Raw genomic sequence first — 72,089 nt, forward strand, 5'->3', positions numbered from 1 at the left:
GGCTTCTTCCCATGCTGTGCATAGAACTCTGGGCCTGTCTTCTTTTTGTTGCACTATGGAGGGCGTCGTCTTCCCTGCTTGCAGATCGTGGGAGAGGAGATGCGCGTTGCATGCACATGCAACTTGTTTTTCCCCTTTGCCAAAAGTAGCTCAGATACCAGTGAAAGGACGAGAGTAATGCTGTACTCTAGTCTAAACGCAACCTTGCTATCTTATAGCCTCCCCCTAGCATACACACTATCCGGTCGTCTTGGTGGCCTTGGTCGTAGGACCCGTGTCCTTAAAAACCGCATATAAGAATTCCAGAAGGGAGTGATCTTGACCATTATCAATTGCTAAAAAACTTGCAAAAGTGGCCAACTAGGATAATCCTAGAACCACATGTGTCATACATGATGTGGTGAGAATAAGCATGAGCCAAATCCACTCTAAAAGTGATGGCAATCTGCTCTCAACGGAGAGTGTATGAAGCCAGGTGATATGCCAGCAATTGGATCCTTGAAGTGGTTTAAAATCACTCCCTAAAAGTTCCTCACTTCGTCTTCACTGCACACTAGCTGAAAATGACTCATTGTATGCTGTAACGGGTGCGCTACGCATGTCGGATTGCATTATATACTGCATGCATGTTGAACAAATTACTCGCTAAGCAAAACATGGAATTTTTAGTTGTCTTGCCATTTAAAGTCAGATCAAGGTCACCACATTTTGGCATGCATGTATACATGCTCAAAGATTTTTCAAAACAAATCGTATACACTTGAAAGACCAAAAATAAAAAAATTAGCTTTTAGTAGCTCCCAAAATCACCACTATTAGTCATACATTGTGCTCAAAGCATAAACCATCCATGGAAGAAGAAGGGTCTCATCTCTCATGCATCATTCAAGGTCCTTGCCATTCAATCACTCAAAGCGGCAAGCTTCTCATTGCCTTGAGTGTAGCATGGACCATAACAAAGTGGCATCTTCAGCTCAATAAGAAGCTTGATTCATAGTCAAGCGTTATCAAGAGAAAAGAGAGCTAACTAAGGAACAACAACTTAGCCTATCCACCTCATTCCAATCTCTGTCTTCACCCTCGCTCACAATCTTCCTAACTTTCCCTTTGAAATACTCTAATGCCTGCAAAAGCTCCCCAGCAAGTGCTCTCTGGTAGCTTTACAGCTAGGTCGTAGGCAAGAGTCAAAACAGCAGGAGATCCTACTTTTAGGTAGCTAAATCATAAGGATGAGCCAATTTTGAGCAATGCAATTAGGATCCAAATGGGAGTTCTTTCATGATAGATCTCTTTTCAACTCAACTTCTCAAATGTCTAAGAAGGGCTTCTGCCAGGTTCTATGCTGAAAAATCTTCCCACTAGACTCTGTCTAGTATCATGCATACATCTAAGAAGAATTTAAAAGTGATGTTTGTCGATGCCAAAATGCAGTTTAACTGTAATAATTATATTTTTGACAAGGGGAGTTTCAAGCTATAGGTTTCCAGCTCTGATGGCAGAACTACTAATAGCATTGATAGTGATTATGCCAAGATCTAGATGTTTGCTATTGTAACGGGCGAGAACTTGAGGTCGGGAACGAGCTCCAGGATTGTCTCTAATACCAATTAAAGAGAGCATGCAAGTGCAAAAGTCTGCGGGAGAATGTGGAAGAGAAGACCCGACACTGTTTTGGTGGAGCTTGATACAGTAGTACTAGCTCCTTATTCTCTTTATCGTTATGTCTAATGAATAAGGTTAGATGGGCGGGCGATCGGCCAGTTGGCCTGAAACCCAACATGTTTTGGAATTTTAGCTGAACATTGCCAACTTCAACCATCTCATACACATAGTCATTGCCAAGGCAAACGTTTTCCTTACAAGATGCATCATAAGTAGAAAACCACTCTTAGAGGAGTAATCTATGATCGAGTCATGTCATAAAAACTAATATTTAACCAACCCAAATGATTTTCTCATATTAAACTGATCACTTAATGTGGGAGAATAAACGGAAACAAGGGTTAAGATATAGACATGTGCTTATAGATATATCTCAACACGGGGCCAATGGTAAAGGATCCCAAATGAGACATGGTCTGTCAAAGAGCAAGGCTAACCAATGGAGCATAAGACCTTAGGGTTAGCTTCATTGAAGACCTCCAATAATGTGTGTAAAAGTCCTTTGACCTTAGGTAAGCTAGGGCTGAGCTTGAGGCGCGGGAACCCGACCTAGCTCGAGGTGCTTGTCCTGCTTGTCATGCTTGATGACTAAGGTGATTGAGGTGCTTGATGATTGAGGTGCTTGAGATTCTTGAGGTGCTTAAGGATTGCTATGCTTGAGGTGCTTGACACGCTTGAGATGTTAGGGTTGCATTTGAGGTGAGAACCCAGCCCAAGCTTAAAGTGCTTAAGGGCCAAGCTTGTGGTGGGAACTGGGCCTATGCATGAGAGGTTGAGGTGTCAAAAAGTCAAATATTCAATCCCTACAAGGAGGGGGCAAGCCCTACATGAGGGGGGATGAGAGAGAACATCCACACACTCACACAAGGCATGCATGGTGCAAAGAAAGCAAAAGGGACACTTGTCAGGTTCCTCCTCATGTTGCCCTCATGGTGTGCCTAAAGCCTATTGGTTGGCCACCCAAGGGGTCCAATGATAATTTAGGGGATTTAATTAATTGATTTTGCATTTATCAAGTCCTCTCTCTCAAAGGGGAAAGGGGGACACTTGTCTCAAGGCTACCCTTGCTGCTTGTAATGCCTCCTGCTTATGATTGGCTAGGCCTGGAGGGGTCCAATGAGCTTCAAGCATGAGCTACAAGGGGGGGTCGAACCAAGAAATCTAGGGGGTTGCTTAGGGGGTATACTCACTCACACACACTCACAAACACTCTAATGGTGTGCTAGGCAAGGTGCAAGAGCTCCATCTCCTTCTCCAAGCTCCTTGAGAAGTTGAGAGCCTACACCAACACTCTTGTCTATGGAATGCAAATCCAACCAAGAGCTATGCTTCAATGCTTAAGCTTTCCATCTTCTCCATCTTCATTACTATGCTATTATGTATGCTAAGTAAGAAGAGTGATGATAAGTGAGGAATTATTTCTTTCTCCTATGGAATACTTATTCTTCCTCTTCCCTACCCTAATTCCCTGCTAGCTCTCTCCACCTTCAAAGGTTTTTGAGGTCTTGGGACTGAGGCTTGGGATAGTTAATGCTTTCCACAAAGAGCATGTTATGCTTATTGCAAGAAGGCTAATGGTTTATTGCAAGTAGATTAGTTACTTAATGCAAGTAGATTAATTGTATTGCAAGGAAGATTAATTGTTGCTTTAGGCACAAGTTGATGTATAAAAGTATACATCCTCATGCACTCAAATGATTTAGGGAACACAAAGACTAATGATGTTCATGAGTTCTTGATTGTTTTCAAGCTAAGATTGATTGTTGATATTATGCAAAAGCTTGGTGTATGAAGCTTCCATCTCCATACTACCAAAGAGGTCTCAAGGAACACAAAGATTGTATTGTACCAAGTCTCTCTTAATGAGAGAATCTATAAAACAAATGCCTTTTGGAGGGGGGACCGGCTCCACATAAATCCGGTCCTCAACTGTTGTCATATTCTCTAAAATCTCTCTCTCTCTCTCTCTCTCTCTCTGTCTCTCTCTCTCTCAAAGGTATTGCTCATGCCTAGTTAATTAAGTGTTATGATTAAGTTGATACTACCAATTAAGTTCACCATCTATGCTCTCAAAATTGCTCACTCTAATTCTCTTAATTCCACTATTCTCTAAGTTCATAGGCCATTTCCATTACAAGTCATACATGAGAGACCCACCTGTTGCAACAAGGTGTGAATAATCCAGAATTGAGATAAAAAGAATATCCCCATTTTCATTTCCATGGAAAACTACATTTGCCTTTTCAATCTTCACACTTGAACCACTCTCTTTTTCCTTGCCTCCTTATTGATTCTTTTCTTTAGCTTTCTCTCTTTTCCACTTGTGACAATCTTTCTTCAAGTGCCCTATCTTATGGCAATGGTAGCACTCAACACCCTTCAAGTTATGGAAACGTGACTTGCTTTGTGACCGACCTCTTTCATTAGACTTTCCCTTTCAGTGCCCTAACTATACACACCAAGTCTCATCCCACTCAGAGAATGTAGTTGTGTGCATGTTGCGTTGCCACTTGAACCTCCTACCAATCTGTAATACCAGTTGAAGTGCACAATGGAAGCATGAAAGCATGAAAGCATGAAAGTTGGAGAGGGACAAGAAGAAGAAGAAGAGAAACACAGTTGTGGTGGACTCTTGCGACAATCGTGACAAGGGTTTGAGAGTCCTTATTTTGTAAAGGCGAAAGAATGAATGGTGTCCGGTCGCCCACATACTTGGGATTGGCACATTGGGCTTTACCACCCAACAACTCTCACCACTACAAGAGCTTTTTCATATTAGTGACGCTAGCAGTGCGACGCTCAAATGTTAAAATCCACGGCGTCACTATGATCGTTGCTATGAGGGTCGCTATACTATTTGTAGCATATCGATCCATAGAGCCGACATGGGTAAAAAATAAACTGAGAGCGCCAAAAACTCAGATCTCATATCATGAGTTTTGGTGCTTTAGTGATGAAGGTAAATTGCGACGCTCTCTCCTCTCTTCCCCCCCCTCCCCCCCCCCCCCCCCCCCCCCCCCCCCCCCCCCCCCCCCACACACACACACACACACACACATACACGCACACAAGGAGAGGAAGGAGAGCCAAGTATGTTGACCAAAGTAGATTATAGCCACTTTTCCCTGTGTGTGTGTGTGTGTGTGTGTGAGAGAGAGAGAGAGAGAGAGAGAGAGAGAGAGAGAGAGACGTCTCTTAAATCAACTGTGAAGAAAACTTATAGACACGAGGGCTCTGGTTTTATCAGGCATTGGGCCCCTTGGGAACTGGGTATACATAGCTAGTGGGATAGAGGGCTTGTAGCTATACGCAATAGCAAGAGCTGCAATCGCGCTCGCAGCTACAGCCGGTGGCAGGGGCCGGGCAGTAGAAGCTAGAGCACATGCATGGAGATTGCAAGCCCCGTCGCACCACACCCATAGCGCCCGTGCTGGAGGCTAGGACTGGCCATGGTGTAAGCAAGAGCCAAAGCAGCAGCTACAAGCAGCAAACTGGCCAGTACCATCGCCATTACCTTATTATAGTTCAGCGCCATGTTGCGAGTACTGGTGTTGCAATAGTAGCTTCTTATACCCATGGCATGGCCTCCTCGTTCAACCTTTCAACCTCCCAGTCACAACCCATGAGTGCTTTTTCAAAGGCCGCGCACATTGATATTTGAACATCGTTCAAAAGTAGGACTCTTATCGCGGCCTAAAATTGACACTTGTTTTTCTTGGCAAGGGCTATTTTGCCCGTCAAAACAGGTGCTTCAAAAAAACGTCTTGATATTTGACATGCTAGAATCTCCAAATTGCTTGTCATGTTTTCGTATTCATACCCTTGAATTTATGTCATATATAGCAAATTATTGTATTACACAAAGCATATGAAAGAGGGCTTGAAAAATTGTCTATCAAAAGAAATTTCTCTTATACCTCTCATTCTCAGGCCTTGACTCTTATGGGTTCAGAGTGTCATGACCAAGTTACACACTACAACACTACATGGAGATATCGACGCGCGTATATCGACGAAATTAGCGGGCGTCGATATACACGTCGATATACACGTCGCAATGTGCATCGATATACACGTGGAAAGGCTTTATTTCTCACGCGTATATCGACGCGTATAGCAATGGGTATATCGACGCGTATAGCGACGCAAAAAAAATTTGGGGAAAAAAAGCGAGACCCGCGAGAAGCAGGGGCCATTTTCGCCTGCGCTCTGCTCAAATCTTGGCCCCACCTACTGCGCAGGTATTATGCCCCCCCCCCCCCCCCCCCCCCCCCCCCCCCAACCCCTCTCTCTCTCTCTCTCTACATCGTGTGTGTGTGTGTAGGAAAGAAGAGAGAGAGAAGAGAGAGAGAGAGAGAGAGAGAGAGAGAGCGGTGTGTGTGTGTAGGAAAGAGAGAGAGAGAGAGAGAATTAATGTATGCTTAAGAAATTAAAATTAAAGAAAAATAATTAAAGAGAGAAATGAAATGAAATGTTATATTAACGTCTTCGAAAGGACAAAGTGACCTATGAGACATGAGACAAGAAAGTTACAATGTGATGGATCTAATACAAAGTCAAAGTAAGAAGATGACAAAATAAAATATTATGGAATCCTAAACTGCTGGGTATGGACTAAACGGCTAAACCAGCTAGCTGGGATAGGTAGATCATAGGAGATCCAGTAGCTGTCGCTGGCGGATCTCATCAATCTCCTCCATGGTCAGTAGTCTGACCGGGCGTTATGCATGTCAAGCCAAAGTGACCTAGCTAGATCCTCTGATGCAGCCTCTGTCGATGTTGTGTAGTCCTCCGCAGTCGTGGACGTCTAGATCTCCCTAGCTCAGTCGCTCGTTCGATCAGTAGAGAGATAGGGAAGTGGGAAGTAGAGAGAGAGAGAGAGAGAGAGAGAGAGAGAGAGAGAGAGAGAGAGATAGGAAATAGCTAGAGAGATAGAGAAAGGGTGTTTTATATATATATATATATATATATATATATATATATAGAGAGAGAGAGAGAGAGAGAGAGAGAGAGAGAGAGAGAGAGAGAGAGAGAGAGGTAGAAAGTGAAGAGCGAGACAGAGAGAGAGAGATAGGAAAATAAGGAAATAGAGAGAGAAAGAGAGATAGCGAGAGAGAGAGAGAGAGAGAGAGAGAGAGAGAGAGAGAGAGTGAGATCGAGAGAGAAAGAGAGATCGAGATCGCTTTTTTGAGCATGAACCATGCAAGGCTTCTGAATCTTTCTCAAGTTGCTCATCCATCTCCACATTATCTTCTGGCTTGGACATGGAGGCCCCGTCCGGTTTACAATCAGGTAGAAAACTTTCATTGGGCTGAGAACTTCCATGGCTTGTGCATGTGGTGAAAAAAACACCAGGATGGGCATAATAACCTTGGAAAAACCTGTGCAAAAATTTGCAAATAGACGGAACATTACAAAAATGGTCATGCTTTAATATATGATTCATCAAGTGCGGCATTGGAAAGCTTTCTCTGATAGGCTACCTCGGAATGGAGGCAGGTGGGTTCGTAGACAGAGAAGAAACTATGGAACTAAAAGAGGAAAAGGGGTTTTGCCTGCTACATGCATTGCCATGTACACCTGGGAGTGCACGTATGTGTCTACCCATATAGGATTTGACCAATAAAGACGAGATTTTGACCCGGTGGTCCTAATCTCCGTACACCTATGGACTAAGGTGTACGGAGATTGGGCAAGACTAGAGAATGCGAGGTAGTTTACATTGTGAGGAGTATATATATATATATATATATATATATATATATATATATATATATATATATATATATATATATTAAAACAACATTCATAATCATTGTAGATGGCAATGTCATCAACTAACATGGAGGAAAAGATTGCATGCTCTGCAAGTATCAAATCCTGCGCAAGCGTAGGATATGTAATGAGCATGTGCACAAGTACGGAGAGTTTGCTAGAGAAACCGTACAGAATTTGCGATACGACTCCTACGGAACAGGCATTGATTTCCGCGACATAGCCCCTACATCTAAGAGAGAGAAAAAAAAGATTATGCATGAAGGTCCGACCAATATAGAGCCATGGACGGAAGTAGAAAAGGGCTTACAGACAGAAGACGACGGCATGGAGGAGATGCTGGATGCCTTCTTCCAGACAAGCGAGGAGAACGCGAACGAAGCAGCACCAGAAGCCGTGCGCCTATCTCCTGAAGACATGTTGAGGAAGTTGGCACTTTAACCGATCTATGAAGGTGCCAAAATATCTGTGCTTCGTACTTGTATGGCGTTTTTGAATCTTCAGTCAGTGTACGGGTGGTCAGATGCAAGCGTCACTCCTTTGTTTAGGTACGTAATTTACAAAAGAGATTTTCCGATTGCAACGGTGATGTGCTCGGAGAGCTTTTTAATTTAATGTGGCTTAAACAGGTTATTGCGGGAGCAACTTCTCCCGGCTGGCAATGAAATGCCCCCCTCCAGGCCAGACGCAAAGCAACTTCTGACCTCAGTTGGCTTGGACTACAACAAGATTCATGCATGTCCAAATGATTGCATTCTTTTTCGCAATGAATTCGCAGATTGTCTGTCGTGTCCTAAGTGCGGAGCAATGCGCTACAAACAAGATGCAGTTGGCGAGACAGTGCCAGCTAAAGTGTTGCGGCATTTTCCTATTATTCCTAGGATACAAAGCATGTTTCGTTGTGGTTCCGTTGCAAAGTTGATGTGGTGGCATTCTACGAATAGATCCATTGACGCAACATTTAGGGTGCCCGCTCATTTGAAGGCTTGGAGGCACATTGAAGATACCGGGCCACATTTTAAGAGTGAACCACGCAATTTGCGTTTGGGCATGGCAATGGATGGAGTCAATCCATTTGGCTTGAGAAGCTCATCATGGAGCACTTGGCCTGTGTGCCTTATAAATTACAACCTCCCGCCATGGCTTGCTATCAAGAAGGGTCATTTGATTTTAAGTTTGATTGTACCTGGTAAGTTCAAGGCAAAAAACATGGATGTTTATCTAGCTCCACTAGTTGACAAGCTCTAGGAGTTATGGCATGGGATCGACATAGCAGATGCGATTGAACCAGTAGGACAAAAACATGCAAGGATCCATGGACTTCTTATGTGGACTATGCATGATTGGCCAGGATACGGAGAAGCTTCTGGTAATGGTTATTGATTTACAAAATTCTCGCTATTCGCAAGCCCTTTGCCTTGGCCTGATTCATGCTTTGATATATGCAGGACTAACAACTTCGGGATACAATGCATGTCCAATTTGCGGGCAGTCTTTGGATGATTTGCAGTCAGTTGGAAAGATGCCAGAGCTGTGGCCTTTCACCAATGCAGCTGGTCAAACAAAACTTCCAAGAGCGCCATGGGTATTGCTAAAAAATGAAGAGCGACAAGTGAAAAGGGTGATTTCAGAGTTCAGGACGCCAACAGGATATATGCGATGTCTCAAGACAGCATTCACCCGTGACGATCAACTGTCAGGGTTGAAATCGCACGACTGACATAAGTTCTTGCCATTCATTATTCCAATTGCTATCAAGGGGTGTTTAACGGAGGAAGTGCGGACCTGCATATACAAGATTTCAGAGCTAGTGCGGTGGATCTCTTTCAAGGAGATACGGGAGGAATCTATTGCAGTCGCAAGGGCTAACTCCATTGAGGCAGTTTGCATGATTGAGAAGTATCTACCCACGAACTGCCTAACTATCCAAATGCACTTGCTCGTCCATGTAGTAGATGAGGTTGCAGTGGCAGGTACAGTCCACAGCCGTTGGATGTTCTTTCTAGAGCGGTTCATGAAAACACTTAAGGGTTTTGTTCGCCAAAAAGCGTGTCCAGAGGGGAGCATGGCAGAAGGATGGCTAGTGCAAGAGTCTCTTGTATTGACGACCGAATTTCTATCCGTTTCTGACCCAGAAATGCCTTGACTGTGGAGCGATGAGGAGGATGCAAGACTGGTGGGAGAGGAGCCGCAAGGGCAAGGGGTGCCGAAGAAAATGAACCTGGCCATGTGAAAAAAGATCATGAAGTTCTGTATACTAAATTCAGCGCCGATGCAAAAATGGCTTGAAAGGTACGAAGAAGAGAAAGAGAGACGCAATATAGAGCGACAGGATTCTAGGCGAAGTCGAACGACTAGAGGCTTACCCTTGCCAGACTATCTCGCTCCTCTACCTGAATTCCCTACAATGGCATGGTTGGACAAGACAGTGAGAGCAGCTCGACAGATCGGAGAACCCATATCTCTAGAAGAGGAAGAGCTGGCTATTGGATGTGACTGGAAGTATCATACATACATGGCACTGTGGTCGCATGGAAAGCATTTCAGAACACAACAAATTGACTGTAGAAGAAACACGTTTGACAATGGGGTAATGGTTAGTTTCATGCAAAAGAGCAGAGCCAGTGCTAGAGACACGAATGAGAGGAATAGAAACCTGGATTACTATGGTCTGGTGTCAGATATCCTGAAAGTAAGCTTCAGGCGGTTTGAGATGTTTTTGTTGGATGTGAAGTGGTTCAAGGTGATTACTTCTGGTTGCAATGCAACGGTACGCAGAGATGGAAACAAACTTGTGCAAATAGATTCTACAAAGACTTGGACAGATGCGAGCGACACATTTGCTCTCCCCAACATTGCGAGCAAGTGGTCTTTGTACCGGCCCTTGAGAACGACAATGGTGGTTTGTGTTTCAGGTTGCTACAAGAAATAAACAAGTATTTGAAGGGCAATATCTCCTGGAGGAAAGTCAGTCAGACGACGTCCATACTACTGTGACATTAGATGAGATGGACAAAGGTATGGTAGAGGAAGCTCACAGATATACGAGGGATGACGCAGACGAGCCAGAATTGACACTTGTAGATGAAGATGCAATGGATGAAGGCAATCTGCCAGAACGATTTGGGGCAGAGTTATGTTTGCAATTAGAGATAGACGATGATACGGTGCAAGATCTTATCGATGATGCCTCACTCGTCGAGGCCTAGGCCTGTAAGTGTTTGTGTGAAGAATTTGATTTAAAATTAAGCTTAAAGTTAATTTAAACAACTGTGTTCTGACGCTTTATTTTACTTTCTTTGTGCAGGACTTTAGTATGGCAGACGAGATTCCAGATCCCGCTTCCATGAGTGCAGATGCATTCATGGGCTTCATTACACGGATGACGCCTGCTCAGATGCCAGAGGCTTCTCAGTACTGGGTAGCCAGAGGTACGGGTACTACACCTCCAGGCTTCACACCCGAGGGACTGATGCCTAGGGGGGGACGCCTACGGGGTTCAAGACACTTATGGGTACGACGCCTATGGGTATGACGCCTTATTCTCCCATCACGACCGCTTCGACACCTAGGGGTGGGGCATAGGCGGGTACGTCCTCATCTCCGCAGCATAGGCGCACTCACCGATCTCGACGATCGTCAGGTGGAGGTGGAGGTTGCTGTGGAGGAGGGTCCGCAGATGCTTCGACCCCTCCTCGCTCACGACCCCGTCTTACCCAGGCACACCTCTCGACACACCTCTTGGCACACCTCGGACACCTTGGGGGGCACACGATCCTAGTGCCTCCAAGCTCTATACTGTACGGGGAGATGGTTCTGTTGACATGGATAGAGTCGGGACTGAGATGCAACAGCGGATTCGCCAGCTCGTGGAGCTGCAGTTTTCGACCAGCATTCTGACATCTTGGGATCAGCAAGAAAAGGAAAAAGTCACTTACATAGTGGAGACCATCCTGAGAGAGTACCAGCCTGCTCCGGGTTCTTCCGTTGTTTCGGCGCGGTGGATCAAGGGTGTTGCACGGGACACCATCAAACATCGACGAGATGCAGCTCGGAAGGCTTTCAGGACCAGCTCGTCGAAGCCTTCGGGCATTCCACACGAGACGTGGCTGCGAATCAGGGAGGATGAGCGGAAAACGGCCACGCGGTTCAGACAGCAGCGTGAGGCTGTGCAAGTACGATAGATGACTAGGGGGACATCTCATCTTGGCAGCGGAGGCTTCGACACCTTTCGCTTTGAGTTTGTGAGTTTCTAATCCAATCTTAACTATGGAGTTTTCTAAAATGCGATGAATCATGTATTCTGATTACTTTGATTTTTGTATAAACACTTAATGTTGCGATGCATCGAGCTCCATCACGCGAGGAGGAGTCAGATGGATATCGCAGATGTATCTATGAAGTACTGAATGATCTTGAAGCTTCAGGAGAGCCTGTAGACTAGGAGGCCTTATAGTCTCGGTGATCGCTTGAGGTGAGAGGTTAATATGTGTGAGTTGATTTAATTAAGTCAGTATATGTGAAGTAATATCAATACTAATTTTGTGAGTTGTCCTATGTGCAGGTTGCGACGCCTAGTCATTAGTGGACCAGATTTCATCTATATGTTTTGTGAGACACAGACACGCTTCTGTGTCTCTTTTTTGTACAAACAGTTAGTGTTCAGATAGTTATTGTTTCCCTTATGGTTATGATTATTGTCATTGTCATTGTATAGACAGTTATTGTTTCTCTTTCTGGTTATCTTATGGTTATTGTTAATTTTGTTTATAGTGATGGTTATCTGCATTATGGTTTTGATCAAAGTGATTATAGCCGGTTATGGTTTTAAGTTATGGTTATTCTTTTAAGTTATGGTTATGGTTCGTTATGGTTATGCTTTTAAGTTATGGTTATGCCTTTCAGTTATCGCTATGCTTTTCAGTTGGTGCGGTTGTCTTTCATTGGCCTAAATCTCATGTGAGATCCTACATGGATAGCATGTAGGAGGCGTATACATGATATGGTTTTTTTTGAAAAGTTTATATAAAAACAAAGGGAACTTTGTCGAAATTTCTGCGCGCGGGAGCATGGTTGATATTTTGGTGCTGCTCGCTTTCTTGGGCAGAGGGCAGGAAGTCTGGCGGTGGCTGTGTCCATCTTTTAATTGGGCACAGGCCACGATACCTGCCCTCTGCCCAAGAAAAACTTTTTCTGCTATGGTTGTCGCTATATGCGTCGCTATGCGCATCGCTATACGCGTGGCTATCATCGTCGCTAATAGCGACTGGTTTCACAGCGACGCATATAGCGACGGGCAGCGTCGATAACACCTTCTTTTTTTGTGGTGACACTCCTCATTCCGAGAGGGATCTACGATGGAGAGCAGCACAGATCTCGTTCGTTGATCTTGTTGTGAACTACTTTGTGAACTATGTGTGAAGTATACAAGAGGTGTGCAAGCACTATATGAATGCATATAAACTATTGTGCATACTATGTGTGAACTAGAATGCTGAGCGATGTGAAAGTGATAGGGATTCACCTTTGTGAACAAATTACGCATGCTAGTGTATTGTTAGAGTGTTCGGATAGGAATCATAGGGTTGTGAGGGCGACCCCTACATTTTCCTTCCCCCAAGAATTGGATAGCTGAGTTTTTTTTAAGATCCTCAGCCATAAATCCCTCTTAGGGGAGGGTGTGGGTGTGACTTCCTTTAGAGATCCTCTAAATGAAAAACTTAAGGTTAAAAGTCTTTTAGAAACAAGAATATAGCTTGCCGCCCACACAAGGTCAGAGTAAGCATCTCTCCCTCCCTCTCTCTCTCGGGTTAAGGAGGAGGGGAGATGTCATGTGGCATTTCTCCTTGCATCATTGCTCCCCCTCTCTTTAGCACCAAGTTGACATGAGCCTTATATTTCTGCACTTTTGAGTATTAGCCTGTCACCAAAGGTGAGTAGAAGTAGGGGCACACCATTTTTGAAAAGTGCATAAGAGACATAATCTAGTGAGAACCTATCTCAGTAGACATTGCCTAAATCTTGTTGCATGCTCACCTCGATGCATATTTCACAACAAAAAAAACAAAATGCATACGCTTGCAAGGCAAGAAATTCATGAGTTTTCCTGCCTTGGCGACTATAGGAGCAAGTTGAAAGGAAATTTGCGTTAGCAGTAGGACTGGTCGACTCCAAGGCAATGGTAGCATTGGCCATTAAATGGAGGGGGGCGACACTAGTTTCTTTTTCTAAATCAAATGTGGGCATGTAGCAGCCAAATAAGAAAACCGTGTGGCCCATGAGTTCCAAGACTTGACAACATGCTCAACATAAACCGGTTAGAGCTTTAATTAGGCCTAGAGAGAGAGAGAGAGAGAGAGAGAGAGAGAGAGAGAGAGAGGGGGGGGGGGGGGGGGGGGGGGGGGGGGGGGGGGGGGGGCTAATAATAAAGGATATTAGAGATGATTAGAATGTGTTGATCATGCTATTGGCTTTGATACCACTTGATGAGAATGGGATCGTGCTAGCTAGTGTGGATGAAAGACAAACATAATGCATACAAGTGTGTGTAGGGTAGATTGTTAAGCGAATTAGCCTTCAAGATAGATTAGCTTGGACTAGGGATTTAATATTCACATTGTTGTAGTGCGTGGTTCAAACTACGATAAACGCGTGCAGATAGACTTAAATAAGGTTTAATACATGTATTATTGAGAGTTTAAGAGAGAAGACTACAAATAAGAACACTATTAATTGATACGACGATAAGAAACATAAATTCAAGACTTAAGAGATGTTGTTAATTGGTAGGTGATACAACTTAAGATTTTTTATTGCTCTTTTACAATCCCGTTGCATACGCCCGATTCGACATGCCCTTCGAATTGCAACCCTCGAATCAAAAAACTTCCCCAAGTTGCACCGCCATCCAGTTATTTTGTGCTCCTGACGCTCTTCCCCACCTTCCTTTATACTCTCCAAGTACTCTCAAGAATAACGTTTGGCTCTTTGCGGTCGGTTTCCCCAAAACCCTCCCAATAAAATCCAAAATGTTGAAGATGATGAAACAGGAAACAGAAGGAAGGGAGCAACTCAGAGTAGGAAGAAGATGGAGAAGGAGAAGACACAGAGCTTGCGTACGAGATCTCTGTAGTCTATCTCTCTGTATTAGAATAATAGAGTATTTACAAACTCGAAGCTACAAAGCTTATATGAGACCCTAAGAGATAAGGTGTCCTTTCACACTTGATGTCCAGGGGGAAAAGCCCAGTGGGAGAAAAGTGTCCCTGGTGAAGCGCGTATACACACTAACACTTCTACATGTCTACAAATCCCCCCTGTAGTGATAGTGTGAATCCGTACAAGGTAGTAGATCATCATGTGTATGAGAGTAAGCCCAAAGCTTTTTGGAAAGCTTCAAACTTTTCTCGTGATAACGCCTTCATAAATAGATCTGCAATGTTATCCTGTGTAGGACAGTAAGTTAGTGTGATCTCCCCTGCATGTAGCCTTTCCCTGACATAGTGGTAGTGAACCTCTATGTGATTTGTTATTGCATGAAATACTGGATTCCTTGCAACTTCCATAGCACTCTGACTGTCAGTGAAAATGGTAGTGGGTGCCTGTTGACACTCACAAAGATCTGCCAATAACCTGCATATCCATACACAATCAACTGTTGTTGTGAAAGCTGCCCTGTACTCAGCTTCACAAGTTGATGTAGCCACTGTGGGTTGCTTCTTGCTTAGCCAAAATATACATGCATTTCCCAAGAAATAACAATTCCCACTTGTGGAATGTCGTGTGTCAAAATCACCAGCCCAATCTGAATCGCTGTAACCAAGAAGCTGCATAGAACTGTGATTTCCATACATATCCCCCCTTGGAAAGAACATGGAAAGATTAGGCGTACCTGAAAGGTAACAAAGTATGCGCTTCACAGCCTGCCAATGATGCATACTTGGGCTGTGCATAAATCTACTTGCTTGTGAAACCTCAAATTGAATGTCTGGACGAGTGTTGCCTGCCAAATATATCAAGCAGCCAACCGTTGCTGCATAAGTATGAACATCAAAAGGTTCTCCATCATTGTGCATGCTCAACTTTTATCCAGTTTCTATGGGTGTAGAGATTGGTTTACAATTTTGAATACCAAACTTGTCCGAAATTTTATGCAAATATTTTGCCTGCAACATGTATATGCCATCCTCTGATTGCACAAACTGAATACCCAAGTAATAATGTAGCAAACCAAGATCAAACATCTCAAAGGTTTTTCTCAAAGCATCTTTAAACGCTTCAATTTCATCTGCAGTATTGCCTGTAAGAAGCATATCATCCACATAAAGTGTTAGCATAATGAGAACTCTATCTCTATTTTTGACATACAAAGTACTTTCTGTTGGACTATTCTAAAATCCCTCGCCAATCAAATAAGTATGTATCTTCTCATACCATGCTCTTGGAGCCTGTTTGAGACCATACAAAGCTTTACGCAATCTACATACCTTTTGCTCTTGACCTTTTACAACAAAACCACTTGGTTGACTTACATAAACTTCTTCCTGCAAATCACCATTTAAAAAAGCAGTTTTGATATCCAACTGATGCACTTTCCAACCATGATGAGCAACAATTGCAACTAGTGATCTAACTGTGGACGCACGAGAAGTAGGAGCAAAGGTTTCATCATAATCTATGCCTTTCTGTTGCGCATAGCCTTTTGCCACAAGCCTTGCTTTGTACCTGTCAAGAGTACCATCTTGTTTCCTTTTTACCTTAAAAACCCACTTTGTACCAATAGGCTTTTTACCTGTAGGAAAGTCCACTAGATTCCATGTATGATTCTTATGAATAGAATCAATTTCTTGCTGCATAGCATCTTTCCACTGAACACACTCTAAAGCTTGTTCAAATGAATCAGGCTCATCTGCATCACAAAGAGTTATAAAGCAAGACAAATCTACTTGCTCTCTGCCAAAAGTAGTACAAGCACGTGTTTTTTGTGGCAACGGTGCATCCAACTTGCTATCCTGCAAAGTTTTTTGAACCCATTTAGGCAAGGTTCTTTCTTCCCTGAGAACTTCTTGCTCTTCACGCACAATTTCCTCTACATCAAGAGGTGTCACATGCTGATCAAAAGATTGATCAAGATTATCAGGTTGTGATTCTTGATTCTCCACAAAAGAAGGAAGCAAACCTTCAAATACATCATGTGTCTGCATATGAGGTACATCAAAAGCAACCATAGGTTGAGCAGTAGCTTCTGCAAAAATTACATCACGACTTTCAAAAATCTTGTTTGTAGCAGGATTGTAAAGTCTATAACCTTTACTTCCACTACTGTACCCCACAAATATACATTTGATTGCCTTATCATCAAGCTTCCCACGTAGCTGCTAAGGGATGTGAGCATAAGCAAGACAACCAAAAACAAGAAGATAACTGACTGAAGGTTTTTTTTCATACCAAGCTTCATATGGAGTAATGGTCTTCAAGGCACGAGTAGGAAACCTGTTCAAAACATGTGCTGCACAAGCAACTGCCTCCATCCATAGCTTATGAGGCAAACTCTTAGCCTTGAGCATACATCTAGCCGTCTCCATACATCTAGCTGTCTCCATTAAAGACCTGTTATTCCTTTCTACAACACCATTATGTTGTGGTGTGTATGGCATAGTGCATTGGTGTTTAATGCCTTTCTTTCCCAAAAAATCCTTAAATGCACCTGACATGTATTCACCTCCTCGATCAGTACGAAGAGTCTGTACTTTGCAACCTGTTTCATTTTCAACCATGGCGACATAATGTTGAAAAATTGCAAACACATCTGACTTTGCTTTGAGTGGATACACCCAACAAAACCTGGAAAAGTCATCAATGAAGGTCACAAAATAAAGGTTGTTTCCCATAGATGGTGTCCTGATAGGACCACATACATCACTGTGTACAAGCTGCAACTTTCGTGTCCCTCTAACTGAACCATCCTGCGAAAATGCAAATCTGTGCATCTTTCCAAGAATGCAACCTTCACATACATGTCTTGGTGGCATCTCCAATAAAGACAAATCATGCACCATATTATGACGTTGTAAAGTCATCAAACTTCCTTAACCAACATGCCCAAATCTAGCATGCCACAACTCAGCATCCTGCATGGCCTGAGTCTTTGTTTCTGCAATACATACCTGAATCTGCTTTTCATAACGATCTAGCACAAATAGTCCATTTTCCAGAGAACCTGTAGTGATAAGAGAATAACCATTCTCTCGATCTCGTACAACACATCTGTCATCCTCAAAAATGACCCGAAGACCATTTTTTGCAAGAGAGGATACAGACAACAAATTCTTCTTGATCCCTGAAACATATAAGACATCCGGCAAGCATAAATCTAAACCATCTGAAATGGTAATCAAAATCTTACCAACGCCTTTGATTGGATAAGAAACATTATTTTCACATGTCACCTTCTTTCCTACTGGAGCTGTATCCAATGAACAAAACAAATCCTTCCTTGAAGTGATATGCCTGGATGCACCACTATCAAAGTACCAAATCATTTGTGTCTCGTCAACACTGTAAGCAGAAAAATCTGAACATACTAAGAAAGCATAAGAATCCTGCACAAAGTTTGCAGACTCTTCTTTAGTTGTAGAAGAATCACCAGAAGCTGAAACAACCAAACTTGACTCTTTCTTCTTTTCTTTAGCAATTCGCCTTTTACACTCACTAATGTAGTGACCAGGTTTCTTGCAGTAGTGACATTTACCTTTCTTCTTGGACTTGTCGGAATCACCTTTAGACTTCTCTGAAGACTGTCCTGCATCAGACTTGGAGTGATGAGTACTCTTTTTACCCTTGTTTTTGTTCTGTACAACAAGAGCATGATCCATACTATCCACCTGTAAAGACTTGTTCTTACATTGACGAAAGCAAAGGGAACCCCCAGCCCCGAATCCCAACGGCCTCTAAAACTCCGAGGGCCGAATGGCACGCCTCGAGCTTGTCACGGTAAAGCGAACAGGGGGCACCACCTAACTTTGAGCGGCTAGGACGCAAACAACACACCACCATAACAAAGTTTTCATCCAAGAGAGATGGATGCTTGGAGTAATGGTGAAGAGGAAGCGGAATGAGATCAAATTAGAGAGAGAGAGAGAGAGAGAGAGAGAGAGAGAGAGAGAGAGAGAGAGAATACCGACTTAGTACTTAGGCACCATAGAAGGATGGCAAATCCGCACACCCTTCACACATACACAAGCTCACTCCAAACACAAGACTAGGTGGCGATTCCGTACACCTCACATGGGCAAAACATTGCAAGAAACATACTCACAAAACCTCAAGCTTTATTTAGAGAATAAGGTGATGACATGGGGAGCATAGGGTAGGGAAAAAAGAAGGGAGAGAGTGGTAGAGCACATGGCGGATAGGTGGGAGCTGATGGCGAAGACTCGCACGAGGGTTATGGCCATCATCCTTCATTTAGCTGCCCTTCATCTTCCATAGACCAAGGGTGTAGAGGTCATGCTCAAGTCGAGCATGGTGACTGCGGTGATGGTGATGGTGTGTGTGTGTGTGTGTGTGTGTGTGTGTGTGTGTGCTAGGCACACACAGTGCATAGTGTACTCTCTGGTGATGTTGTGTGTGTCCTTAGTGTGATGGTGACCCCTCTTTATATAGGGAATGAGGGGGGAGAAATTCTAGAATTTAGAAATGAAGAAATCATTATCTACACAGGCCATGTGACTGTGGGCCCCACTTGTCTGGTTGTGTGTATATGCGCTAGAACAGCAGTCTCATGAGAGAGAGACTAAGAGAGAGAGATGGGTTGATGAAAAAAGTGAGAGGTGACATGGATAATAAAGTAATTACAAGAGGGGAGAGAGGGGATTGTTTTCAGAGGTGAATCTGTGTGCAGATGTGTGTGAATACAAGAAAAATCAGGTAACCATCTGATGGGGATGGGTCTGTGGGCACCTTTTTCAGTGAAACTGAGTGTGTATGAGTGTGGGGGAGGTTATCTGGCTACAGGATAGGAGACATGGCACCCTTTAGAGAGAGAGAGAGAGGGGATATTTGGGTCATGGGATATGAAAGGAGAGAGAAAAGGGGGGTGGGGTATACTGTTTTGGAAGATAGGAGAGGTGGCATGTGAGTTAGGGTGCATTATTGGTAAGGACAGGGGGTGGGGTAGCTTGAGGGGAGAGAGAAAGGAGAAAGGACAAGGGGAAGAGAGAAAGGAGAAAGGACAAGGGGAAGAGAGAGGGGGTTGACTTTTTTGTGTGGAAGAGAGGAAAAGGGACACATGGTGGGGCAAAAGTGAAGAAAAAGGAGGCAGGGTGGGGATGGGTTCCCCGCAGGCACGAGGTGGCCTATTTTACCTTTCTCACTTATTTACATACTCATATTTTATTTTTTTTCTTACTTTTTCCAATGCCTTTTATCACTCCCTCCCTAAGAGGGGGTTTCCATGGGGTGGGGAAGAGAGAAGAGGGGTATGGGAGCCTGGCTTGTGAGAAGCCCCCATCATTAGCCCTCCCCTTTTGGCTAGAGGCATTCATGCCTCTAGCTCATCTGTTTGATCATTATCGTCGGAGGTGGCGACTGATGGTGTATCCTCATTTGGAATCTCAATAGGTGGAGCCTGGTCAAATCGAAGAAAATAAGGTTTAAGTCACCAACCATTTACCCTGGTTTTATGAAGTTTTCCATCAGCCTCCATAAGTTGGTAGCTTCCATTGGCATACTTTTTCCTGATGATGAAAGGGCCTTCCCATCGGAGTAGGAGTTTCTTATCCTTGCGCGTGTCGAAGCGATTGTCATAGCGGAGCACCAACATTCCTTTCTTCAATTCTTTTTTCCGGAGATGCTGCTTAAAGCTAAGCCGTCTATGCTCTGCTTGTGCCGCATAATAATTTATTGCTTCTTCTCTGTCCAACTTCTGCAGTCTTTTCAAGTCGATGATCTGATCTCTCAAATGCATGTTCGACTGTTGAAGTTTTCTTGTCATTACTCTGAGACTTTGTAGTTGCACTTCAATGGGCAAGATTGCTTCCTTACCAAATACTAAATGATACGGTGTGAATCCCAAGGATGTACGGAATGAAGTTCTGTAGGCCCATAAAGCTGGTAGTAGGTACTTATCCCAGTCTCCAGGATGATTGTTTACCTGCTTGGTAATAATTTTAGAAACCATTCCATTTACCTTTTCAACTAGGCCATTACATTGAGGGTAATATGGTGAAGAGTGCCTTCTTGTAATGCCCAGTTTCTGTATTAATTCTCCTACCAAGTCTGCTCTGAAACATGGCCCTCTATCAGAGATGATCTTTAAAGGTGTTCCAAACCTGCAGCATATGTGCTCGTAGATAAATTTAGCTACCTCTACCGCTGTGATTCTAGTGGTGGATGTAGCCTCTGCCCATCTAGTCATGCAGTCGACCCCCATGATAATGTAGAATTTTCCTGAGTTGGCCCTAGGTAATGGCCCAATGGCATCGATACCCCATTTTTCAAATGGGCCATATGAAAGAATAAGTGTCTGTGGTTCATGCATAAGTGACCTAGTGCCGGCCTTTTGACACAACTTACACGTTTTGCACCAGTGGTGTACATCACGGTTGAGGCTAGGCCATATGAAGCCTGCTTATGCAAGATTTTCCTACTTGTTATATCTAGGGCAAAGTGACCACCACAAACCCCGTCGTGACAGTTAGCAATTACTCTCGTGATTTCCTGAGAGAGAGGGACCTTCCCGAGTATTTGGTCCTTACCCTTACAGTACAAACCTTCATTGATGAGTCGATACCTTGTGGCCTTCTGCGTCAGCCATTGCTTCTGTCCCTTTGTTAAATCTGATGGGCATTCCCCTGTTTCCAAAAAATGCATGATGTCATTCAAGGCGTCACTGCCTTGAAATAGAGGGAGCTTTAGCTTTATTGTTTCAACCACCATTTCCTGTAGTCTTTCACTTGCTAGGACATCTGCTTCTTGGTTTTGAGCCCTTGGGATATGGTGTATTTGAACTTCTTCAAACTTACCCAACAAGGTTTTTACACCACTTAAGTGAGTCCTTAAACTAGGATTCTTGCATGTCCGTGCTCCATTTACTTGCCTTACCAGAAGTAGAGCATCCCCAAATACATTAAGGCATTGTACACCTTGCGAGACGCACCATTGTAGACCCTTGGTTAGTGCTGCATATTCAGCTTCATTGTTAGAATGTGAATCTAACAACTGGCCCAACAAAAATACCTTTTTCCCTTTGTCATCAAAGACCACTATGCCTGCAGCTATTTTGTCGGACGCTCGCTTGTAGGCTCCATCAAAGTAGAGAGAGTATGCTCCTTCTACCATCGGTGGTACTGGAGGTAATCGGACTTCTCCTCCCTTAGATTGCTTCTCCTTCCTTTCAAAGACTTGGTAGGTCATGAGTCCCCCCAAACTTGCCCTTGTCGTGCTTTCTACCTGTACCGTGTAGTCAAACTCTTGCAGACGAACTAGCCATTTAGTAATCCTAGCAGACACATCCATGTGTTGTACAACATAGGGAAATATTTCATCCGTGGTTAGAATCACAAATTGCTTAGGCAGCAAATATGACCTAAACTTTGTAGTTGCGAATCTAAGAGCTAGGACTAAGTGTTCCACATGGGTGAAACCTTTCTCTCCTACTGTCATCATTCGACTAGAGAAGTAGATTGGCCTCATGAAAGATGTCGTCGTATCCTTTTGGAGTAGCACAACCCCCAATGAGTCATCACCAACACTTTAGGTGACATATAATTTTTCATCCCACTTAGGTGGTGAGATAGTTAATAGGGTGGCTAAGAACTCCTTTATCTTCTTGAAGTGATGTTCGCTTTCCTCGTCCCAAGTGAAAGTTGATCTTTGAGTGAGTTGTTGTAGTGGTAGAACAAGTTGTGATAGTAGATGTATGAATCTACTTGAGTACCTCACCTTCTGTAAAAAAGAGACCAGTTGGACGTGCGGTCGTTGGTGAAGGTAGGGCTATGAGTGAGGACACCTTACTTGGGTCGGCGTTGATACCTTTTGCTGAAATTTCATGGCCTAGTAGAATGAATTTACTCTCCCCAATGTGGCATTTATCCACGTTTAATTGCCCGCCTAGGCTCTGCAACCTGGCCAAACCTTCAGTTACCTTTTCTAAATGTGAAATACAGGAGCTATATATACAAAAGTCATCAATGAACACTCTTATGGATGTTCCAAAGAACGGTTGAACAACATATGTGATATATCTTTGGAATGTGACAGGTGCATTTGTGAGAAAAAATGGCATAACCCTGTATGCAAAACAACCCCATGGCGTGATAAAAGTGGTTTTTAGCTGATCTTCCAAGGCTATGCGTATTTGAAAGTATCCGGAATAACCATCACAGACTATATAGCATTCAAAACCCGCTAGTTCATTCAGAATTTCATCCAAGAAAGGGAGAGGAAAGTGGTCTCTCTCTATAGCTGCATTTAGTGTTTTGTAGTCAACAGACCCTCCACTTACCATTCTTTTTAGGCGTCACCACTACGGGTGACACCCATTCTGAGTTTTCTACAGGATAGATGAATCCCGCCTCCAGCAGTTTCCTTACCTCGGCCAAGAGTGCCTTTTCTTGTATGACCCCCAGTCGTCGTAGCTTTTGCACAACTGGTTTTATCCCTTCCTTCAGCTTAATATGATGTTCCACCACTGTAATGCCTGTGATTCTTTCATAGTTGTCAATGAACAGGTTAGGAAATCCCATCAACATTTGCAAAAAAACTATCTTTCTCCTCAAGTGTTAATTTCGTAGAAAACATACCCTTCAACCTACTTCCTCCTAGCCCAGGTGATTTGCTTTCCTCTTCATTGGGTTGCCCTTTTGGTGATGGATCACCAGTTGTGCTTACCCTTTGCGGATCTTTCATAATGATACCCATCACATCAATGGAACTGTCACTTTCATCGGTGGATGTGGTCTCCTCCTCAAAAGTGGAAGATTCGCTAGTGGTTTCATCTGCCGATGTTTCCAAATTCATTTGCTTATGCTTGCCAATCCTCATGGCGTAGTAGATTGTCTCCCCTTTCTTACCGGTCATGCGTAGAAGGCCCGTACCCCAGTCCTGTTTTGCCTTCATGGCCATCAACCATGGCCTTCCCAAGATTAGTGGATAGCCCTCCCCCTTAGTAGGCATTACAAAAACATCTACCTCTACCTCATTGTTGAAAGCTTTATTTTCACAGCACTTACCACACCCACACACTTTACTTTTGCATTGTTTTCCATCTTTGCCTTGCATGGAGAAGGCCTCTCAACCTCGAGCCCTAATCGAAGCATCATAGCTTCGCTCATTACATAGATTTGTGCACCTCCATCAATGTAGGTGTTTCCAACCCTCTTTCCTTTTATGTTTACGTCGACAATTGGAAGGATGTCGTCCATGTTGCAACCCGAAATTGCTTCGGCTACCTTTGTTTTGGAGCATCTTGTACTTACCATTTTGGACCATTGTCGCCTTACTTTAGGTGCAAGATGTAGCATCTATGGCCATGTAATCTTCGGTCCTTGCTCTGCCACATCCAATGTTAGATCATAGGGCTTAGAACTTTCCCCTAGCTGGAAGTCGGTGATGCCCAATTTCCGTCGTGGCCTGGATGGCCTCTTGCTAGTCTCTCCTCTCATGCTTCTCTCATCATCTGATTGTGTAGCTTTCTCCCTCCTAGCTCTTTTCACAGTCATAGCTTCAAGTGGTTCTGAAAAGGTTACCTTCTCCTTACCCTTGTCCCTCTCCTTTTCTCTGAGTGCATCCACTACTACAGCTTTTCCTTTCTCTTCTAGCCTTATGATGTTTACAGGGCGATCAGGTGGTGGTGCTGGTGGAAGAGGTGGAATGGATGCTTGTGGTGGTGTCTGGGGTGGACGTAGAATTTGTGTTGGTGGGGCTGGTGCTTGGGGTGGGGGTGTTCTTTCTATAGGGGGTGACAATTGGTTCCTCCTACCTCCTCTATTATAGTTTTGTCGTGGTTTGGGACAGTAGTACATACCGTGATTGTCTTCTCCGCAGTTGTAGTAGTGATACTCCATGTTTTGTCGTCATGCTCTTCTAGGGTCTTGATCTCTTTCTTGACTCCTCCCTTGCTGTATTAAGTGGACAAACAAATTCTGCAGTTGGTCAGTAATATGGGCCAGCATATCTTGTTGGTCATCTCTTACCCCAAGAGACGGTGGTGGTGGTGGAATGGTGATTGTCGTAGTTGCTGGTCGACGCGATGTTCCTGCTTCTGTTGACTCGGTTTCTTTGGCTTTCATTCGCAGCTTCTTGTCCTTAAGGCGAGCAATCTCAACGGCTAACTCGTACGTAGCCGGGAATCTACCTTTCACCTTCTCCTTGAGAAGCGGCCATAAGCCATGCGTGAACCGATCTTTTTTTTGGAAATCGGGTGCAGCTTCCCTCCTTGCCAGTGACTCAACCCACCGTTTGCACAAATCTACAAATTTGGACTCATAGGTGGCATATTCTAAAAGACCCTCCTGCTTCAAGTCTCTCAACTTGTCCCACAAATTTTCTGAAGTGGTACCTCCCCCAAAGCGCCTCGTAAAAGAGGTTTTTAAGGTCTCCCAGTCATCCTTGGTTGCTTGTGGAAGTGCATTGTACCATGATCTAGCTTCTAGCTTCATGAGATGCTTAAAGATTCTAACCCGGGATTCATCCGTATCTTTGTTGCTCACTACACATGCTACTTCAAAGTCATCTATGAAGTCTGTTACCAAATCCTCCCCCTTCTTTCCTTTAAATGTTGGAAATGCTACACTTGCCATGATTACCGAGAGAGAGCTAGAAAGACACACTTCTTAACTTGCAAAAAAAAATTTCTTCTTTACAAGGAGGCGTGTATACCCTCTTATACTAGGACATAGATTAAAACTTCAAACAGTACATTGCCTTGTACCAAAGGTAAGACAAATAACTGATCTGATGCCAGAACCTCAAAAAACCGCTCTCCACCCAGCATGGTGCCGATGACGTGCTGGTAGTGAGCCTTCAAGTCCAGTATTACCTTGATTGAGCATACATGTATTGGTATGTGTGATCTGTCTTGAGGTAGGTTGCACTGATTCATGTGAAGCTTAGAGGTGCTTAGTCACTGTCCAAGGTTGTGGGAGAGGGTGGTGTTCTTTCTTGAAACAAACTCAGTAGATCCCTAGTTTCTCTAGTGAGAGTGTGAGCCAATGCTTCCATTATTTGTGCTCCAGCATCAGGTGTGACTTGGAAACTGACTGTGATAATTACCTCGGTGACTTGAGTTACCCGATTCTCAAAGTAGAATAGTGTTGATTCTCTATTGTGCAGAGCTCCTTCCATCTTGTTGTTGTGGGTTGGTTGGAGGTTGCGGACATGGTTTCGACCTTCTCCTTCTTCTTCTTGGCACTCAAACTATGTATATCCACTGGTTTTGGCGTGCTGGTTGACTCTCCCACTGCAAATAAATTACCGTTACGCCTGGCACTCGAGCTTTGATGGAGATGCGGAGTTCGTCTAGTTGTGCTTGTAGATCTTCTTCTTCTGTCATCGAGTTAGCAAATCCTGCTAGCCATTCATCCATTCACAATATTTAGGGGTTTCAATCTTGTAAACTGAAGGGTTTCATGAAAAGATCCTCCATGGGGGCACCAAATGATGGGAGCAAAGCGAACCCCGAACCTCGACGGCCTCTAAAACTCCGAGGGCCGAATGGCGTGCCTCGAGCCTGTCACGGTAAAGCGAACAGGGGGCACCACCTAACTTTGAGCGGCTAGGACGCAAACAACACACCACCATAACAAAGTTTTCATCCAAGAGAGATGGATGCTTGGAGTAATGATGAAGAGGAAGGGGAATGAGATCAAATTAGAGAGAGAGAGAGAGAGAGAGAGAGAGAGAGAGAGAGAGAGAGAGTATAGCGGCTTAGTACTTAGGCACCATAGAAGGATGGCGAATCCGCACACCCTTCACACATACACAAGCTCACTCCAAACACAAGATTAGGTGGCGATTTCACACACCTCACATGGGCAAAACATTGCAAGAAACATACTCACAAAACCTCAAGCTTTATGTAGAGAATAAGGTGATGACATGGGGAGCATAGGGTAGGGGAAAGAGAAGGAAGAGAGTGGTAGAGCACATGGCGGATAGGTGGGAGCTGATGGCGAAGACTCGCACGAGGGTTATGGCCATCATCCTTCATTTAGCTGCCCTTCATCTTCCATAGACCAAGGGTGTAGAGGTCATGCTCAAGTCGAACATGGTGACTGCGGTGATGGTGATGGTGTGTGTGTGTGTGTGTGTGTGTGCTAGGCACACACAGTGCATAGTGTACTCTCTGGTGATGTTGTGTGTGTCCTTAGTGTGATGGTGACCCCTCTTTATATAGGGAAGGAGGGGGGAGAAATTCTAGAATTTAGAAATGAAGAAATTATTATCTACACAGGCCATGTGACTGTGGGCCCCACTTGTCTCGCTGTGTGTATATGCGCCATAACAGCAGTCTCATGAGAGAGAGAGACTAAGAGAGAGAGATGGGTTGATGAAAAAAGTGAGAGGTGACATGGAGAATAGAGTAATTACAAGAGGGGAGAGAGGGGATTGTTTTTAGAGGTGAATCTGTGTGCAGATGTGTGTGAACACAAGAAAAATCAGGTAACCACCGGATGGGGATGGGTCTGTGGGCACCTTTTTCAGTGAAACTGAGTGTGTATGAGTGTGGGGGAGGCTATCTGGCTACAGGATAGGAGACATGGCACCCTTTAGAGAGAGAGAGGGGATATTTGGGTCATGGGATATGATAAGAGAGAGAAAAGGGGGGTGGGGTATACTGTTTTGGAAGATAGGAGAGGTGGCATGTGAGTTAGGGTGCATTATTGGTAAGGACAGGGGGTGGGGTAGCTTGAGGGGGGAGAGAAAGGAAAAAGGACAAGGGGAAGAGAGAGGGGGTTGACCTTTTTGAGTGGAGGAGAGGAAAAGGGACACACGGTGGGACAAAAGTGAAGAAAAAGGAGGCAGGGTGGGGATGGGCTGCCCCGCAGGCATGAGGTGGCCTATTTTACCTTTCTCACTTATTTACATACTTATACTTTGTTTTTTTTCTTGCTTTTTCCAATGCCTTTTATCACTCCCTCCCTAAGAGGGGGTTTCCATGGGGTGGGGAAGAGAGAAGAGGGGTATGGGAGCCTGGCTTGTGAAAAGCCCCCATTAACGTGATTGATCCTCCTGCAATAGCAAAGCCACTAACTCTTCAAAACGAAGAGGCTCAGGATTAGCTCACAAAGACAGAGTCAAAGAAGTCTGAAAAGTCAAATAAGATGGTGGTAGTGAATTGAGTGTTTTGGAAACCAAGTACTTCTCTGGAATCACTTCATCAATGCTAAGCAATTGCTCTTTAAGATCCCTGATTTTTGTAAGATGCTCGACGAGATCGTCACCTTCGTCCATCTGTATTTTGTCAAGTTGTTTCTTCAAAAACTCTATTCTGACAGCGTTTCTTCCTCCAAACATAGCTTGCAGAGTGTTCCAAGCATCCTCAAAAGTTCTGCAAGATCTAATATGTGGTGTGATTGTCCTCTTTATGGTTAAGGCAATCACAGCCATAGCTTGTGCATCTTTAGTATCCCATTTCTTTTGCTCTGGAGTGACTTGTGAGGGTCCTGCACCAACAACTGCACCACGATCAGGCGTGGCAGGTGCAATGCTACCTGGACGAACTTCATCTCCAGATACATAATCCCACAATCCTTTACCAACCAAAACATTTTTGGCCATAAAAAACCAAAGAGTACAGTTGGTACCATCCAATTTGTCTTCGGATATAAACGCACCAAAAATCTCTTTCTCCGTAGATTGAGCCATACTGTGGATGCACACAAGAGAGCAAAAGAACCTCCAAGAGATTCACATATCTCCTCTCCAATGCAAGAAAAACTCTACACAAAAGCTCAGCACAAAGCTAAGACAAGCTCCTTCCCAAAAGAACTGTTTACCTGAAGAAAATCTGTCAAAAAGCACACCCTCTTGATCTAAACGCCTCCGAAAAGTAACTTCTGCTACGCTCCTCAGAACAAAATTTTGAGGGCTCGAACGGATTCAAAAGGGGGGTGAAAGCCCAGGTCACATATGAGAATACTCCCGGAACGTCGAGGATGCTCCCACGAGCAAATTTTCCGAAAACTGCGATTGCGCGCGCGGACGCGAAAACGCTAGTAGAGGCTCTGGAAATCAACTTGCTCTGATACCAATTGTTGAAGATGATGAAACAGGAAACAAAAGGAAGATAGCAACTCAGAGTAGGAAGAAGATGGAGAAGGAGAAGACATAGAGCTTGCGTACGAGATCTCTGCAGTCTATCTCTTTGTATTAGAATAATAGAGTATTTACAAACTCAGAGCTACAAAGCTTATATGAGACCCTAAGAGATAAGGTGTCCTTTCACACCAGATGTCCAGGGGGAAAAACCCAGTGGGAGAAAAGTGCCCGTGGTGAAGCGCATATACACACTAACACTACTACATGTCTACACAAAAAATGCCAAAAAGATACAAAAATGGCCTTTATAGCGAGTCTTTGCTCAGTGCTCATTTTTAGAAACTTCGTGAGGTTTCTAGCTCTGATGGAAGAACTACTAATAGCATTGATAGTGATTATGCTAAGATCTAGATGTTTGCTATCGTAATGGGTGAGGCCATGAGAAAACAAGCTCCAAGATTGGCTCTAATACCAATTTAAGAGAGCATGCGAGCGCAAAAGTGTGCGGGAGAATGTGCAAGAGAAGACCCGACACTGTTTTGGTGGAGCTTGATACATCAGTACTAGCTCCTTATTCGATCCAAATGGGAATTCTTTCACGATAGCTCTCTTTTCAACTCAACTTCTCAAATGTCTAAGAAGGGCTTCTGCCAGGTTCTATGCTGAAAAATCTTCCTACTAGACTCTGTCTAGTATCATGCATACATCTAAGAAGAATTTAAAAGTGATGTTTGCCGATACCAAAATGCAGTTTAACTGTAAGAATTATATTTTTGACAAGGGGAGTTTCAAGCTACAGGTTCCCAGCTCTGATGGCAGAACTACTAATAGCATTGATAGTGATTATGCCAAGATCTAGATGTTTGCTATTGTAACGGGCGAGAACCTGAGGGAACGAGCTCCAGGATTGGCTCTAATACCAATTGAAGAGAGCATGCGAGTGAAAAAGTGTGCGGGAGAATGTGGAAGAGAAGACCTGACACTGTTTTGGTGGATCTTGATACAGTAGTACTAGCTCCTTATTCTCTTTATCAATATGTATAATGAATAAGGTTAGATGGGCGGGTGCTCGGCCAGTTGGCCTGAAACCCAACACTGTTTTGGAATTTTAGCTGAACATTGCCAACTTCAACCATCTCATACACATAGTCCTTTCCAAGGCGAACATTTTCCTTGCAAGATGCATCATAAGTAGAAAACCACTCCTTAGAGGAGTAACATGGAGTGATTCCCCTAAATCTATGATCCAATCATACATGAGAGACCACCTGTTGCAACAAGGTGTGAATACTCTAGAATTGAGATAAAAAGAATATCCCCATTTTCATTTCCATAGAAAACTACATTTGCCTCTTCAGTTTTCACACTTGAACCTCTCTCTTTTTCCTTGCCTCCTTCTTGCTTCTTTTCTTTAGCTTTCTCTCTTTTCCACTTGTGACAATCTTTCTTCAAGTGCCCTATCTTATGGCAATGGTAGCACTCAACATCCTTCAAGTTATGGCAAGGTGACTTGCTTTGTGACCGACCTCTTTCATTAGACTTTCCCTTTTTAGTGTTCTGACTATACACACCAAGTCTCATCCCAATCAGAGAATGTAGCCGTGTGCATGTTGCCTTGCCGCTTGAACCTCCTACCAATCTGTAATACCAGTTGAAGTGCACAATGGAAGCATGAAAGCATGAAAGTTGGAGATGGAGAAGAACAAGAAGAAGAGAAACACAGTTGTGGTGGACTCTTGCGACAATTGTGACTAGGGTTTGAGAGTCCTTATTTTTTAAAGGCGAAAGAATGAATGGTGTCCGGTCGCCCACATACTTGGGATTGGCACATTGGGCTTTACCACCCAACAACTCTCACCACTACAAGAGCTTTTTCATATTAGTGACTCAGCAGTGTGACGCTCAAATGTTAAAATCCACGGCGTCACTATGATTGTTTCTATAAGCGTTGCTATGAGCATCGCTATACTATTTGTTGCATATCAACGCTTAGAGCCGACACGAGTAAAAAATAAACTGAGAGCGCCAAAAATTCAGATCTCAGATGTGAGTTTTGGTGCTTTAGAGAAGCAGGTAAACCTGCACCTCTCTCTCTCTCTCTCTTCCCCCCTTCCCCCCCCCCCCTCCACACACACACATACACGCACACACGGAGAGGAAGGAGAGACAAGTATGCTCCTTCCCTCTCCTCGCTCTCATGTTCCCTTCCCCTCTTTCTCTCTCTCCCTCTCAATCACACACACATTGTGTCTTTGAGAGAGAGAGAGAGAGAGAGAGAGAGAGAGAAAATGGATACACATGCATAAACAAAACACATACACACATTGAATGTACAAAAAATTACACACATGCATAAACAAAGAATGCATACACACAAACACACATTGAGAGAGAGAGACAAAGAGAAAAGGAGAAAACAAAGAGAAAAGAGAAGAGGGAGAGAGAGAGAGAGAGAGAGAGAGAGAGAGAGAGAGAGAGAGAAAACAAAGAGAGAGAGAGAGGGGAGAAAACAAAGAAATAGGTAAAAAAAGTAGAGAAAATATGAAATGAAATGTTATATTAATATTTAGGGTTAGGTTAGATTTAAAATTGCATTTAAGATTAGATTAGATTAATTTAATATATATTTAAAATTTAAAATTAGGTTAGACTTAAGATTAAGTTAAGATTTAAACTAAACTTAAGATAAGGTTAGATTACATTTAGGTTTAGGTTACATTTAAGATTAGATTAGATTTATGTTTATGTTGAGTTTAAGATTAGATTAGATTTAGATTTAAGATTAGGGCAAGATTTAAGATTAGCTAAGTTAGATTTAAGATTAGATTAGATTTAGATTTAGGTTAGATTTTAGGGCATGTCAATGAAGGGGGAGGTTCAGCTAAGCTCAAGGCTTTGCCCAAAGAGCAAACACTAGGTACACAACAATATGTATATTCCCATCATAATCTGACACCTGTTAACTCATCCACTAACCATGTTCAATTAGCTCAGAATCACCATATGTTCAATTAAGTTAGATTTAAGATTATATTTTGAATTTAGTTTTTATAATAAAGTCTACCTTCGGGATTACAAAAAATTTAGAGTTAGGCTAACGGTGATCCCCCTCTTCCTCTCTACGGATGTGACCTTAAGTTGGAAAGATTTCAATGGCATGATACTCAAATTGGATGCCAACATGTAATGTGCACAATAATCCCTCGAATAAGGATCTGATGTGAAGAGATGCTAATATGCTATGAATTGCTATAATTAAAGAAGAGGCAAAAAGGTTTTGTCCACTACATTCATTGTCATGTAGACGTGGGTGTGTAGATTTCTCATACCCACAAATATCGGCATTGACCAATAAAGACGAGATTATAACCCGATGGTTCTGATCTCCGTGCACCTCTAGACCGAGGTGTGCGGGGATTGGACACGACTACACAATGTGAGGTAGTTTACAGTGTGATGAGAGAGAGAGAGAGAGAGAGAGAGAGAGAGAGAGAGAGAGAGAGAAAAGACGGAGGATGCCAATATAGGATTAAATTTATGTCCAGGTTATAAGGTTTTTACATTCATTACGAGTAGAGATGACGATGTGGGGCCGTCCAATTGAAACACCTATCTCTCAACAAGGATCTTATGTCCTTGTAATCAATGCAAACATGCTGTGCGGTGGACAAGACGCGTTTCTTTGCAGCACGTTTGCAAATTTGGCGAGTTTGATCGATCTATTATACATCGAGTTGTTGCCAATTATAACTCGTCGGACTTTGATGCTGGCCAACAGGCAGCAATCTTGTAACCCAATAGGCATATTCGCAGGCGCTTTGGTCAAGCAACATACGTGAGACCATAAGATGTAGCCTCTGACAGCTCAAAGGATGATCATGCAGACCACATTCCCAACAAGGCTATGTTTAAGCCCAAGATCGATAAAATGATCGAGACGATCATGGATTCAAAAAGGCTTATCTATGATGATATGAAAAGTGAAGCCGATACACCATTGTATGATGAAGACGTGTGTCTAGATTGAAGGCGCTCCTAGTTCTTTTCAACATGCAGGCAAAGTTTGGATGGAGTGACACTAGTGTCACAACACTTTTTATGTGATTTTTTACAAGGTGTTTACTTCAATAAAAAGCTCTAGATGCATAATGATCTGATAGATTACTTACACAAGTGTACCGCATTTTTTCGCTGTGTAGATTGCTCAAAGAGCATATACTGCCAGCTGATAATGTGATGCCAGATTCCAGAGAAGAAGCAAGAAAGAGCTTGCAAAAATTGGGGATGGATTACAATTCAATTCACGCTTGTCCTAACGACTGCATTCTTTTTAAAGGGGAATACATAGACATGGAGAAGTGTCCGAAATGTGATTCCGAGAGATATCGAGTAGATTTCCATGGACCAAAAATTCCACAAAAGGTTTTGCAACACTTTCCTCTTCTTCCTCGCATCAAGCATTTCTTTGAATGTAAGTCCATGGCCGCCCTAGCATCATGGCACGAGGAGAATAGATCTTCGGATGGTGTGCTATGGATTCCTGGAGATTTCATAGCCTGGAAACATATATACAACACATGGCCGGATATTTCCACCAGGGAAGCTCGAAATTTGTGCATAGGCCTGGCTATGGACGGTGTAAATCCATTTGGTCAGAGGTCAACATGGTACAGTGTATGGCCCGTTGTCATCATCAACTACAACATTCCCCCGTGGTTGACTACCAAGAAGGGGCACCTGTTACTAAGCTTGATTGTGCAAGGGTGGTATAAAGTGAAGAATATGGATATGTGTCTTAATTGTCCACTATTGGAAGAGCTACAACCATTGTCGATTGACATAGAACGGGTGGATATGAGCCGACACACAGGTCGACGGAATGCTTTGATCAGAGGCATTCTAATGTGGACCATGCATGACTATCCCGGACTAACAGAATGCTCAGGTGATTTATACTGAAACTCAAACACTATAAATCTTGGTTTTTATCAAGCTTATCTATTGTCATGTGTATACATGGAGGGCTTCAAACAAGCGGATACAGAGTATGTGTCACATGTGGACCTAGACTTAATGCAGGTCGGGTGCCCTCACTGAAGAAGCAAACCTACGAAGGTAATCAAGCGTATCTTCCAAAGAATCAAGAGTTACGCAATGTTTTTTTGGGAAGAGAGCCATCAAGGATATCTGCACAAGCATGGTTAGTGCAGAAGGAGATGTGTGATGACGGTTTGCCCCCCGGGATGAAGAGACTCTCTCTATGGTACGAGTTACCATATTGGCCCAGACTCATGATCAATCACTTGCTTGATCCAATGCACATATTCAAGAATGTGGGTAATCTGATGTGGGACCATCTGATAGAGACCATCTGCTACCTATAGCGACGCCGTTAGGGGTAAAAAAATAACCGAGAGCGTCCGAAAACTCAGATCTCAGATCTGAGTTTTCGGCACGCGCTCAAGCAATCAAAGGTAATGCGCGCTCTCCCGCTCTCTCTCTTTCTTCTCCACACACACACACACACACACACATACACGAGGAGAGGAAGGAGAGCCAGGTATGCTCCTTCCTCTCCTCACTCTCATGTTCCCTTCCCCTCTTTCTCTCTCCCTCTCTCTCTCTCTCTCACACACACACACACACAGTGTTTTTGAGAGAGAGAGAGAGAGAGAGAGAGAGAGAGAGAGAGAGAGAGAGAGAGAAAGATAGAGAGCACATGCATAAACAAAAAAGGCACACACACATGCATAAACAAAGAATGCACACACACATTGAGAGAGGAAAAGAGAGAGAGAGAGAGAGAGAGAGAGAGAGAGAGAGAGAGAGAGAGAGCACATGCATAAACAAAAAACGCACACAGACATGCATAAACAAAGAATGCACACACACATTGAGAGAGGAAGAGAGAGAGAGAGAGAGAGAGAGAGAGAGAGAGAGAGAGAGAGAGAGAGAGAAAGATATAAAACAGAGAGAGAGAGAGAGAGAAGAAGAAGAAGAAGAGAGTCTTAACGTCGTTGGAAACTATCCCAAGAGACCTTAAAGATCTAGTCGACGAGGAGTTGAACTCAAGACCTATTATTCATGAGGAAAATGGCATAACCAATCTATCACACTTGGGTGATAGAAAAGTTATACCATTTTTCTCCTTTTATTGGCGTGCACATACACCCACACACACACACACACCCACACCCGAAAAGAAGAGAGTTTAATTTAACATCGTAGGAAACTAATTCAAGAGACCTTAAAGATCTAGCCAACGAGGAGTTGAAATCGAGACCTGTTATTCAAGAGGGAAATGGAATAACCAATCTACCACACTTGGGTGATAGAAAGGTTATACCATTTTTCTCTGTTTATTGGCACACACACACCCACACACACACACGAGAAGAAGAGAGTTTTAACGTCGTAGAAAACTATCCCAAAAGATGTTAAAGATTAGGTTAGATGTAGACTTACGTTATATTAGATTTAGGTTTATTTTTAGCTAGATTTACGTTTGATTATATTTAGGTTTATTTACGTTAGATTTAGATTTACGTTATATTAGATTAGATTTATGTTTATTTAGGTTTATTTACGTTAGATTTAGATTTACGTTATATTATATTAGATTTAGGTTTATTTACATTATTTACCTGTTATTGAAGAGGGAAATGGCATAACCAATCTACCACATTTGAGTGATAGAAAGGCTATACCATTTTCCTCTCTTTATCGTTTAAGATAAGGTTAGATTTAGATTTATGTTAGATTAGATTTAGGTTTATTTAGGTTAGATTAGATTAGATTTAGGTTTATTTTGAGTACACCGAAGGATTGTACTGCCTACGCGTTTGAGAGTGGTGTCACGGCCATTGCGTCGGAGATGCTAAGGAGTGACCCGAACACTGCGTCGGGGCCACCTAGAGGCCTGGATGATGAGCATTCATCAGACAGGGTTGCTATAGTTCACGGGAGGGACATGACAAAGTGATACGGCTACCTCATCAATCGTATGTCCGATGAGACGACCAATCCAGACAGGTGGTGGCAGCAAAGTAACGCAACAAGAGTTTGCATCAAGACGGGATTATCCCATCACCTGGGGAGTGGCGGTTGGGTCAGCTTCGAGGAGGATTTTGTCCCATCACCTAGGTCGTGGATCGACGGGGTGGAGAGGTGAGAGTATTAAACTCTTGCATTGAAGTATTTGTATATGTGAGGCCCATTCACATCTACACAGCTAGTAGCCCCATTGCTATGTCTTTTACCCTTCAATGGAGTGAATCACCACATGTTCAATTAGGTTAGATTTAAGATAAGATTTTGGATTGAGTTTTTATATTACAGTCTACCTTCGAGATTACGGTAAAAAAATTAGAGTTAGACGAACGGTGAAAAGATCTACTGTGAAAAGATGTTAAGATGCTGTGAAATGCTACAGCTAGAGAAGAGGCAAAGGGGTTTTGTCCACTACATGCACTATCATGTAGACGTGGGTGTGTAGATTTCTTGTACCCACAAATATAGGCATTGGCCAATAAAGACAAGATTATAACCCGGTGGTTCTGATCTCCGTGCACCTCTAGATCGAGGTGTGCGGGGATTGGATATGACTAGAGAATGTGAGGTAGTTTACAGTGTGAACAAAGAGAGAGAGAGAGAGAGAGAGAGAGAGAGAGAGAGAGAGAGAGAGAGAGAGAGAGAGAGAGATAAAAGACAAAGAATTCCAATAGAAGATTAAATTTGTTGTCCAGGTTATAAGATTTTTACCCTCATTATGAGTAGTGACGAGGATGTGGGGACATCCAACCGAAACACCTATCTCTCAACGAGGATCTTATGTCCTTGTAATCAATGCAAGCATGTTGTGCGACGGACAAGACGCGTTGCTTTGCAGCATGTTCGCAAGGCGAGTTCGATCCATCTATTATAGATCGAGTTGTTGCCAATTATAACTCATCGGACTCTGATGCTCGCCAACATGCAGCAATCTTGTAACCCAATAGACGTGTTCGTAGGCACTTTGGTCAAGCAGCATATGTGAGGCCACAAGATGTAGCCTCTGATAGCTCGGGGGATGATCATGCAGACCACATTTCCAACGAGGCAATGTTTGAGCCCGAGATTGATGAAAGGATCGAGACGATCATGGATTCAGAAAGGCTTATCTACGATGATATGAAAAGCGAAGCCGATACCCCATTGTATAATGGAGCACGTGTGTCTAGATTGAAAGCGCTCCTGGTTCTTCTCAACATGCAGGCAAAGTTTGGATGGAGTGACACTAGCGTCACAGCGCTTTTCAGGTGATCTATTACAATTATTTTACTCTAATAAAACTCTAAATGTATAATGATCTGATAGATTTTATACAATTGTACCGTATTTTTATGTTGTGTAGATTGTTCAAAGAGCACATACTACCAGCTGATAATGTGATGCCAGATTCTCGAGAGGAAGCAAGAAAGATTTTGCAAAACTTGGGGATGGATTTCAATTCGATCCACGCTTGTCCTAATGACTGCATTCTTTTCAAAGGGGAATACATAGACATGGAGCAGTGTCTGAAATGTGATTCCGAGAGATATCGAGTAGATCTCCATGGAACAAAAATTCCGCAAAAGTTTTTTTGACATTTTCCTCTGCTTCCTCGCATCAAGCATTTTTTTGAATGTAAGTCCATGGCCGCCCTAGCATCATGGCATGAGGAGAAAAAATCTTCAGATGGTGTGCTATGGATTCCTGTAGATTGCGCAGCCTGGAAACATATAGATGGAACATGGTCGGATTTTGCTAGGGAAGCTCAAAATTTGCGCTTAGGCTTGGCTATGGATGGCATAAATCCATTTGGTCAAAGATCAACATCTTACAGTGTATGGCCCGTTTTCATCGTCAACTACAACATTCCCCCGTGGTTGACCACGAAGAAGGGGCACCTATGGCTAAGCTTGATTGTGCCGGGGCGATATAAAGTGAAGAATATGGATGTGTATCTTTGTTCACTATTGGAAGAGCTACAAAAATTGCGGATTGGCATAGAAGTGGTGGATATGAGCGGACACATAGGTCGACGGAATGCTTTGATGAGAGGCATTCTAATGTGGACCATGCATGACTATCCCGGACTAACAGAATGCTTAGGTGATTTACACTCCTCACTCAGACACTGTAAATCTTGGTTTTTCTCAAGCTGATCTATTATCATGTGTATACATGCAAGGCTTCAAAAAAGAGAATACAGAGCATGTGTCACATGTGGACCTAGACTGAATGCACGTAGGGTGCCCTCATTGAAGAAGCAAATCTAAGAAGGTCATCAAGAGTATCTTCCAGAGAATCATGTGTTACGCAATGGGGTTTTGGGAAGAGAGTCACTGAGGATGTCTGCACAAGAATGGTTAGAGCAAAAGAAGATGTGTGATGACGGATTGCCCCCAGGGATGAAGAGACTATCTGTATGGTACGAGTTACCATACTGGCCCCGACTCATGATCAATCACTTGCTCGATCCAATGCACATATTCAACAATGTGGGTAATCTACTATGGGACCATGTGACCGGCAAGAAAGATACTTTGGGAGCCAGGGTTGACCTTAGAAATGTGGATCGTATGGAGCAATATTGGCCGCAAATAGCGTCCGATGGATCGATAAAACTCCCTAAAGCACCATGGATTTTCACAGAAGCCCAAGAACGCAAAGTAAAAGAGATCATTCGATCTTTGCGGACCCCCACTAGCGTAATGCACTCACTCCGAACGTGTTTTACTAAAGAAGGAAAGCTTACTGGTTTGAAGTCACACGACTGGCATAAAATGTGTCAGGTATGTTCATAGTGGGAATTGTGTAACAAATTCGTGTGTGAACTTTAATATCATTGTTGCATGTGTTTTGCAGTTTATTTTACCGGTTGCCATTGAGGGATGTTTGTCTCTTGACGTCCGTAACACAATCTAGAAACTTGCCAAGTTGGTGCAATGGATTTCACAAAAGGAGATCAATGTAGACTCCATACCATTCGCCAAACTAAACGCTGCCGAGGTTGTGTGCATGTTTAAGAAACATTTTCCTACTACCATGCTAACCATTCAGGTGCATCTTTTTGTTCACATAGTTGATGAGGTGGAAATAGCTGGCACAGTGCATTCCAGATGGATGTTGTTTTTAGAACGTTCATGAAAACGCTCAAGGGATATGTGCGTCAGAAGGAACGTCTAGAGGGTAGCATGGCAGAATGTTGGTTGGTATCAGAGTCCCTAGTGGACATTGGAGAGTGGCTAGACAGATTTGATAAAGCCTGGGACACGCTATGGCGAACCATAGATGATGAGCGCATATCTGGGATTGTCATGTGCAATATCGGGGTTGAGAAGAAGATGACGGAAGATCTAGAGGCTAAAATCAACCGATTTTGCATGCTTCACAATCCACTGATGCAAAAGTGGATTTCACAATATGAGGATGCAAAGCAAGAGTGACAAAGGGCATGAAACGAGTGGAGACGGGGAAGACGACCACCCATGCACTATCCGACGGGTCAAGAGAGCCTACCAACATTCACGAGCTTAAGATGGTTGCACAACCAATTGAAAAGCGCACAACAATGTGGTGAAGAAGTGACTGAGGAAGAGTGGGAGTACTCTCGGGGTTGCGCGACCAAGGTAAGTTTGCAATGTATGACTAGTGACTTTCTAGATGTTTGAACGGCCACTCAAAATATTTGTTCGTTGCAGTATTAGTCATACACAGCAGCATGGTGTAAAGTTCGCCATTTTAGGGTGGAACGGATCGACAAAAAGCATTTTACTCAAGATTGTGGAATCATGGCAAAATTTGAACAGTCTAGTCGACGACGGTCCTCTGATGCAGATCATGTGGTTGCGGAACTCACTTACTTTGGCATGCTACAAGAGATTTTGAGGATCGATTATAGAGGATTTTTCGTCGACTTGTTCGACGTGCAATGGTTCAAGATAATCATGGAGGGTTGCAATGCTACTGTGCGTAGAGGAGAGTCTCGTTTTCTTGAGGTGGATTCAACTAAGAAATGGACTGACCTAAGAGACACTTTTGTACTACCCGAGCATTGTGAACAAGTAAGTATGTAAATATTTAACACCCCATTTTAGAATTGATGTGCTTGGAAGCTCTCATGTAAGTTATGTGGCTCTGGCAGGTGATATTTCATCCTACAAAGTCTGCATCAAATTGGTGGTACATCATACAAGTAGCCCCTCGTAGTGCACGGACGTATGAAGGCTACCATGTGCCAATCACAGTGGCATCAATGGAGGAGATTGGAGAAGATGCTCAGTCAGAAGCCGTTGAGGTGGTGCCAGACGAACATCAAGCTGCTACTCTCTACTGGGTGCATGCAGAGGATCTACAAAATGAAACGGAGGACATCTGTTTAAACGGAGAGCGATATAGAAAGTTATGCTGAGCTATGCGAGGATGAGAGAGAGATCTCTTAAATCCATAAATATTGTATTTGAACAATTTTGCTCCATTTTGTAAAAACTCTGGCTCTCTAAGTACCTTCCATGTTGTATAACGCTCTTTTGATTTTGCGCTTACATCTTGGCAATCCATGGCCACATGCAGCTCCACCACCTGGTTTTTCGACTGCAGGATTTGATTGTGTGCGCTCTCTCTCTCCCTCTCTCTCTCTCTCTCTCTCTCTCTCTCTCTCTCTCTCTCTCTCTCTCTCTCTCTTTCAATTGAAAATTCTAGTTATCGACTTGCCTCTTCCATCACTCAAGTTGAATAGAAGAAGAACGCGTTCTGTTGCTTCTAGCCTTTGAACATTCCAAAGCTACAAGGACCTTCAAGTTCTACGTCAAAAAAGAAAGAGATAGTTAGGATTCTTATACGATTCTCCGTTTTGAACAATTTTGCTCCGTTTTATAATATATATTGTGTTTACGTGGCTTTTTGTCCATTTCTATTTATATGTGTCATTGCGTCATTGTATTTAATGGTCTTTGCATCCACTCCAGGTACGTATGGTCTAGGTATGTTCTCACAAGCAAGGACGACGAGCACTACACTCCGGGTGCGATGGAGACTGAAGATGCAATCGCGAAGGGAGTGATCTATCTCTGCTCATAGATGCAGCTCATCTCACCGCTAGATCTAATTGATCGGGTGAAAGAGATGCTGAGAAGCACTACTACTGCTTACTTAGCGTCTCTTTCACCCGATCAACTAGATTTAGTGGTGAAAGAGACACTAAGAAGCACTACTACTGCTTCTTAGCGTCTCTTTCATCCGATCAACTAGATTTAGTGGTGGGGCAAGCAACATCTATGAGCAGATATGGACTTCCTTCGCGATTGCAGCTTCAGTCTCCATCGCACCCGGAGCACAGTGCTTTTACGAATTCACCCTCATTCAACGAAAACTCTCTACACAGGAATCCCTCCTCCTCCTCTCTCTCTCTCTCTCTCTCTCTCTCTCTCTCTCTCTCTCTCTCTATCTATCTATCTACTTGTCCATGTTTTCTACTCCATTCATTCAATGTTAAGTTTAAATGTTCGTGTGTTTAATGCGGGTATGGATGATGAGGAGTTTATTTTTTCTTTGTCACCCCAGTAGAGACATTGGCACGTGGAGTGTCATCACTCTGGCGCACCATCGCGTGTTCCTACTCCAGCCGCATCTCCCTCTGTTTCGGAGCATTCAGCGCGCTCCAAAGATTCGGTGTCGACAAGACGATCTTCACACTCGTCTAGGCACCGGCACTCTAGTCGTGGAAGTGGCGGTTGTTGTGGGGATGCAGCCGCCGATGCTTCGACACCGCCTCGTGTTCGACGAGGCTCTTTACCCTCCCCTTCTTTGCCCACCCCGACACCTACCACAGCATCGCCATCGACACCAGGTTTTGCGCGGTTGACTGCCGTTCCTAGCGGCTACACACCACTAGCTACTCCTCCAGGAGTCACTCTAGTGGACACTCCTCGCTTCGGGGCTCAGACTCCAGTGGAGACACCTGACGTCTGTACCCCCGTCGACACGCCGCTAGAGACCCCTGTTGGGACACCCAGGTTCACGCGTCAACGACGTGAGGGCTTGCCTTACTTCGTCGACTTCAGCAACGGCATTATCTTAGATGATGAAGGCAAGAAGGTGATTTTGCGCATGCGCGGTCTTTGCTCTCAGGTGTTTAGACACTACATACTAAACACCTGGAGTGAAGTACCGAATGATTTAAAAGACAGAGTCATCAGTATGCTTCATGACGAGTTTTTCATTCCAACACGGGATGAGCGCTTCAATGAAGACGTGATGAAGGTTCGAATGTGCGAATACTGCAAGCACAAGCGTTCTGAAGTGCAAAAAGAAATCAAGCATGGGTGGAACAGACCAGATTGGCTAGCCAAAGAAGATTGGAAGAATGCAAAAGCAGCGCGCGAGAATCCTGACAAGTGGAAGCAACAAAAGGCGACAGCCAGAGCGCGAGTAGAGACAAGGAGCTCGCACCACTTGGGGAGCGGTGGGTGGGCATCATTTGAGGCCGATTTTGTAAGTGTTTTGGCATTGCTCTTTATGTTTGATAGTTTAGGGTTTATGGGTTTTTAAATTCTAACATGATGGATTCTTTGTATGTTTTGACAGTGGTCGAGGGCAGGACATGATCCCACACCGTATGAGCGCGAGTACGCAGGCAGGAAGGGCTTAAACGCCTTGATGGACATTCTGAGTTCTCGCGGCGGCATGGTCGCTATATGTTTATACTTACAAAAAACTGTTTTATTTGTTTTTTTTGCAGAATCCAACAGATACGCCGCTTGGACGCGATGAGATTTCTGATTAGACGACGTCAGTCTAGCCGTAGCTAGATAGCATTAGTTTCTTTTTGTCATAGCTTATGTATCATGAGACGACTTTTATACGTCTTTTTGAAAACCATGTATATTTTTTCAATAATGACAATGGTGTTGTAACTATTACATTTGCAAAGTTTAACAAATCAAGTGATTTTGCCTATGATGTGTACAATTGTCATTGATTTACTTTCATCAATTCACGCTTGTCAGTTTTGTATCTTTATTTTGCAAACAATGCGTACTATGGATGATGGAGTTAATGGTTATATTGGCTTGTGGGTGACTATTTTGGGTCTATATCTACCTTTGCACTTTTTTTCAAAGGTGAATCAATTAATGAAACATTCAATATGGTTGATGGGCATTCAATGTCCTGCCACCAAACAATTTTCCTATCGGGAGTCACTATGAACGTCGCTATATAAGGCTCTGCAGCGTCGCTATAGATGGCCTGCAACGTCGCTATAGGCGTCGCTATATAGCGACGTTTATAGTGACACATATAGCGACTGTTATAGTGATGCTTATAGCGACATTCCCGTATCGACGCTCTTAGCAACGCCGGGGGTCATAAAAACCCAATGTCTTTTCGTCGCTAACAACATCACAAGAGCACACAACCTCTTATAGTGATGGAGGGTCGCAATGCTACTGTGCGCAAAGGAGAGTCTAGTTTCCTTGAGGTGGATTCAACTAAAAAGTGGACTGACCTAAGAGACACTTTCGTACTACCCGAGCATTGTGAACAAGTAAGTCTGTAAATATGTAATATCCAATTTAGAAGTTATGTGCCTTGAAGCACTCATGTAAGTTATGTGGCTCTTACAGGTGGTATTACATCCTACAAAGTTTGCATCAAACTGGTGGTACTTCATAGAGGTAGCCCCTCGTAGTGCACGGATGAATGAGGGCTACCATATGCCAATCACAACGGCATCAGTGGAGGAGATTAGAGAGGATACTCAGTCAGAAGTCGCTGAGGTGGTGCTAGATGAGCATCAAGCTGCTACTCTCTATGGGGTGCATGTAGAGGATCTACAAAATGAAACGGAGGACATCTGCCTAAACAGAGAGCTCTATATAGACATAGGGAGTTATACTGAGCTATGTGAGGATGAGAGAGAGACCTCTTAAAGCCATAAACATTGTATTTGAACAATTTTTCTCCGTTTTATAATAATGGTTTGAGAATAAAACATAAAATATATGGTAAAATGTCCAAAAGTAGTAATAATGATAACACCATATATCAGGACCAAATAGGGGTGGACATGCACCAAAATCTCTCTGTGACACAAGAAGTGAGGTTCCTATGTAGTTGCCTAGTAGAAATATGAGGCAAGGGTCCGTTGCAGATCAATTACAACAATAATTGACGTGGATGTGGTGATAAGGGTTAGGACTAAGATGACGATACGGGCCTTCTGTGTTGGTGGGCTATGGATGCATAGAAGTTGAAGGTCTATGAGAGGGACATAAACCCGATGAGGGGGTGGCAAGAATATACCCCTCTCTCTTACCTCAGAAAAACAGGGGATTTCAATTGAACAAAATTAGCCTACAATATTACCGCTTGCTAGTGCTAGCATGGGAAAGCAGCGTGGACCAACTTAGCAAGTCACACCGATTCAAAGCATCTGAAGGCTACGATTGTGTCATGTGGATGCGTTTCCAAGTTTGTATATTGCCAAAAACACTTAAGAGCCTACAAAGTAAATATTGACAGTGTTTTAATATTGGGATCAAATGTCGAATGGTTCAAGCCTATAACAATACAGGAAGCGAACAAAAAAGAATGTTTCTCAAACACTAAGCAAGTTATCGTAATAAACGTTGAGCTGAGTAAAAACGACAAAAACCGATGTCCACTTAGAGATATGACCTTCGATTAAGGACAAACAAGAAGTGAACAAAGCACTAATCACACGTGATCAGACCCTTTGAGGGCCTCCACATATGTCATACAAATAGACAAGCTCCTATTACATTTATCTAGCCCTCTAAATGTTATGTTGCAACCACATCAGCTCGTAAAGCTAATGAACAATACATTCTACTTTAAACTATCCAATAGACAATGCTCGTCTTATCTAGGGCCTTCAATTGCCAACAAGGAAACTACTGGCTATTGTAGTGACAATGTGCATCTTTTATTTAAGAACCACTCTCTAAATTGTTTGCAATTCTTATATGGTTTCCTGACAACTCGGATGTTATCCGACGTGTAGACATGCATTTCCTACTTGGAGGGCCTTACAAATCCACCACTATGTATTGTATGTGGTGGCTATCTTAGAGGTCAGGCATTACAATGAGGAATTCTTCAACACACCAACATCATGCTCTTCTATTCATAAGAAGCATAAAGAAAGTGAACACGTGTTGCATTTCAAATTTAAAATGACGAAAGTAGAGAGAGAGAGAGAGAGAGAGAGAGAGAGAGAGAGAGAGATGGATGTAACTTCAATTAATTGTTAACACTAGACTGGTAACCTAACAGGACATAAAAGTGTTTTTTCAGGGTTTTGGAATTTTTTTCCAAAACCATAGTAGATCCACTCATTTTGAAGAATCCTTTCATGAGTTTATAGTTCAAGGACTACTATATATGGAAAAAATGAGAAACTTGTAAGATTTCTCATCCCTTGGCACTACAAGCCTCTGAAGGTGATGGACCAATGCATGAGATAAAATGCCCCGTTAACTTCAATGGGTTGGTGATCAAAACATATGGTTTCTTTTACCTCACTATTTTTTTTTGGGTAAAAGAAATAGGTTTTTTGCCATTTTGCGGGCCTATCATCAAAGTTTCTATAGCCACGCTCAATACAGATACTATATACATGTTTTCTTAGTTCCCTTTGGGCCTTTGGATTCAAAAGGAGCCATGGAGCATGTCAAAAGGATAATGGATGTCTTACTAAGTGGAACCTTGGGGGCTATGATAAAGTGCTAAATATAGCAAACATGAAAAAACTGGTTTAGCATTATGACCCCTAGAAACCCATAGAAACTACTCAATATCTAGCCAAATTTGTAGGAGCCAAAGCAGCAGCTACAAGCAGGAGCCAAAGCAGCAAACTGGCCAGCACCATCGCCATTACCTTATTATATTTCAGCGCCATGTTGCGAGTACTGGTGTTGCAGTAGTAGCTTCTTATACCCATGGCATGGCCTCCTCGTTCAACCTTTCAACCTCCCAGTCACAACTCACGAATGCTTTTTCAAAGGCCGCACACATTGATATTTGAACATCGTTCAAAAGTAGGACTCTTATCACGGCCTGAAATTGACACTTGTTTTTCTTGGCAAGGGCTATTTCGTCTGTCAAAACAGGTGCTTCAAAAAAACGTCTTGATATTTGACATGCTAGAATCTCGAAATTGATTGCCATTTTTTCATGTTCACTCGAAATTGATTTTCATTTTTTCAAATTGATTGTCTATCAACAGAAATTTCTACTATGCCTCTCAATCTCAGGCCTTGACTCTTATGGGTTCACAGCATCATGACCAAGTCACACTCTTCATTCCGAGAGGGATCTACAATGGAGAGCAACAAAGATCTCGTTCATTGATCTTGTTGTGAACTACTTTCTGAACTATGTCTGAAGTATACAAAAGGTGTGTAAGCACTATATGAATGTGTGTAAAGTATTGTGTATACTATGTGTGAACTAGAATGTTGAGCCATCCGAAAGTGATCGGGATTTGCCTTTGTGAACAAATTATGCTCGCTAGTGTATTGTTAGAGTGTTCCAATAGGAATCATAGGGTTGTGAGGTCGACCCCTACATTTTCCTTCCCCCAAGAATTGGATAGCGGAGTTTTTTTTTAAATCCTCAGCCGTAAATCCCTCTTAGGGGAGAGTGTGGGTGTGACTTCCTTTAGAGATCCTGTAAATGAAAAACTTAAGGTTAAAAGTTTTTTAGAAACAAGAATATAGCTTGCCGCCCACACAAGGTCAGAGTAAGCATCTCTCCCTCCCTCTCCCTCTCGGGTCAAGGAGGAGGGGAGATGTCATGCGGCAAGAGACGTACTCTTTTCTCCTTGCATCATTTCTCCCCCTCTCTTTAGCACCAAGTTGACATGAGCCTTATATTTCTGCACTTTTGAGTATTGGCCTGTCACCAAAGGTGAGTAGAAGTAGGGACACACCATTTTTGAAAAGTGCATAATAGACATAATCTAGTGAGAACTTGTCTCAGTGAACGTTGCCTAAATCTTGTTGCATGCTCACCTCGATGCATATTTCACAACAACAGAAACAAAATTCATACCCTTGCAAGGCTGTAGGACTGGTCAATTCCAAGGCAATGTTAGCATTGGCCATTGAATGGAGGGGGGCGACACTAGTTTCTTTTTTCCAAACCAAATGTGGGCATGTAGCAGCCAACTAAGCATATTGTGTGGCCCATGAGTTCCAAGACTCAACAACATGCTCAAGATAACCTGGTTAGAGCTCTAATTAGGCCGAGAGAGAGAGAGAGAGAGAGAGAGAGAGAGAGAGAGAGAGAGAGAGAGAGAGAGAGAGAGAGAGAGAGAGAGAGAGAGAGAGGGCTAATAATCAAGGATCTTAGAGACGATTAGAATGTGCTAATCATGCTATTGGCTTTGATACCACTTGATGGGAATGGGATCGTGCTAGCTAGGGTGGATGAAATACAAATATATTGCATACAAGTGTGTGTAGGCTAGATTGTTAAGCGAATTAGCTTTCAAGATAGATTAACTGGAGTAGGGATTTAATATTCACATTGTTGTAGTGCGCGGTTCAAACTACAATAAACGAGTGTAGATAGACTTAAATAAGGTTTAATACACGTAATATTGAGAGTTTAAGAGAGAAGACTACAAATAAGAACACTATTAATTGATACGACGATAAGAAACATAAAATCAAGACTTAAGAGATGTTGTCAATTGGCTGGTGATACAGCTTAAGATGTTTTATTGCTCTTTTACATTCCTGTTGTATACGCCCAAATTGATATGCCCTTCGAATTGCAACCCTCGGATCAAAAAACTTCGCCAAGTTGCATCGCCATCCAGTTCTTTTGTACTCCTGACACTGTTCCCCACCTTCCTTTATACTCTTGAGCTACTCTCAAGAACAACAATTGTCTCTCTGCAGTCGATTTCCCCAAAGCCCTCCCAATAACCTTCCAGAAATTCCAAAAAGATAAAAAAATGGCCTTTATAGGGAGTCTTTTCTCAGTGCTCATTTTTAGAAACTTCGCTTTCAGAAATTCCACTAGCACTCCAATTTTGGATCCGTTTGCATGCTCTAGCTCCATCTGCTCTCTTCTTTGTGATGCGTTCTTTCTCTTCTTGTAAACCCTCCTTGTTCGGACTCAACTTTGATTGGTGTGGTTTAGGACTTAACCACCTTTAGCCGCCTTGAATGGGCTTTGAATTGTCATTTTGGACCCCCTTCAATGCCCACTTTGTCTGGTCATATGAGTAGTCTGACTACCCCTTCTCTCTCTCTTGCACCCTTCACATGACCCCTCCCTCTGCTCCCTACCACTATATCGCTTGGGGGGGGGGGGGGGCGCTGCTTTTTGCTTCAAAAATTTGTGCCTCAATGGCTCCACGAGACCAACCTCCTCTCGGCCATTTCCACGTCAGCACACTGTGTTCGCCATCCGATGCTGCCAAAGCTAGCCAAAACACCGTCAGCACTCGCGAAGACTGACATCGGTGCCCTGCACAACCTAAACTGCAAGGAGCCACCCTTTGGGCCACGTGCCGCAGCGAGTAAAGCTCCCACCATAGACCACACAGAGAGAGAGAGAGAGAGAGAGAAAGCACTCTCCCATGTTGATACAAGCATATGGCCTACGTTATCGTATATATACCATGATTTCTAAGTTAAAGAACCTGCCTATGGGTTTATTACAGCAACATATGGCAGCCTCTGGCTCAAGGGCCTTCAATCTTCAAAAAAAATAACTCCAATACCCCCAAGGACACTCCCTTTTGGTCTCCTGACTTCAAATAGTTCCAATAATTTCCAACTCACTTGCCCAATTGCCATGCCAAGAAACTCGACCGAGACTCCACATTACCCACTCCAAGTCCCACGGTTCCTATCGCATTTCAATTTCTCTAAGACCTTGATCGAAGGCACAAAAAAATTGAAAAAAGCACCTAGCACCCTCCCTTTAGAACCTCTCACTAACTTCGACCTGCCATCTATCGGTCATCGAGAATCTGATCGACAAACGTCACCTCTTGCCAATTGCACATGATGTGGCCTTCCTTCCTAAACTCTGTTGAGGCCCAAAAGCCACCAAATGACATGCCTTCTTAAGCGAGCAAAACGGCTCAGAACCGGCCCCTGTCAAAACTTCATAGCTCTGTAACTTGGTCTTTATGACTCTGATTGTCAATTTGAAAAGACCGACAAGCTCCATTATTTAAGCCCTATGCATGTGTCGTTTCAAACCACTTGTCCCCATCTTACCTACCCATCTAAGATTTGCAACCACTTCTAGTTTTTAGGGCCATCTGGACCAATTTACTCATCACTTCAAGCTCTACCGTTTCAAGCAGAAAACTAGTCCTTCATACAATCTTCACCTATGAACCCAATTGGTCCACTTTGAAGCAATTCTGGATTTTAAAAAACCACATAAAGCATACATTCGCGTCAATCTGATGCCATAAGTAGTTCTAAAATAGATTTTTCAAAGTTCAAAAATACAACAAAGCTTTGTATTTCATCTTGTGCCCACAAAGAGGCACGCCATTCACCCCCTCTAAACATCCACATCCTCCGGTATGTGCCAATATCTTGAGGTTTTCCAATGCAACATCGTCTTCTGAAGTCACATCTTCATCATCTAAATCCTTATCTTCATCCACATTAAAGTCTATATTGAAAGACCATAGGGAGACTGAATGCCGGATCCTCCTCCCAACCAATCTATTATAGGAGGGCCCATGGCCCTTGCCCTAGCTAGATCCCCTATCCACACCTTTAGTCCGGCCCTTTGCCTAAGTCCCTGACTCCCATAGGTCGGGCCCTGCCCTCTAGCCCTTGGCCTGACATTACTCCCCCCTTGGAGAAGCGTTTTCATCCTCAAAAAAAAGTGGTAGGATCTTCATAAGAATACTAATGTTTTACACAGTGGTATTCCTCATGGATCCAACTGTTTGTTTGATCGAAACATGGTATAGTAGGAGGTCCAATATAATCAAGAATAACATCTTGATTTTGCACATTGTTGTCCATTTGCAACCATCTTATTTTACTGGTTCCAATCCAATCATAGTGTGTAGACTCCATTTAGAACGCACATGAGCATGCTAAACGAGTTATCACAACAAACATGTAACTGAAAGAGTACCGCTTTCACTTTTCATGAAGGTAACTTGCTGACATAACTCATCGGCCTAGTGTAAGTCCTTGACTTGTTCTCAAATTTCATCAGTAAACAACCCCACCATAACTAGTGTTCAAGGTTGAGAACCTAACTTATACATGAAGAGACTAAACCTAATCGCAAACATGCTTTATCTGATGGTAAGAAAACTCCAAGTAGAGCAATAAATGCTTATTAATTGGATTGCTTGGTGCTTATGTACGCACTTTTCATATCCTTTAGCACAAAATTACACTTTGTAATCTGCCTATCCCCTTGGATAACTGACAGTACTGAGGTGTGTTTCCCCCACGGTTTACAGACAGTCTTCGCAGATGGCTGGTGAATGGGGATCACAATATTGTACAACATTGTTGAGATATCAACAATGTCCGAAATAACCATCGTGGTTAACTTGAAAAATTCACAAGCACTCAAACTGAGCCATCATCTCTATTGGTGATTGGTAGACCTAAAAGTAATCTCACAGAGATACTGCACATAGAGTGCAAAATGCAACAACTTGATGGATACGCATGCCGTTCCAAATCAGCTTTTACTAAACACTAGGGCCCATAACACCTAGTGTGCATGCATTTAGCAAAAAACTGATCCGAACCTGGATATCCATGATCATCCTTGCCAATACATATGGCGAATGTGATGTGTGTAGCACACAATAAAGAGGAATGTAAATAGTTCTAAAAAGAAACTAAATACTTTCAGTTGCAATCATTTTCAAGACTTGCTGAAATGTTTGAACTATAATAGAAGCTAAAACATTAATCACTTCTAGGGACAAACAATTAAACTTTTTCATTAACAAGTCATAGCCTTGCTATATGTATAAAAAACCATCTGTCATGTTTTTTAGCAATACTTGTACCTGAACAAGTCATTCTAAGTATCCGATAATTTTTGGCCATCGAAATTGCTCCTGATATGTCGTGCTAAAAATGGTCTAAAAAACAGATTTGACCAGCACCTGGGGACTTTGTCATGACACATACTTGAAATAGTGGGTGCCAGTGTCAATCCCAAAGACTCATATTCGCCAGATGTGGAAAATGTCTCATGTAAGGATGTCTAAAAAAAGAACATTCTTCAAGTACAAGATGTATCTGTGCGTGGAGGTAACTGCAAACACTCTACGACGAGAGTGAGAGGGACCCTCATTAGCCTTGATCCACACTGGCTAAACCGAACTCCTTGAGTCCCTAGACCATGTTGCATCCCATGTAACAACATGTGCCAAATAAACCCTAGAAGTGGGTCTATAACTGCATAATGAAGAAACTTATCTTGGACACTATAGCCCAGATGTCTTTGGCTCTTACATGACCTTGTCATCTCTCTGAAGAGAAAAAATGGATATGCATCCTACATAGAAAAAACAAACCAAAAGAAACAAAACCAAAACAGATGCGTACCTATAGCGGAGTGAAAAGCACCTACCCAAATTTCCCGCCGGCAAAGGCCTAGGAACACTAATTGAAAATTAGTGAAAGGCAAGTAGTATTGAACATGGAACCCTGGGTGTGGCCTTTGCAATCCAAATACCTTGGTTAAAATCAGCATTGTCAAACCCCTTGGTTAAACGTTGCAGGAAAACTGCTCAACTAGCAGCTAATAGTATCTTAAGTCAACTCTGGAAGCTGAAATTATCCACGAGCCCTTGGCAGCTTATGAATTTATTTCCTTGGAATTGCAGGTGCGAAGATTCCAATAATTGACCATCACACTTAGTAATTAATTTAATAATCACGAGCTGGGTCTTACCCCAAAATTGGATTCATGCAGACACTCTTAATGCTGTGGATAAAATAGAATTCCACTCAAGTTGGAATCATGTTCACAACCGGATCTTGTCTAGACTCAAAATCCATAATATGAGTTTTAGTGAGAAGTCGTGCGGTGTGAAATGGTGGCTTCATCCATACACCTTGGTAGAGATAAGCCATGTACGAATTTAAGACATTCCAAAACTCAACTTGACTTTCACACTTAAAGTGGCAAGACTCTTGCTTGTCCATTATAATTGATGGTCACTTAACTGAAGATAATTGTTCAATCTTGAAAGCAATCACTTATGGATTACCAAAAGATGGCTCTTAGCCTGCCTAACATAGGTGGTAATAGATGGCTTTTAGCCCTTCCTATTACCGTGTTGTCGTAGGAAGATTCCAATAAAAACATGTGTATGTTCAGCTTTCCCGCATGGAATTTGGGGAGAGAGAGAGAGAGCATGCTAGGCTGAGGAAAACCGTGTATTTGAATGTGTTGGATACCCGCTGCATATGATCCCGTGCAAACCATGTCTGTGTTTAGTTTATCCTATAAACGTACAACTATGTACTTGGACCATGCCCTCGTAGAGAGAGGTACCATAAGTCACATATTGACCCACTGACTGTGTATGTGATCGTGATTGTATCAAGGTTACTTTAAATATGGCAGTTTTCTTGTGAATAACATAAAAATTATGTTAAGATAGTAGCTACTTACCTTGTCCTTGTTAGGAAATAAGACATAGCTAAATAGATAATTGAGTAGATTACTTAATGGAGAGAGACAGATTTATATACACGAGATTATAGAGTAGAGAGAGAGAGAGAGAGAGAGAGAGAGAGAGAGAGAGAGTACACACGATATACGTGGTTCACCCAATGTGGGCTACGTCCACGGGAAAGCAGCCACTCAATGGCTTTAGTACTTCAAAATAAGAAGTAGTTTACAAAGGGATTATACCCTTAATGGAGCTCCCGCCTTGCTTCACTCTCACCACCTCACACTCACCTTGTTGCATCAACTTCACACACTATATAATGTGTGTAGAAATGGCCTCCTTTTATAGGCCAAAAGGGCTGCCCTCTCTTATGAGAGACAGCCATGTGTAGCCGCCCTTGTGCGAATAAGTCCAAATCGGACCCTCCAATCCGCCCATGTGTGGCCGCCCTTGAGAAGACCAGTCCGCTTTTGAATTCGGCCACCGGCCACCGACCATTGACTTTCGACCACCGGCCACCGGCCATTGACTTCCGACCACCGGCCATCGGCCATTGACTACCGCCCACCGGCCAACCGACCGGTTGTTTTCCGACCACTTTTCGGCCGCCGTCCGGCCATAATATTCCGGCGAAAAAAAAAGTCTGTCTGTGAAAATTTTGGTTTCCGGTGAGTGATTTTCCTTCACGCACGATGGCTTCTCCTCATAATGGGGGCCTTACAAATGTGCACTTTTACCACAGAAAATTACAAGGGTAAATCAGGCTCCATACTTAACAATCTCCCACTTGGAGACTGATCTCCAAACCAAACCTGTGATTGCTTTCCATTCTGGCTTCTTATCCTTGAATGCCGATTGAAGATGAGCAAAAGCTCAACTTCTCCTTGTTGACCACCTTTGTAAACATGTCTGCAGGATTTTTACTTGTATGCACCTTTCCTAGCTTTAGTTGTCCCTCTTCCAAAAGAGTGCGTATGAAGTGATATCTCACCTCAATGTGCTTTGTCCTTGAATGAAAGGCTGAGTTCTTCGCAAGATGGATAGCGCTTTGGCTATCACTGTACAAGACACAATTGTCTTGTTTGAATCCAAGCTCTTCTAAGAATCTGTGAAGCCACAGAATTTTGAATTTCTTTGCTTGCCTCCGTCATTGCTACATACTCTGCTTCCGTGGTAGAAAGTGAAACCACTTTCTGCAGCTTTGAAGCCCAGCTTACTGCTGTGCCTCCAACCATGAACACATAGCCAGTAGTGCTCCTTCGAGTATCTTTGTCACCTGCCATATCTGCATCAGCATACCCTTCTAGAAAAATATCAGTTCCTCCAAAATACAAAGCATTTGTTGTTGTCCCTTTTAGATACCTAAGTATCCACTTCACAGCTTGCCAATGCTCTTTACCTGGGTTGTCCATGAACCTACTCACAACTCCCACTGCATGTGCAATGTCTGGCCTTGTCCAGACCATAGCATACATTAGAGAACCTACCACTGCAGCATATGGAACTTTAGACATATAGGCTATCTCCTCTTGTGTCTTTGGACACATATCCTTCGTTAGTTTAAAATGACCAGCCAAAGGTGTAGAAACTGGTTTTGCATTTTGCATTGCAAACCTTTCTAGTACCTTCTTGATGTAATCTTCTTGAGATAGCTTTATTGTCTTCTTCGTCCTGTCCCTTGATATTTTCATACCAAGTATCCTCTTTGCAGCACCTACATCTTTCATTGAAAAAGATTTGGACAGCTCCTCTTTTAGGTCTTTGATGTCCTGCATGTTAGCACTTACAATCAACATGTCATCAACATACAACATTAGGATGATGAATTTCCCATCTCCCAAATTCTTCGTGTAGACGCAGTGATCCGAGTTGCATCTTGTGAATCCATGATCCAACATCCATCGATCAAACTTCAAGTACCATTGTCTTGATGCTTGCTTTAAACCATACAAGCTCTTCTTTAATCTGCAAACCATTTTCTCCTTACCTTTTACTTCATACCCCTTTGGTTGAAGCATGTAGATTTCCTCCTCTAAGTCACCGTGAGGGAATGCCGTATTTACATCCATTTGCTCGAGATTTAGATCATGAGTAGCCACAAGGCTTAAGACAAGCCTAATTGAGTTCATTTTTACAACAGGAGAAAATATTTCATTGAAGTCAATACCTTTCTTTTGAGAAAAACCTTTTACCACAAGCCTAGACTTGTACCTTTTCTTCCCACCTTCTTCTTCCTTTAGCTTGTACACCCATTTGTTTTGAAGTGCCCGCTTACCTTTAGGCAACTCAACCAACTCCCATGTTTGGTTGCGATGTAGTGAGTCCATCTCCACTTGCATGCTCTTCGTCCATTCTTCTTTGGATTCATGTTGCATAGCTTCTTCATATGATTCCGGCTCTCCAGAATCTGAGATCAAGAGATGGTTGAAGGAAGGAACAAACCTTTCTGGAGGTCTACTTGCTCTTGTAGATCTTCGGGGAATAGATTGAGGATCCTCATTTGGTTGACGTTGTTGCACATTGTCACCGTTTGCAGTCCTTGAGTCTTCACCGTCCTCAAGCTCCATGTACTCATCACCTGTTTCTTTTGTTTGTTTTCTTTCCAAGTAATCTTTGTACATATTTTGTTCGTTAAAAATTACATCCCTACTCCTTAAGATTTTACCATCTTCAGGATTCCATAGGCGATACCCAAAGTCTCCTTCTCCATAGCAAATGAAGAAACACTTTTTGGACTTTGCATCTAGCTTTGATCTTAGGCTTCTATCTATGTGCATGAAAGCCTCACACCCAAACACTTTGAGAAATGCATAATTCACCGGTTTACCTGTCCATGCCTCTTCTGGAACTCCCCCATCCAATTCCGTTGAGGGTGACCGATTGATTAAGTACACAGACGTACTTACAGCTTCCGCCCAAAGTTCAAGCGGTAGGCCTGCATGTAGCCGCATGCTTCGTGCTCGTTCCATGATTGTCCTGTTCATCCTTTCCGAAATCCCATTTTGTTGAGGTGTCCTTGGGGTTGTCCTTTGCCTCCGAATTCCATTGCTAGCACAAAAGCTTTCAAAAGCTTGGCTGCAATATTCACCTCCATTGTCAGATCTAAGGCATTTAACCTTGGTACATGTTTCATTCTCCACAAAGGCTTTCCACCTTTGAAATATGGAAAATACATCGGATTTATTCTTCATGACATAAACCCATGTTTTTCTAGTCGCATCGTCTATGAATGTTACATAGTACAATGAGCCACCAAGTGATGGTGTACTTGCAGGACCCCAAACATCAGAATGAACCAACTCAAGTTTTTTATTTTTTCTTTCATTTCCTGATTTTTGAAATTTTACCCTCTTTTGTTTACCATAAACACAATCTTCACAGAACTCTAAGTCCACTTCTTTCAAACCTGGTAGAAGCCTCTTTGTTTGAAGGATTTGCATTCCTTTGGCCCTCATATGCCCAGTCGGTAGTGCCACACCGCACTGTCAACTTCTGTAGTTGCTGCACAAGCTGAGGGTTGCGTGATAACAGTACACAAGTAAAGTGTACCGACTTTTTCACCCTTGGCAACCACCAAAGATCCCTTTGAGATCTTCCACCGTTTGTTTCCGAATGCAATGTTGTGACCTTCATCGTCCAATTGTCCTGTAGAGATCAAATTTTTGCGAAGAGAAGGAACATGCCTAACATCTTTAAGCTTCCATTCATTTCCGTTAGCAGTTTTGACAGAAACTGTACCTTTGCCGACAATCTCACAAGCTTCATCATCTCCCAAGTATACATACCCAAAATTACCTTTGGTGTAGTCTTGGAAATGTTGCTTATGTGGTGTCGCATGGAATGAAGCCCCAGAATCTACTATCCAGGAATTAGACACATTGTCTAATGAGAGAATTAGAGCATCTTGCTCTACTTTACCTGCCACATTGGCCTCCGATGTTGGCTTGTTGTCTTGAGACTCTGTCTCCTTCTTCTTCTTGGACCAGCAATCCTTCTTGACGTGGCCCTTCTTGCCGCAGTTCCAACATTCAAGAACTGACTTTGTGCGTGACTTGCTCCGCCTTGAGCGATCACGACCCTTTTGGTTTTTGAACCTCTCCTTAGGCCTTCCTCTTGTTTCCACTGATCGTGCAGCACTTGATGATTCTCCTGTGCTTCTTCTTCCCATTTCCTCGCTTAGAAGAACACCCACAACATCATCAAACTTAAGAGTATTTGTGCCAGAGATAGAATTACTTACAACCATCACAAGGCTGTCCCAACTATCCGGTAGAGATGATAGTATAAGGAGAGCTCGCACTTCGTCATCGAAATTGATTTTCACTGATCGAAGTTGACTTATGTTTGTGTTAAAGTCATTTAGGTGTTCTGCAACTGAACCATTCTCTGCCATCTTTAGATTGAACAAGCGCTTCATAAGAAATACCTTATTGGATGCCGATGGTTTCTCGTAGAAGTCGTCAAGTGACTTCATCAAGTCCTCCGTGGTCTTCATCTCCGAAACATTGAAGGCCACCGTTGACGCCAAGCTTAACCGGATTGTTCCCAGTGCCTTTCGATCAAGGACAATCCATGCTTCATCTGCCATTGTTGCGGGCTTCTTCGCAAGACCGCCTAGTGGCAAATAGAGGTCCTTCTGGTAGAGATAGTCTTCAATCTGCATCTTCCAATGTTGGTAGTTTTTGCCGTTGAACTTCTCAATCTTGAGCTTCCCTTCCTCTGCCATAACTCCCACTCAATTCAAGGAATCCTTTCCTTGAGATAATTTAGCTACGAGCAAACCTTGCTCTGATACCAGTTGTTAGGAAATAAGACGTAGCTAAATAGATAATTGAGTAGATTACTTAATGGAGAGAGACAGATATATATACACGATATTATAGAGTAGAGAGAGAGAGAGAGAGAGTACACACGATATACGTGGTTCACCCAATGTGGGCTACGTCCACGGGAAAGCAGCCACTCAATGGCTTTAGTACTTCAAAATAAGAAGTAGTTTACAAAGGGATTATACCCTTAATGGAGCTCCCGCCTTGCTTCACTCTCACCACCTCACACTCACCTTGTTGCATCAACTTCACACACTATATAATGTGTGTAGAAATGGCCTCCTTTTATAGGCCAAAAGGGCTGCCCTCTCTTATGAGAGACAGCCATGTGTAGCCGCCCTTGTGCGAATAAGTCCAAATCGGACCCTCCAATCCGCCCATGTGTGGCCGCCCTTGAGAAGACAAGTCCGCTTTTGAATTCGGCCACCGGCCACCAGCCATTGACTTCCGACCACCGGCCACCGGCCATTGACTTCCGACCACCGGCCATCGGCCATTGACTACCGTCCACCGGCCAACCGACCGGTTGTTTTCCGACCACTTTCCGGCCGCCATCCGGCCATAATATTCCAGCGAAAAAGAATATTCCGGCGAAAAAAAAGTCTCGGGGGCCTCCGCCCCCGAGGCCTTTAAAGTTGCCCCTGATTCTTGTCTGTGAAAATTTTGGTTTCCGGTGAGTGATTTTCCTTCACGCACGATGGCTTCTCCTCATAATGGGGGCCTTACAAATGTGCGCTTTTACCACAGAAAATTACAAGGGTAAATCAGGCTCCATACTTAACAGTCCTTGACAAAGTATTTAGTGTTATAGAGGAAGTGTATACAATGATGGAGTGTCATACGTCCAATGGACTAGTACGCCGTACATACATACCAAAAAAAGAATAATAGGCCCTTGGATTCAAGGACAATCTTAACCTTGTGAGTTGGTGGTAGACGTGTCGTTCACGATTACACTAGCACATGGATACATCACAGTGCGCCGTTGCATAAACTGTGAACTTATATCCATAAAGTGCTAAAGATGTGTGTCATTGGCACTTTGTTGTATAGAATGGCTTCTTATAAAGTCTGCCCAAGCAGGTTGCTTTGCACAGCAGAGAGAGCATTTTCAAAAATGAAAAGTAAAGCATAGACAAAAACAAAAAGAATGTGAAAGTTGACTAACCTTGAGGCCCACTTGTGGCCGAGTTTCTGGTAGTGCGCTCGAATCGGCTCGAGTGAGTAAGCATAAGTATCATATACACCCTCTTGTGATGTAAAAACCTACAGACATCTCGACAAGTTTCCCTAAGTGCGGATGCTCCTAGCATATTCCAAACATCGAAGTCTTGTCTTTGCATGATATTTCTCAGTAGACCCACATTGGGTGCTACTAGTGCTCATAGCTACTGATACTCTTGCTCATAGACAAACTTCATAGCAAAAGAAGGTTGAACATTGTCGAGCATTCATAGATAATTGAAAAATAGAAAAATACTTGCAAGAGATGTACTTCGTACCTGTTAGGCCTGATTACTATTATCATGAAGAGTTGTAGACAGAGCCTTTCTCCAGTGATGTCTTAGCAATTGTCGGATCAGGTTGGCCGACAATGGGTGGATCATGTTGTTGTCTGATTGCATTAATGACAGACAACCTGACCAGTGAAAAACCATAGGGAGACTAAATGCCGGATCTTCCTCCCAACCATTATAGAATTATCCCTTCTGCATGGCCATTGAATGCAGCCTCAGGTCGTCACATACCTCCGATGATCCTTTGCTTTAGCCGATCTCAGCCTCATTTCCATGGTCTAAATCCCATAGTGCCCATCCACTTGCATGTGTCGGCTCCTAGATTTTCATGGTGCATATCGGGTTGAGCTTCCACTAAAAACTAGAATTTCTTGTATGTTGTGCAGTTCTATGACACATGGTGCCATCATCTCCTTGATTGCCTGCTTGTTTCATCCCTGAAGTCGGTAGGTGTCTTCTTGCGAGTGGAATGGGAGGTGCGAAGGGGCCCTTATGGTGACCCTTGGTCACTTTAGGGCGCCCAAAATAAACCTCTAATATGAAAACTAGAGGAAAAAACATGGTGACAGTGACTGCAGGGATGCGCAAGAGAGAGGAAGAGGCAGTGCCTCATACGATGCTCGGGGATCCGCACTATTGAAACGGACCTCGGTCGTTTCTCCCCTGTTCTCCCAATGGACGTGACATGCCGGGATTTCATGCAGGTTGCTCCCTTCCCTCCTTCGCTAAGCAGGCTTACCCGCATTGCTTGTTGGCTTCAAGCTCTTGTTTAAGGCTTACTCCCGTGCGGTTAGCCTCTACTCAAGGGGCCATTCTTGCTTTGTAGCAGGGTCTCCTCCTGAAGCTTGCCCACGACTCCACAGAGAGAGAGAGAGAGAGAGAGAGAGAGAGAGAGAGAGAGAGAGAGAGAGAGAGAGAGAGAGAGAGAGAGAGAGTTCAAGACAAAGTCATGCAAAACCTCAACTTCTCCCTCCTCCATGGCTTCCCCCTCCCCCTGGCTCTGATACCAGTGAAAGACCATAGGGAGATTGAATGTCAGATCCTCCTCCCAACCAACCTATTATAGGAGGGCCCATGGCCCTTTGCCCTAATTGGATCCCTTGTCCACACCTTTAGTCCGGCCCTTGGCCTAAATCCTTGACTCCCCTAGGCCAGGCCTTGCCCTCTAGCCCTTGGCTTGACATGTATCTTCAATTTAAAGCTCTTTACTTCTTTTTTTATAGCTTGATCACGCTTACTGCAACTTGGAGTTTTAACTCTGTACCATCCATCTCACATAATATCATGTTTAACCACATATGGACCAAACCACCGCCTAACACTAGACTTGTAATGAGCCATAAAATTGGTTGAAGCCACAAAAATGGCTGACATCAAGATTCTAGCAAATTATTTATAACTTTTGTGTATGACATCAAAATTTCATGAAACTTCTTAATTATGGGTTCAAGACATGAAAAAGGTTTCTAAATACATAATTTACATAAAAAGCTCAAAAATAAAAAAATTACTTTTCTAAAATTACCAAATTTAATGTAGAACTGCACTTGAGTACTTAACTTGGAGAAGTAAAGAATGTTGGCAGTCTCTCTACATGGGTTAAAAAAGCCTGGTACATTAATCACATACATATTGAGGGATTCTTCAAATCATTTTGGGCCTGCTTAACAATGATTTGATTTATTTTCAAAAGAAAATTAAAAAAATTTGTCCGTCCGCACAAATTACTTGTAGAAGATGGCAATGGAAAGACACCTTTAGACATTCATTTAGCTCTGTACTAATTTTTATTAACTCATATTAAGTGTTGGTCATAATTTCGTGAAACCATTTTCTATCAAGATAACTAACATAGTGTTGGGATTTTTTTTACAAAAGTCTCCAAAAGCCACAAAAGTGGCTGATTTTTTACAGGACTAGTGTTAACAATCTTCCACATAGCTATATATTGGTTGTCCACACTGCTATCATAAACAAGAACCCAATCCACTTCTTGAATAGCACATGGCCTTAGCCTATGCCGTTTGTCAAAAGCCTCTTTATTTTTAGACGAGCACTCCTCAATTGCTCCTTTGTAGCTTCAACATCTTCACTTCTTCTCTCTAGCTGTCGAATCCTTAACACAAGCACATCTTTTCTACTCATTTCTATATTCCAAGGAAATATATTCGATGTAGTCACTGCCTCTTCAAGAGACATAATAGGCTTCTATCCATACATAAGCTCTAATGGCATGAAACCTGTAACTGTGGTGTATCTAGTATGGTCCACCCATAAAGCATAACTAACCGAGGCCAATCACCAATATGACCCTTACATGATTTAGCAAATTCCTTGACAATGGGAGGATGCCCTCTTTCACTTTTCCCATTCCTTTTTGGATTGTATGCAATAGTGAGCGTTAACTCGACAGCCATACAAGGAAAAAAATGTATGGCTTTGTCAGCATCGAGCTCTCCTCTATCTGCAATAATTCTTCCAACACAAACATATCTACATATTCCATCTTCTATCAAAAACTTGCATACCATACTTGTAGCTTTGGTTTGCCCAGCCCTCCTTTCAATCTGGCTCATCAAATATTCCCTGCCAAGCATGATGTATCTCGTTTTTCCATAACCCTGTGGGCATTGTAATCAAATGGACTACCCATTTGAAATGCCTGCACAATGGATATGTTGGATGTAACCCATCATGATGCTTTACATTTGTGTACATGTGACATATAGCACAACTTTCAACAAAGTGCTCCACATCTTTATACATACCCTTCCACCAATATTTCTCTTTGATTTTAGCAAAAGTGGCCCAAACTCCCCCTTGTCCTACCCATAGCGACTCCTGGAATTCTTTAAGTACTCAAAGTTGTGTTACCTTGTCACAAAAAACTCATTGAGGGGTTCCTCTCCGCTTCTTTGGATGCTTCCATAGAAACCTATTTTATAAGAAATACCCATAAGCCTTCTTTTGGATACGCTTAAACTCTTGTTTGGTCCAATCCTCCTACTTCTTTAGTGTACTCAAATATTTCCCAATCAGCAACCATTCACCCTTTGTCCTCAACAAAAGATTGTAATGCAAAAATCGTGTTTTTACATTCTACATGTAGTTTTGAAGAGGTAAAGAACCTCAATCCCACATCTTTAGCTTCAGAAATCATAGTCTCTTCGTATTCAAACCCATCCCTAGACAACATATGAGTTATCGGATTATCCTTCCCTGCAATATGATGAAATTCGAGATTTAATGACTTAATATATGCTATCCAACACAGCGAGGCTATGTCTGGTGTAGAACAACTTGTGATAATCCCAAGTAGTGGTAAGCAATTTGTCTCCACTATTATAGAAGCACCAATAAAGTACTCCTTGTCACACCTTAGGGTAATTGTTAAACCCCAAAGTTCCCTTTTTACCTGCAGATATGCTCTCTGCCAAGAACTTAATACTTTAGCACCAAATATGATAGAATACCTTTTTCTCTGCTTGTCATCCTGCCCAATAGCCTGCCCAACACCTATAGGACTCATGTCAACCATCACAATAATTGGCTTTCCGCTTTTGTAGTCTGCTTTCCTTAATGTAGGAACCTCTAGTAACATCTTCTTTAGTTTACAAACAACATTTGAGTGTTCTTATTTCCAAACAAATTTTTGTTTTTTCTTGACAATTTGGTATAAGTCCTCTGCAACATGTGAAAATGGGGTAACCATATCAAGTAAAACACACATGCACCTAAAAATATTTGCACTTCCATAATTGAATTGCATGTCTCTTTCATCCTTTGAATAGAATCCAGTTTGATAGGTCTTGGTCTTCTACAAGATGGTCCACATAAGTGTCCCACATGCAAAACTTCTTTCACCCCAAACATAGAATTTTGAGTTGAGAGTGTAAGGTTGACCTCTTCAAGCCTTGATAATATCCTATCACAATAAACAATATGGTTAGCCACAAACTGTTTGCACCCCTCTTATCTTTGAACTCATCTTTTTCACCCTTTTATCAGCACGTCGTCAATAAAAGGCATGGTGAGCTGAGGAATGAAATCCCATTCATCGTGTGGGCAACTGAATTAGTTGCACCCTGTGTCAATGTGCACATTCTTACTAATCCCAAAGGACTATGCATGGCTGTCAACTCCCTAATTTCTACAGCCAGTGAAATTGATCATAACCTGAATACAAGTCTCCCATAGAATAAATGGCTCTACCGAAAAAATCCTTTGCAAAATCATCAACCGTTGGACCTCTCCCTACATTTCTAATAGTTACTGGTTGCATATCCTGTATAAAACTCAATGTATCATTCTTCTTAGGAACCATAAACCACATGTTATAGTAAGGATCAAAAGAAGGATACAAAATGCACATCTTAATCTTCTCATTTAACAAATCAACCAACTTAGGAAGATGAGCTTTTGGAACACAAATAGGTCACAGATTCCAAGGGAGGTGTGGAGCAATGAGTATCACATAGGAGCCACAATGCTAGGATCCACACAATCGATCTCACTTGGTTGGAAAGAAAAATCCTTCCATGCTTCTTTAACATATCTTGAAAGATTCTATCTCCTCTTGATTTAGAAAATCTGCATCACCAATCTTCAATTTCTGCAACGTTTCTTCAGTAAATGAATACCCAATTTTACATGGATCTCTAAGAATAGGCTAGAAAGATGCTTTCTCCATAATTGTAATGCTTTGTTTTGCCAATGAAATAGCCATAAGTCTGACCTTCTTTGCCACTGTTTTGTATTTTGTATTTACATGTACCTCCTCTTAATCCACCTCTTCTTTGAATTGAAAAAGGATGTCATACATATAAAGAGAGTTTACCTTAAGAATCTTAATCCCAGATTCATCATTGGATTGCATGGCTGCATACAATTCCTCCATTGTGTCCACAAATGCATATTCTTCAAAAATCCTTGAAATTGCTTCATTTGGGTCCAATATCTCACATTCCTCAAACATACCTTGTGCATTGCAAACATGTTGCTTCTCCCAATTGCATAGCTCATTGAATTTCCTATTGATCCCTCTGAAGAAAAACCCTAAATACTCAAGAAATGGCCTTTCTACAAACGCCCACCACTGTCAGTGAATCTTCTCCTTCAAAGAACCATCATAGTCTTGCTTTACGATGACCCTGTTCTTTTTAAATTCTTTTGTCAGCTTTGGAAATGGATGACCCCTTAAGGTGTCCATGTTCCTGTCATGTTCTACACAAACAATTAGAAACTCTACCCCTTTCTTCCCATTACGACTTTGGATCCTAACATATGCAAATCCATCATCCAAAACTTTTGTTTCCATTCGCACCATAGTAATATAAGGCTATCCCAATATAGTTGGATAAGCTGAGTGCTCTTGCACGAAGAAATTATGTTCATCGCTTACATCCCCTATAGTTATTTTAACATTAGGACATGCACCATGCAAACCACGTGATTGTGCATTAGCGGCTCAGATACACCACCCATGTTTGACATCAATAGGCCACTTCCCTTTCAAATATAAGCTCTTTGACATAAGGTTTACTTATGAACCATGATCTACCAATGCGACAACCGGCTCCTTCGAATCACCTATTATCACCAAAGTTTTAGTAGTATCATTGGCCCAATGATTCCGTGTAAAATGGTTGCGAGGTACTTCTTCATGATACTCATCCTCATGAAATCTGACATCGTGCAACATCTCTTTCATACCACCTTTCCAATATTTGGTCTTTAGAGGCAAACCTATTTTCCATAGATGTATTAGTCCATCCTTCCAAAAACCATGTCTTTACGCTTGGCTTCTGAAAATTCATCGCACTCACTCTTGACATGATCAAGACTATCGCACCACATGTAGTATTGATTTCCACTTCCCCTCTGTGGACCGCCTTGTTTTGATCAAGATGTTGAACCTTTTTCTTCAAGCTTCACCAATTTCAAATTGATGTTTAACTCATGGATTCCATTCACAAGCTCATCCATGGAAGACTCCTCTAGCTTTGGGGTCTTCTCTAATAGCACAGGGGTCTCTTCTTCTTTTTCTTTTACATCTGTATTCATCCAGTATAACTTATCCATCCTTTCTTGTTGTTTCACCACCATATTGATCGCTTCAATCCCTTCTTTTCAATCTGATTTCAGCCCTAACTCCCTTGCTGGATCCTCAAGGAGATCCGCTAAGCTCTTTTGCGGTTTTAAGTCTCGAGTGCCTGCACAAACAATTCTACCTTTTCAGTATTCAAAGCGATACGTTTGGTGACAGATAACTGACCAAATCTCTTCTCAAATTCTTGTAGAAATATATGTGGAAAAAGTTCCTTATTGTGTTGCTGCACCCACTTTAGAAATCTTTCCTTCGTAAAACGCTCCTTATCTTCAAGAAAATGTTCGTGTTTAAGAGCCTGCTTCAACGCCACCCATGTACCCCCATGCATAGTCCAAAGCTCCTCAACCCATGCCTGTAGTTAAGGCAAGACTACTAGCCCAAAATTTTCCATTGCTGCTTGCTCACATGATCCCTTGTCTTCCATAGCCTATTTGTATATTTGACAAAATTTGCTAACATCTCGGCCTTCAAAACACCCTACTTTATCTGTCACTGTTTGCCTAGCTTTGTGAGTCCGAGCTTCCATTTATCTTTCAGAGCTTTGAGTCATCATCTGCTAATGGTGGCACATAAGTGCAACAAATTGCTACATCAAGTTTTGCATCCCATTATCTTGGATCGACAACATGGCTAGCTCCGTCTACCCTGATCAATTTTGCGTCCGGTTCACCAATTTTTTGGAGTTTGTGATTCTCCAAGGTAGACTGAGAAAGCACCGGGCCTCCTGCTATAGACAGGAACTTAGCAGATATTCAAACTAGGATAAACGAGTGTAGATAGACTTAAATAAGGTTAATACATGTAATATCATTGATTAGAGAGAGTGTAAGAGAGAAGACTGCAAATAAGAACATTATTAATTGATACGCCAATAAGAAACATAGATTTGAGACTCAAGAGATGATGTCAAGTGGTAGGTGATACACTTTAAGATTTTTTAATGCTCTTTTACAATCCCATTTTCCACCATCCTTGATACTTTGTAACTACTCTCAAGAAACAAAAATTGGCTCTCTTCAATTGGTTTTCGCAAAATCCCTCCCAATAACTTCCAAAAAATTCCAAAAAACCCCTAAAAGATACAAAAATGGCCTTTATAGGGAGGCTCTGCTCAGTGCTCATTTTAGAAATTTTACTTTCAAAAGTTCCAGTAGCACTCCAATTTTGGAAATTTTGGATCCGTTTGCATGCTCTAGCTCCATCTACTCGCTTCTTAGAAACCCTCCTTGATCGACCCCGCCTTTGCTTGGTGTAGTTTAGGACTTCGCCACCTTTAGACGCCTTGAATGGCCTTTGAAATTTCCATTTTGGACTCCCTTTGATGCTCACTTTGTTCGGTCATATGAGCTATCCAACTACCCATTCTCTCTCTCTCTCTCTCTCTCTCTCTCTCTCTCTCTCTCTCTCTCTCTCTCTCTCTCTCTCTCTCTCTCTCTCTCTCTCTCTCTCTCTCTCTCTCTCTCTCTCTCTCTCTTCACATGACCATCCCTCTGCTCCCTATCAGTAGCGATATCTCGGGGGGGGGGGGGGGGGGGGGGGGACACTTTTTGCTTCCAAAATTTGGGCCTCAATGGCTCCGCAAGACCAAACTCTCTCGACCACTGCCACGTCAACACCTTTTTTGCAGCATCCAATGTCGCCAGAGTTAGCCAAAGCCATCGTCAATGCTCCCAACCAATGGTGTATGTGCCCTACCCAACCAAAACCGCCAAGAGCCGCCCTTTGGGGCACCCCTCGTTGCGAGCAGAGATCTGTTATGAGTGTGTATAGAGCTAGAAGAGAGCAAGAGGGGGCGCTCACAATGTACAAGAGCTTGGGACTTGATGATAAGCTTAATCTTGATTACAAGACTTAATACTTTATTATGAGAGCTATACACAAGACTTGGATTACATGACTTGAGTAGAAGACAAGGCTTGATTGCAAGGACAAGACTTGAACATAAGACAAGAACTAGAAGAGGGATTTCCTCATAGGAGCCTCACAACTGGTGTTGGCAAGACTGAGGGGCTTGTGTCCCAAGACCCCTATTTATACTAGTGCTCGTGGAGGTTAGAACTTTCTAGGTTCTTCTTGAGGAGGTTAGAATCTTCTTGATATCATATTTGGGATGTTGACCATAATTAGCAAATAATGGAGTGTGACAGGTGGAGCCGTGAAAATTGTTATTGTAGGAGAATTTTGCTCGCAGTAGGAGCTTGACCCAATTATCCTAGTGATAATTGATAGTACAACAAAGATACTGTTCCAAAACTTGATTTACTCTATGTGTTTGTCCATCACTTTGTGGGTGATTGGCTGAGGAGAGGTTGATTTGTACTCCGAGTAGCTTGAATAAGCTTTTCCAGAAGCTAGAGATGAATTGTGGGCCTCGATCAAAAACTATGTCATCCGGTAATCCCTGATAATGATAGATATGCTGTAGAAAGAGTTTTGCCGTACCTTCACGGGTGATGATTTTAGTGGTTGGAATGAAATGTGCCATTTTTGTAAATCGATCCACGACTACTAAACTGGAGTCAAATCCTTGTGACAAGGGCAGCTCTACAATGTAATCCATGGAGATGGATGAGCATAGTTTGCTTGGAATGGGCAAGGGATGGAGTAACCCAGGAGGATGATGACGAGGGGCCTTTGATCTATTGCAAGTGTCACAAGGGCCAATATACTCCTTGAAAAGATTCCACATTTGAGGCCACCAAAAGTCATGGGAGAGACGCTCAATTGTCTTATTAACGCCAAAATTCTCTACTAATGGAAGATCGTGCCGATGTTGAAGTACCTCCAAGTGTGTTTGTCCTGGAAAAATATAGAGAAGACCCTTATAGTAAATTAGTCCATTAATTTCTTGAAAGTCCTCATTAACCCCTTGTCCTTGTAGTTGTTGTCTAATATTCTGAGCAAGTGGGTCCTTGGCAATTAGTGTCTTCACCTTTGAAAGAAAAGTAGAATCTTCATGATCTTGGCTTATGGTGGCGTTTAGCTTAAGCTGCTCAAGTTTCAAAGTCACTGACTCTTGTTGATCAAATGTTGCGTCGCCTTCTCTAGGTGCAAGGTATGATCTTCTTGATAATGCATCTGGCTTACCTTGTTGATGGCCAGGCCTATAAGAGACAAATAAATCAAACCTTGATAGGATACCACTCCACCTGTCTTGGTGATGATTCAAGACATGGAATGCCATGAAGTATAATTCCAAATTCTTGTGATCTGTATAGTCTGTCTCTAGGAGGAAAGGCTTTGTAAGATCTGCTAGAATTAGAATGGGTGCAGTTGTGAAAGCTTGCTTGAGAGTCTGAAAAGCTTTCACGGCCTCTGAGTCCCAAACAAACTTATTATGGCATGTAAACCTTGTGAGTGTTTTAACCACCGTGGAGTATCCTTGGATAAAGATATGATAGAAATTTGCAAATTCGAGGAAACATTGGACTTCTCTTACCAAGGTGGGTGTCTCCCAATCAAGGATGGTTTGAACCTTCTTTGGATCCATGGAGATTCCCTTTTCAGAGATAACATAACCAAGAAATTCCACCTTAGATTGATGGAAAGAGCAGTTCTCCAACTTTGCATATAACCCTGATGCAAGAAGCTTTCGAAGCACTAATTGTGCATGGTGCTCATGCTCTTCTTGATCCTTGGAAAATATCAAGATATAATCCAAGTATATTACCATAAAACAATCCAAATACTCCCGAAAGATGTCGTTCATTAAAGGTTGAAAAATTGGTGGGGCATTTGTGAGACCAAATGGCATGATTCTCATCAATATTTTTTTATAATTCTACCAATTCATCTTGAGATAGGATGTATATTGGACCAACAAGGGGTTGGGTTCCCTCTTGAATCTCTATAGCACAATCATAGGGTTGATGCTCTGGTAAGAGGTCTGCATTCTTTTTCTCAAAAACATCATTGTAATCTTGATATTGACATGGCAATGCCTCCATGATTTTTGTTATTGATGTGTCGGCTGGTGTTGCAAATATCAAGAAAGTTGGATACTTTTTGGTTGTACGCATGAAGACCTTGGCTTCAAGATATATAGGCCTATTAGGCCCTCCCTTCTTCTTTTGGAGTTTTCATGGTTCAATTCTCCGAGCCCTCAAATATGTTAGGGTTATGTAATTCAAGCCAGAGTAGACCAATAACAATTGGAATGCTTGGGCTTGTATGATATTGAACGCTATTCTTGAAACATGATCCTTTAATGTTACTTCTATGGGGCGAGTTTCATACGTGACATCCCCCGAAGCGAGGGGATGACCATCAATGACTTCTATAGTTGCTGGATTATACCTCTCCACAAGTGGTATGCCTTGTTCTTTTGAAAATTCTTTGTCCATGACGCACGCTGTTGCGCCTGAATCTTGTAATGCTTCACAATCCATGGGCCTACCCAGCATATGGTTCTTGACCGGTAGCATAAAACTTGAAGTGGAATAAGCGGGAAGAAAGAGACCTTCTTTTTCCTGTCTTTTGTCCAATTGGTCGGTCTCTATTGAGGTTGGACTTCCATGTTTTCCAAACACGTGGAGGCCTACACCATGAACCTTCATCCTTATCTTCCTTGGACATTGTTGAATAATGTGCCCCTGCTCTCCACAATACATACATAGCCATTGTTGAATAATGTGCCCCTGCTCTCCACAAAACATACATAGCCATTAATGCATGGCCTTTGCTTCTCTTGGGCTGAGAGAGGTTGAAACCGTGTTGAATCAATTTGCATGGGCTCGATGCTTGATTCATGGCCCTGTTGAGGTGTGTAGACATCATGTGTTACTTCTATTTGGGATTGCAATGGTGCCCCAAGACGCCTCTCGTATCATCTCTCAAATAGTCGATTATCACATTCTATTGCTTGAGAGATGAACTTGCTTAGTGTGTGAACCTTTGGCATAGTCAATAAAGATCTTTTATGTCATCCTTTAATCACCACCAAAATTGGATAATGAAATATCCTCATGCCAAGTCAAATCACAAGTGAGTTGTCAAAATTTGGATGCACATATGAATGCATGTCTTGTTCCTTGGAGGAGAGTTCTAAGTTTGGTTTCATCAACCCTTGCTCTATAGGTATCCCCAAAGGTTGCAGAGAACTCCTGCACAAAAGCTTCGAATTCATGAAGGAGAGGAGATTCTTTTTCAAGTAAGGGAGCAAACCAAGAGAGAGACATACCCAAGAGGAGGGTCCCAATAAGATCTACTTGAGAGGAATCATCTAGATAACGCACTTGTTGCATTCGAATGAAGAGACGCACTTGGAGAAAACCTCTAAACTTTGATCTAGTCCCATCAAATTTTTCAAGCATGCTGACCTTCGGCTCCTTCTTATATTGTTGAGAATAGCTTGTGCTTGATGTGTGCTTGTCTCTTAAAGCTCTTGAATTTGTCATTGAAGATCTTGCAAGGCCGGACCCAAAAGATTAGGGGTTTCCCTACTTAGCTTGAAGTTGAGCGTTACTCTCGCAAAGTTCTTGTAACTAAGCTTGGATGCTTCGCAATGCGCTGATGACACCTTTCATCGTTGGCTCCATGGTGGCTTGAGAAGACTAAGAGATGGCAGTCTTGCCAAACTGTTATGAGCGCGTATAGAGCTAGAAGAAAGCAAGAGGAGGTGCTCACAATGTAAAATAACTTGGGACTTGATGATAAGATTAATCTTGATTATAAGACTTAATACTTTATTAAGAGAGCTAGATACAAGACTTGGATTACATGACTTGAGTACAAGACAAGGCTTGATTGCAAGGAAAAGACTTGAACATAAGACAAGAACTAGAAGAGGGCTTTCCTCATAGGAGCCTCACAACTGGTGTTGTCAAGAGTGAGAGACTTGTTGTTGAGATAGGCATGTCCTTCTTCAACGACTATGGGAAACACCTCTACATGTGCATACTATTTGCTATTGGAATTTGGCCTATGTGTTGTATGGCTATGTGTAAGATAAGTAGAAAGGAGGAGCTCTAGCCGGATATCTACTCCAGGCTTATAAATAAAGTCCTTTATGTACATATTTTTATACTATGGTGTGTACTTTAATGAAACCTTTTGAGTCAAAATCACGAGTACTCTCTTTCTCTCTCTAACTGTGTAAGCTATGTCTGCACACACACACAAACCTCCTTGAGCGACACACACACACACACACACTCACACACACACACCCCATTAGCCTCAACAACTGGTATCAGAGCTAGTGAGAAAAACGACAAGCTTCGCAATCCTATTAGCATCACACAAAATCTCAATTTATTGATTTTCAAGTGCATTAATCATTGATCAGAAGGTGATAAAGAAGCCCAAATCAGCCCCTTAATCGAATAAAATCGAGATCATGGCTTCAAGTTGCTTTGATCCGAGCTAGCGGATGTTTTTTCCTCACTAAGGCGTTCTCTCCTACAACTTTGGATCATGCAAAGATGAAAATTTCATCTTATCACCTCATTCGATGGCTTCGACTTCACTTCAGAATCTCTTCTCGGCCTTGGAGTTTTGCCAATTAGCCCCAGCGGATGCAATTGCAGCTCCAAAATGACCCCCACTACAACCTCTAATCAAACGTAGCTGTTCCTTTTTGCGCAACAACTCAACCAACGAGTCCTGCTTGTTCTACAGATTTCACCATTTCACTACACATCTCATTTTATTTTAATTTTTTATTTCGCTTACCTTTGAGCTCACAAGGTGTCCATTCACACTAAGTGAAGATGACCTAATTATCAAAGTGGGAGAATCAAAACTCAATCCCTTCAAGGCTTACAGGGAAGCCGTCGCCCACACCAAGCAAATCGGCCCTTCAAATTTATACACACGACGGCTCTTCACGCAAAGCAAGACAGAGCAAATCAAATCTACACAAGCAGGCAAAGAAATTTAAATTTCACACGAAGCAATGCAAAGGAACCATAGTTTCTTTTAATTCTCTCAAGGCGAGATAATTATGTGAAGAGGTGCTTCACAAATCTTTTATGAAGAGTGACTTCATGATCAGGGAATTGTTTTAATCTCACGCCACCTATTGTAAAGAGGAAGACACTGACCTTGACAAAGCGTCAAGTGTTAAGACCCCTCTGCTGGCACTATGGGAGAAAAGGGAATTGAAAAATTTAATGGCAAAGGCTTCCACACCTGGCAAACCTAGCTGCGAGGATATTTTATGAAAAAGCGATTGTGGTCTCTCGTAAAACCGAGAGTAAGCAAACCATACACTTCTGTTGAAGGCACTCTCACTATGGCCC

The sequence above is a fragment of the Adiantum capillus-veneris genome, chromosome 29 (assembly GCF_014529385.1).
Source record: "Adiantum capillus-veneris isolate H3 chromosome 29, ASM1452938v2, whole genome shotgun sequence".
NCBI lineage: Eukaryota > Viridiplantae > Streptophyta > Polypodiopsida > Polypodiales > Pteridaceae > Adiantum > Adiantum capillus-veneris.